Source organism: Homalodisca vitripennis, chromosome 3 (genome assembly GCF_021130785.1).
Source record: "Homalodisca vitripennis isolate AUS2020 chromosome 3, UT_GWSS_2.1, whole genome shotgun sequence".
Lineage (NCBI taxonomy): Eukaryota > Metazoa > Arthropoda > Insecta > Hemiptera > Cicadellidae > Homalodisca > Homalodisca vitripennis.
This window is the reverse complement of record NC_060209.1, coordinates 101,687,936-101,760,024: the sequence shown is the minus strand read 5'-3', so window position 1 is coordinate 101,760,024 and position 72,089 is coordinate 101,687,936.

Here is a 72,089-nt window from a genome sequence, read left to right as displayed (position 1 = left end):
TATCACTCGCCTCAGTGGTCTTCTCACTCCGTGTTATTGGCTGTCTTTACTAGTATTGCGCCGCCAGACTCAGTATTATTTTAAATTTTATTTGTTTTCAGTCTACTATGATCTGGAATTTGACTTGAGATACTATCGAGGGCGTTTGGTAATAAGTGTATTTAAATATAAATCAATATAATGATAAGTAATGTATTTCGTGCTTATTTTCAGTCTTAATTTTGATTTTGGTAATTTTAAAAAAATTAAATGTTTGCTTTTACCGATGGAAGGTGTATGAAGATAACAATATATTTTGAGGTATTATATATATATAATATATATATATATATATATATATATATTATTATTATATGTAACTATATATATATATATATAAATTAGTATTTTTAACATACAAGTATCATAGTCAGTAGGTGACATATATTTAGAGCACAAATAAATATGTGGCAGGAATTTGGCTATTTTATTCTATTATATTATATTATATAGTAGCAACCCGGCGTGGCTTCGCACGGGCATTAAACAAAAATTAAATACGGTAATAATAAATTTTAACCACGCGCGCGTGTATATACACACACACACACACACACACACACACACACACACACACACACACACACACACACACACACACACTTTTGCGTCGTTGGCTACTAAAGAAGAGTACATAATAAAGTTTGAATATTAAAATATTTATAAATTTTTTAATATTTTGATTTATTTCATAATGTTCTGAAAAATATCATATCCGCAAAGCAAAAAGCACTAACTTTTATTGGGTCAGACCTTTTCTGTAAACGATATTTGATGTTTTTTATACTTTGTGCCGGCCAACCAAATCAAAAAGGCCGGTGATAATGGTTTCTACAGAAATTTTTTTTATGATCACTACAGTTTACAGTTACTTCAATTCTAAACCCATTCTTCAGTTCAGTTATTATTAAATCGGAACAAGTTCACCGAGTAAAACGCCAATTCTATAAAGTTATGAGGACAGATTAGTTTAACTCGGTGACATGATTAAAACTAAAGTGAGTTATTGTATAGTGTTAAATATATCTTACATATATCTTAAATATATTATTTACATTTACAGAAGATTTATGGTACTAAATATTTTTATAATTATTATTATATTCTATTCTGAAAACCCCCCAAATACCTTATTTGGAGTGCTTTATTGTTTAACAAATATTTGATATGGTAGACAACTTTTAAATTGTCTAAGTGTGCTTTAAATAAAACTACGTATAGTAATTTTAAGTTAAGAAACACATGTGATGGAAATGTGAGTGGAATTATCTAAAGTAACCATTTGTGATTGAAACTTCAGTAGTTGATTTTTTATTCTCTTAATGGTAATGACAAGGTAAAAGACTTATTGATAATCAAACATAATCTTTTATTAACCAAACGTATTAGAAGAACTTTAAAACCTACATTATAGTGTTAACTTTAAACACACAATTATCCCATCTATATGTTACATTCAGCCTCAGTTTATGATTTCATGAGGAAGCTATGTTAATAATATGTCATAAAAGTGTGTTCATTTTAAAGGAGTCACTACAGATGCATGTTAAGTTTTTAAAAAAATAGAGGAAAACAGGTATTGAGTTCTAAATAAAATATTAATTTAATACTTGGGACCAAAAGAGCAACCCTTAGAGCGTAAACCCTTCCAAGCCAGAATATCTATCACATGAATGAATATAACAAGGCTTAAAAACAACATGTAAACAAGGGATAACAAGATATAACAAGGGTTATACATATGTTTTGCTATCACAATTCGTTTTGATTTACTTCTTCATTATATTATTGTACTGGAAGTACAATAAAATAACTTTGTTAGTATCATTGTGAGCAGTAAATGTGCTAATAATAGTAAACGTTGTAAGGACTGTAATAGAAATTCATCATAAAAACTTTATTCAAAATAATCAATACCAATTGAGTAAATAAACAGTAATATTTTCAAACAATATAAACAGATTAAAATAACGTTGTTAAAGTAATCTGAAGGATAGTACTTAAGTAATGCAAAACAGTAATTACGCATTTACAACAATGAAAACAAAGGCAGAGAGATAAGATTACTCAAAGCGGATCCTCAATACTCGACTGTAAACACTCTTTGCCAGATCAAATTAGCTTTATTTAATTTGGAGAAGAATGGTCGTTGAGATTTCAAGATGTTAAATTAATTCTTATTGTTTATTCTGCTTTATACAATACATTGTGTTCGTGGTAGGTGCTATAGTATCCTTTGTCCAGTTCAAAGAAAGTTGAACTATAGATGTTTTTGTTAACATTAAATTGCCCGAAAAACATAATTTTGAACCTAACTTAAAAACATTAATTATACTAAAAACCCCTTTAATTTTTACCCCTCGTTATAATGATATATAATTAAATATATCTAAGAACTCACAATATTCTCCTAGATATTTTCTCCGCTACTTCAAGTAGAAATAGATCAAAATAATTTCGCTTGACTATTTTCATCAACGAGACATGGAGTTGACACGATTTAAATATACGTAGTTATTCCAAAATAGCCTTGAAACATTTTTATATTGTACGGTAAGAAAGTCAAACTCATAGAGCATTAAAGACAAATGAAAATAATGTTTGTGAATTATATAGTGAACAGTAAAAACGTTTAACAGATTAAAACGTTAGTTGCAAATAAGTATGATTTTTATTTATAATTTTCGAAGTTGTGCTTATTAAAATCAAACGCACTAATAGAAAAAAGTTAAATTAGTATTTAGAAAAGACTGTTTATTTCGCGTCCCGTAATTACATTATATTATATGATTAGTGTATTGCATAAATCAATGTTATAACTCAAAGGCACCCTTATTTGAATGTTTATTGTAGAACACAGTTTTAACTAATCAATAATTATATATATATATAATTTTAATAAACATTGAATCACAAAAAGTACTTGCTCCGCCGGAACTCGAACCCGAATCTCTTACTTGCCGGGTGAATATGCTACCATTACACCACATAGGCCTTAATTTTTAAGATTCAATTTGATTGTATTTGGCCGTACCTGTCACAAACCCGTTTAAATAACCAAACTAACATATGATCATAAACCAAATCAGGAGACCAAATACCTGTCAAATGACTTTTGTTTACATTAATTAAAATTTTTTATAAGTATCAATAGCCTAATTTAATTTCAATAAATATTGAATCGCAAAAAGTACTTGCTCCACCGGGGCTCGAACCCGGATCTCTCACTTGCCGGGTGAATGTGCTACCAATTCATATATATATATATATACATATATATATATATATATATACATATATATACACATATATATATATAATATATATATAAAGCTTTGTATCAAACCTTAAGAAATGTATTATTCTAGCTACTACAACAAATATTCATTTTCCATTATTATTATCACAACAAAAAGCTGGATGTTCCTTTTAATTGCTCATATTTTACTAAAATTTTAATCTGTTTCTTAGAACTTAGGTAGTTTTAGAATTTAATAAATTTTTCCTGTGCTGTTAAAAACGAAAACAAACAATAATCTGCTTTTAATCAAGGCAGGAGTGCGACACGCCACGTGTCACGTTACAAGCCTTGCTGAAGGTACATAAACGTAGTCCAAGGCAATAATGCAGAAAAGAAACTTTTACATTTTATAGTAGACAGAAAAGAAAATCTGCCAGCTTACTGAATGATAGACATCAATGATAGACGCCAGTCTAATACCATGGGTAGATAGGTAAGTTCATTAAACTCAGTCGTGTCCAATTCATGCAAATCTAAAATCTACTTGTTCAGGTATAATTTTTTCTCGAGATATCCTGCGCATAGTTGGGCTATGTAAGGCTTTACCAAATTCAAGAGAGAGACATGGCCATTATCAAATAAGACACTGCTTAAGCACAAATGAAGTTCCATGAAACATTTAAAGTCCATAGGTTAATTTGCTCTTAAGATATCCAACGAAAACATATATGCAGGTAGATAGACTGACCGAAGAGGAATTTTTCCAGACCGTTAGTGATAGCTAGGACAAATATATATAAATTTTAAGTTTTAAAGATTTAATCATTGTAGAGATTTTAGCATGAGTTTTACTTTGATAACGACAGACATACATAAATGAAATTTTCCGGCCTTCAAGTAAAATGCTTCGCTGACGCTCAACCAATCAGAATCTTGCTTTCTTAATTTATAGTTTAAATATATTACTTACAAATCTTCATTGTCACCAATTAGGTTTTAAATTTGGAACAGTAGACATATGATTAATAACCGACCAGTACAAACTCTTGTAAGTAAGTGCATGATTCAGAGATAGCGTGTAAGGAGTTGACACTCAACGTGTTTGTTATGGTTCCTGACAACTGACATACCAGAAAGTTTCACATTCCTGTGTAGGATTTGTTTATTTTAACCTGAATTGTAGTTATACAGGTATGTTGGTTAGTTATCAACCTGATGAAGAGATAATATTGTAGATCTTGTAACATAATATTGTTGATATATTCTATTACTAAACAATGGAAAAGTGCCAATGATGTTGAAAAGCGAGAATACAGTAAACTCTCATACATGCTATACTGTATGGCACTTATACATTATGAGGCAAAAATGTTTGTCTATAGTAGAAACAAGGAAATGAGTGGTGATGAACGAAACTTGTTTTATAGTACTGTAAAATGTAACTATGTGTATTTGCATATGTTACAGAAAACATCTTTCCCACACTCAGAACGGATGTTACCGCTGTGACTCACCACAAATGCTCACATCGGTAAAGTTTGGAGTCCGGTCTTTTACAGTAATATAATATGAAACCACATCACGACACAGCAGCCACAAACTTTACCAAATTAGTTTACTCTTATAATTCTCACTTCCTTCCTCCATATGATGAAGTTTTGTTGTTATTAATTATATGCCTCTACAGTTATTAACAGTTAATTTGTATTATGACTTGCATATGAAAGCGTATTATTTGAAAGCAATTGTTCATACCCAATCAATGTTAAATACAACAATTATAGCTACATAGCGATTGTAATGTAGTTTAACTACATGTATTAAAGATACACAGTTATTGTACAGTAGTGTAACATTTTTCCTGCCGTATGTTCCTTAAGAATATCATGTAATCATGATTCTCGTAACATTTAGTTCGTCAAGTATACATAGTGTAGCAGTAAATGACGTTATTCCTATAAATTTGGTAAATATGAAATTAATGGTCTTTGAATTTTCCTACAATTCCATTTTTGCTGTGTCGAAATGTCCATTGTTTATCATATTTCCCGATCTTACGGCTGCATTATCATCCAGCTAAATTCGCTATTCTCCAATCAATTAATTGCACATATCACAAAAACACCTTTCACTATAGCATACTTGGATAAGGATTATATTATTGCCATTTCCTTATTAAACTTTCTAAATAAGGACATCTCGTTTCTTTTCGCCTTAGTCTCGTTAACTGCCTTGAGATTTCTTTCATTTAATTATTATGTCGTCATTACTCACATTAATATTTCTTCGTAAGTTCATAAACTGGTTATTCTGTTATTTAAAAATCTACTGTAATGCCATTTTTTACACTTTGGTCCAAGTAAAAAAATAAAATTAGTCTTATCACAACGTTCAATATTAAAAACTTGCAAAGTTAAAATAAACCACAGTCACACAGACAACCCTCGGATACTGCAGTTACCGAATCTGCCCAGTACAATAATGTTTAATATCTCCAGTTCACTTGAACTGCACAAATGTTGTGATCTTCAAAAAAACATTAACACATAATAAACAAGCAGAGGCGTGAAAAACAATATTAGTGAGCTTAGATAAGAATATGTAAGTTTATTTAAATTAATTTCTGTTACTCCAATTGTTAATTCGCTTACTACTAAAAATTGAGTAATAATGGAGAGATAATTATAGTAAAAGAAGAATATTTTGTAATTCTGTTTATTCAAAAACTCTATTATTCTTTTAAGATTTCTTTTTATGTAACTCAAACTAAGATTATATAAACCGTCATCTATTTGAAAAGGTTCCATCGGCAAGGATTGTATATTAATTGAAATAAGAATTTTCTTATTTGAAAATATAAGAATTAAAACTATTTAAAAGTACAGTATATCTTATTGAAATATAAAACTCAAAATTGGCCCAAAAAAACTTTTAAAGTTCACCTTTAACCTGAAATCATACAACTTGTATCAAAATAAAATAAATAATTCCTCTAGATTCAAATGTCTATCACAGTCATTAATAGTCTATATTTCCACTTATACGATATACTATAAAGTTTTTAATGTTTATAATTTCATCACTATAATTTCAAGCATAGTGAAATTTACGTTATTTAAAAGTTGTCAGAGGAGTTCATAAAACTTTCATTTTCAAACTATAAGAAATTTTGCTTTGAAAATTTCCTCTAATTATGCAGATCAATTTGGACAATTGAAGAAAGCACCTATAAAACAATAAATTAGATGAGTAAGATAAGTCAATCTTAAGTCAAACAAATATACGTTTAATTTTTTACTTATACATCCACCTTTGCGGTCCTAGATTTTTCCAACTATAGAATCTTCACTCGAACACATCGTAGAAATGGCCGAGGCTATTCTATTATGTCGTTTAGAATGTTACGAATATTATTACTGTTTTGTTACTGTAACGAACAATCCCCTCTTTATGATTACATTCCAGGATACGTAATTTCCGAACCCTATGATTGGTCCAGTATTCAATCTTTCAGTCAAGATTCAGTCACTCATGGCAATTGTTGGTGAACCAATGTAAAAAACAAGAGGGAATTTTCAGCCTAATTCAATGATTTAAAAGCCGGTTTTGGTGTCAGTAAACTGCCTTTTTTTTAAACTTCGCTCTCGACCTGAACTCCAGATCATGCTGTAGGAATCACATAACATGTTTTAAACCTGACTATACAATTCTTATGATTTACTGCTATATAAATTTCTTTGAAATTCTAATTTTTTCTTTCTCTACCCAATTTTGTTATTCAGAAGATTATTTACCTTTAATTAAACAATAGTAGAATGATAATTCCCCATACTATTAATTGTGTGGGGGTGGAGGGGATATATGAATATAATATTTTAATACTAAACATCTCAGATAAAGATTATTGTAAAACGATTGTATATTTATTTTAAAAGTAATATTGGAATATGAAAATGTAGTTTAATATTTGGTGGTATCTCTCAGTACGGAATATATCAACGATATAACACGATATGAAAAACTGTAGTTTAGTTTCCCTGGTACATTTATTGAGTGACTTACTTAATGCACCATAACCCTCGTGTAATGTCGTATAATACAAAGCCATAACATTGAGAATCTCTTTGAACATTATGCCATTATGTAGATCCAATATTGTTTATCGCGTGTGGATCGCGCCACACCTCATTATTTCGTTTTAGAGATATTGAGTTAAGTATTGACATGCATTGGGTTATAACACCACATGTTTGTTGTTATTTCAGACTTATGCGTTTAGAAACAATTTATAATTCTGATGAGACATTTTTATCCTAGTTGTACCTAGATAGCAGTTAAATATTAGATTTTGAATGAGGAATTAATCATATTACAGATCTCGGTACGTAGAGTTTACTGATTTCTTGTGTCATTGAACTATGGTAAATTTTCGAAAAATGCTATTACTTTCACAATCCTTGTACGGTCAAAAACGAACTTTAAACACAGAAACATGAGCACTTTTTATTTTTAATAAAACGGTTCAATTCCTTTGTTTTGCTTGATGGCAATTAATTCTGAATGTTTAGTTTCTTCATTACATGAGCTAGGAATATGCTATATTAGGTATAGCATAATAAGACTTCGCTGAGACAAATACAAGGGTGAAATTATATGACTACATATGTTTCTATGTAATATGTTAAAATTTCATAAAATTGTTTCACTTATAATAAAAATATTCAGCTTGATTACCCATAAGATCAACACAAAAAATGTGCAATAACCCTGATAAAATCCAAATAGGATGTAGTAACATGTACTATAGTCAAACAAAATATTCCCTGTTTAAAAATGAAGCTCAATGCAACATTTAAACTCTAAAAGTCAATTAATTCTCAAGATATCGTGCGTATAGACAGACAGGCAGAAATTTAATTTTTCCAGTTTCTCAATAGAAAGGTGTCGCTAATGCTCAGCAAATATTCTTGACTGGTCATTAGAAAATGCCATTAGATAAGCTCCAGGGAAAGCCCTGAGGGAAACTATGAGGTCTGGGATCCTCACAACTTATTGATGGTCTTATTATCTTAACAATCTCGGTTCTAGCCCCAAGTAATGAATCTCACAAGTTCCTGAGTTATAGTGTGATAAAATTTCTGCTTAACAATTTAAATATTCATTTTAATGCTTTCAATTTTCTGCTCTCATATTATGAGCTAGCCCAAAATATTTTACTCTAAAGATTATAGAAATCATTCTAATGTCTTACTAAATCGGAAAGATGGTTTTGAGAATTATAATAACTCCAGCTTGATGGGATTATAAGAATCTAGGTGAAACATATTTCGAATGAACCTGTATTATATTAGTTTATTTATATTTCCTTTTGGATTTTTCCATAACAAGGTTTGATCAAAAGGTTCAATCAGTGTAAAATGGCTTAAAGAAGACATGTAAAAATAAAGTCCTTTAGCAATTTAAATTCCAAAGGAATATTTCCTAATCAATTTTAGGATCTACCTTGACGATTATATTTGATTTATTTGTTCTGCGGTTCCAATTAAGATACTGACAATTATTTAAAAGTTTTGAGTATTTTTTGTTTCGTTTATTACAAGTTGGAGTTCCGAATTAATTAAGATGGATAGATATTATTAGTAACATAGATTTAGATTATTCCTTGATAAATCATCTTAATTATATAAAATAAAATATGTAAATATTTTACATTTTAACAATTGTTTATTTGAGTAAAACCAATCTGAATGTAATCTTTATTGTGCAAAATAATAAAGTGCTATTGTAACCTAAATTGCATTTATATTGCTTTTTTAAGTTGACATTATATTTGAAAGACTTATTCATACAACTCTACTTATAAAACAATAAAATAAAGTCTGTGAATGCTGTAAACAAGAGTCATAACAACAGTTTATGATGCAAATTTCATCTACCTTTGTGATAGATGTATCTTAATGATACAATTTAATGAACTAATGAAACCTGTAAACTATTATAATTTAAAACGTACTTCTAACTTTATAAACAAAATGATCTCATGTCATTGTCATCTCAGAGTCCGGAAATCGCTACGAAGGATTTTTTCACACTGTAGTATCACGACGGTCGATTAGGCAACCAATAATTTTTTGTTTTGATATCCATGGTTTATTGTTTGGCTGCAAAGAAAGTGCTACATCATATCCAGTTTTTACCATTCGGAATAATTTACCATTTTTACTATTCATAGATTACTTACGTGGTTGAAGGATAAACACAGTGCTGAACCAGTTGGTATGTACCGGATACTGATGGACATGGATCACCAGTAAGTCTCACAGGAAGCCTGCTGATCGCCTATACGAATCTTTGTAAACCATATTCACCAAGTGATGAATGTAATGCTCCGTACACGGTGTGGTGGGCTTCTAGGGATTTTGGTCTACTGGCTAAATTATTTTACCTAATGGAAACTCCATGCGGATTTGAACGCAACCATTTGATTATCGGTTACTACCGCCTCGCTATTGAAACAAAGAAAGACCACTGACATGGTAGGAGAGGTTGAATATTCTTCAGCAGTTTATTAAAAACGATCCGCCGCGCTACGGTCATAGTAATGATGAAGGGTTTTATAACAATGTAAAGTTTAACAATATAAAGGCTCAAAAAGTTGATGTGTCGTAGCGTCGCTACTGACAGCATGTAAATCGGTCCTCCCTGTCACTACGCCCAGGGTCGTGGCCCCGGCTGTCGTGAGTGGCGCATCTCTTTATTAGGTAAATTCCGTTCAAGTGGAACATTATGATTAGCCAAGTTGCAGGAACTTTGATGTAGCACTATCACATGGTAAACTCAAGTGACTTAATAAAGTACTTCTTAATAAGGTACCAGTAATACTTGTGATTACTTAAATTAAGGGTAAAAGAGCATTTCATATCGTTTTATTATTATATATAGTGGAGACAATAAACAAATACATTAATAAGAGTACTTACTAGTAATATTTATTCCAAGTTCAAATTAAGTAGTGCTAACCATATTTTGGCACAAGCGTGTGGATTGTAATATTACAAAAACTTTATAAATCGTACTATACTATCTTCCGCGGTCTCAGTGACATTTTGTTAGTTTTCAGTGGTGACATTCCTTAAAAGACATTTGAAGTGTCTAATACATTTTTCAACACATTAGATCCTTGAAATAATTAATTTCCCATTAAATATCCGCATGTACACTATAAGCATTTAAAATAGATAAAGAATCGCATAGAAATTATAATCAAGTGCTGCGCTAATTATAAAACTTAAGACAGAGAAAAAGAGTTTTTAGTCGAAGTCTTAGACAGCCTTAAACTCCCTCCCTCTCCCGCCTTCTGAAATAATGTCTTGAAATAAAGTAAGGTAGAGCAGGTTAGACAGTGACCATCCTTTGAAAACAAATAAAATACTTCCTAACTTTTGTAGCATTTTTATAACCTTCTGCCCAAAAAATAATATGCTTCCCAGAATAAATTTTTATTGATTTTGTTGGATTATATACATACGTGTCATTTTTATATTTGCTTTTAACTTCAGTTAATATCTAACCATTTGCAGTTATTTGTCTTATCATCATAAGGAAATCCATAAAAACGCAACAGAAACGTACATAGTTGTGGTAACACTCCCTACTCAATAACGTAATTTAGTTTTATAGTTTGTTGATATCATTTATGCTTTTACTTTCGTTATAAAAGAAGAGGCCGATCTTAGTCCTCCTTCCGATTACTACGTTGCCTATATTTTTTGAAGTTTCCCCAATTAAAAATTATCTGGATTAGTAATTTAAAAAAGCATATTTTGGTCCAGCGACTCAACTGCGGCAGAGAGGCAAAGCCTTCCCCAGGTTTGTGTGAAGTTTTGAATAAAGCAGGAAATACAATTTGTTAATGGAGTTTCCAAAATAAAAAAAAGAAACTTATTCAACTGCAAGCAATATGTCGTTATTCACTTTCAGAATGAACGGTTAGCTCTAAATTATTTGATAAGTAGAGTCTGCACACATCCTCTCTACCTATAACAAGTATTGTGATACTGTGCATGAAGAAAGTATCGGTACCGATCTCGCTCTTCTGAAATTGCAGTATCGATTCCTTAACAGACTCTGAGGTAACTCAAATATTAATTAATTACACTCTCTTCCCCAAGTAAACCACGCCAAGTCCTCAAAAAATGTTACTTTACTTTTATAGCTAAATGCAGATCTATTTCATCCTGCTGGCGTAAACCTTATCTAGAGTCTCATTACCTTTTCGTCCTTTTTTAAATTCTTTATAAAATCTACAATCAATAATTATAACCCTACATTTCCCCCTGTATAAAATTTTCAGCTGATCGTTTTCGTTCATCTATAGTTTATTGTTCATTAGGTACAGCTGACATTAAATATGATGTACGTCTGAATTGTGTTTCTATAACGAATTTGAAATAAATTATAATCTAGGGGTATTATTCATTATATCTGATAAAGGCTTTATTATATTCCGTCATATATTTAATACATAGTCCTAAAACATGACTTTAGTGGCTTTTGTAATGATGAGTATTAAATAAACACATTTTTTGCCTACTCCCCTCTTTTTATAGCACGCAAAGTTGATTTGTTTCCAAGCCTAATTTACTGAACTTGTTTAAACATTAATAATACTGTGAAATTATAATTTTCTATTGGAAATAATAACGCAAAAATAAGTATATGAAAATAAAAGGTTTAACGTAAAGAATTTATTACATGTCTAAGGCGTCCTTTATACGAGTATGATAGGAAAATGGATGAATCTTTGGTATTGATGTAGCGTTGAAGTGCAATATTTAATTAATTAAAGGAATCGTTAAAACTTCTTTGATGGGTTTTATAGATAAAAAATATTACTTTCTAACTAACTTTTATCTTTTATTCTGACATCATAACAAGTAACGATATATATATATATATATATATATATATATATATATATATATATATATATATATATATATTTCTGTTAAAAAACGAAGGGTCAGATTACTTTTATAGTTTTGGAAAAAATTACTTGTCCAAGAATTACGATTGTAACTACAGAATGTAGAGAGTATGTTTTTCTAGAGGTTCATAAATAACGTATGCATTTTACAAGTTTAATAACCATTATACTGGAATGAAATATCGTTCCGGGTTGGTTAATGTATCAGGACGAGATATTAATAAGATCAATTAAGTTAGAAATTGTATTAAACATGCGTGCAAAGTAAAACAATTCACATATATTTTGTTTTATTTGTCGCTAAATTATGCAATTCCAGTTGTGAATGTTGCATTTAGCTCCAGTTTACTCTTCTTTTAGTGTAGCGTCTGAAATGTGAGGCTGTCGCAGACTTAACTCATGAAATCTAGCCATTTTCGTCTGATGAGATTAAAAAAAAGTTGGTAACGAATAAGCTCAAAATGAAAACACTTTACATATTTTCAACATCAGAGAAACCTAGACGACAAAATATAGTGTAATCTAGGTGAAGAGATATTTGTATTATCTCTTGTGAATTTAGAAAATCTGACGCTCTAAAAAGATCTCTAGTTTTTGAATCGAACTCTCGTATCACTCACTGATGTGTCATCAGTAATTTAATATAATGTGCAACACATTATTACAGTTGTGTAGCAGTGGTTAAATAACTATCGGTGGTTAGACGGAAGCAACCATACGCGAACTGGGTCACTGAGCCTAAACTTTATGTGTACGAATAAATATGATACTCATGGCCTAGTACATAGGAAATAGCACAAATACTATAAGCGTCCAGGTGCCACGTTGTACAGTTTGTAGTCTATGTATACGTTTATTAATGTAGTCAATGCGTTTTTTTAAATAGTATAAAAGAAAAATTATTATAATAATAAATTTCCCCTCATCGACTTTTGCAATGTGGAAAAGAGTCTGGCTAAAAACTGCACGCCTACCCATATTACGTCTTCCACTATCTCAACCTTAAAGGTCCTGTTTCCTTGATTTGGTTTATAGCTCGTATCTTTTTAATTATTTATTCGTAAGTACAGGCTTTAAAATTTATATCCTTAGTTTGGTAAACTTGATAACTTAATAAATATTTACCAAAGTTCTTTTTTAATTGGTTTTACACTAAAAATATTTGTTTTTACAAATTAATAAAACTCTTTAAAACTCTTGACGTGGAACAATTAATGAGTTCTCCATAAATATAATAAACATGTCTATGTATTTAAACTCTGTGATGTATTTTAGAGTTTGAGTAGCGGCTTGAGAGTAAATGAAGCACGCGCCTCGCCGTTTGACACCAAGACTGACCAGCCGCAGTCCTCGTATAAAAATACGATTTACCGATTTATGAACATGAATTGAGTGCCTAATTTGATTCTGGTGAGTGCTGCCACTTGTTATATGACAAGAGTTTGGACATATTAGGTGAATATAACTTGAAAAAAAACTTTTTTATGGTACTGGTGTAAGCGCGAGAGTAAGAGAAAGCTATCGTATTGTTAAAAAAAAAGAAAAAAAAGATGATAAGGTCGTGAGCGTGTGATTAAAATCTTTATTGGACATATTATGTGTTTATGAGAAGCGAGTATTAATCATAAGAGGTGGAGATAAGCCCGCAAGAGTACTATAGCCCTAAGTGATGAAACATGTGTAGTTGAAATAAATCAGGCACTCCAATCAAGTTACTAACACATTTCAATAAACGTGGAAAATAATGTTGTGGTAAAAAAGTTTTGCAAGCTCCCAAACATATTTTGTAACAAATCGTATTAAAATGTTTCCTCGGTATACAAGCCACGACAGCATAAAAAATCATAGCAAATGTTTTATTCGTGGTGTATCCTCTGTAAAAAAATGTACAGACTCTACATTAAAGAACGTGAAAACAAATATGATGATGATATGTAGTTTCGCCTATGAAATATGAAAAATACATATTTATTTTTAACAACAAATCAACAAAACATCAAATTAAAAACAAAAATATTGGATTTAAATCATCCTTAAATGGCACTAGCTCAGTTTGTGATGAGTGGAATTTCAAGGAGGAAGATGAAATTTCTTATGCCATATGCCTAAACAACAGAGGCGGAATCAGGATATAGGTTACTTTCAGAAGCTGGAGGAGAATAGCAAAGTCCATCTTATAAATACTGTGTAATTTCCTACGATCTTCAACAAGCAATGTCACTGTCCAAAGTACCCACAGACTTTTTATTTGAGGCAGCTGTGGGTATAAAACCTTGGGTTTCATGTATTTAGCAGTAATAAAGAGTTTATTGTATGTGACAAGACAACATATCTTCTCGCGGCTCCTGGGAAATTGGTTTTTGTGTATATAAATTGCTTTTAGGTACTAATTTGGCAGAAGATAACAAGAATTTGCGGTTTTTTTCAGATTTCTGCAGTTGCCAAAATAATATTACTTAGTAATTTCCTCTGGTGCAAGAGAGGGTCTCAAACTTGAGGCACTGTAGTTCATTTCGGAAGCTCCTGAACCAGCCGCAAAGGTGTTAGCCAAAAATAACCTGTTAGTACCTGTTATATTAGAAATTGGTGGAAAGCCCGTAGATAATGTACTTCTGTGGAATGCACATATTTATCAGTTGGTAATAACCGCAGGTTTATAGTATTATTATTGTTAGTAATACTATATTTTTTAGAAATTATAAAATTGGTTCTTTGCGACGATGTCTGCTCCAATGTACTAATTTGATCCACCCGGTGCGTAGCTGTCACTCGCCTCAGGGATCTTCTCACTCCGAGTGTTATTGTCTGGTTATACCTTTATTTAATCCAAGATTTGATGATAGATTTACATTGTTTCAATTCTGTATTTTTTAAGCAATTTCAAAATTTAAAACCGATTAAAATTGTTTGGAAAATTGAGAAATACATTAAAACATTAAACATATTGTTAAGTAATATTCCGACATATCCAAATGCTCTTAATTGGCAACAAAAATTTACATATGAATATATAAAGTGTTAAGTTATGAATTTAATATGATGCTCTCTTTCCAATAATAACAAATTATTGATCATATCATTAATCAGCTCTAATATGTGTTCTTCTATTCTCCTGGACACCAAAAGGTCTAGTTTTAAATGTAACTGTACCTTCGTACAAATGTAACTGGCGAACATTGATCGGATTTAGAAATGAAAGAGCAAGTTAATTACGCCTCTCCATGGCAGAGAAAGCAATGTGCTGAGACATCTGACTGACGAATTGCCCTCTTTATAAATGAAGGCATTACACGCTCCTGCCGGATTCACAAGTGTTGTTTCCGTTGAATTTGTATAAAAAAGTCTGTTTCTTCAGAGAGTTGAGCGTTAATTATTCAGGATTTGGGATTGATCCACTCTTTGATAAAATATTTGAGCAAAACAGAGATAAATGTACGCACAGACAGACATAAGTCGTAATGGTATATAAGGAAAATGTGTTCTTCCTAATACGTTTAGATACCTTAAACAAAATGTTTCGCAAACATATTTATTATTATTTACTTGTAAACTATGTAAGTCCATTAAAAAATAATTGAAAATAATTCTTAAAACCAATGCTGAAAAAAAAAAACAGTTTAAGAAGTCACAAACATAAAAAATACAAACAAAACACTCAAAAAGATGAATGTACACTATACTAAATAACACCGCCTGACAGTGCAAGCCGTATAACAGGGTAATACGTCCCCTAGGGCTGGAGCGCAGTTGTTACACCTGACAAGCTTTCCCGATACTGCCAACTGTGTTTTAATTTTATGAGCATTAGTCTTCGAGAAGCGTTACATTGTGGTTGCAATTTTCCCGTGATAAAACTTTGTATTAATACTATTTGTTTTATGTACACTATTTGTGTGGGTAAGGTAAGATAAGATTTAAAAATCTTCCTGACTCTGTTTCTACCCTAAAGTAACAAAATAATTTCTGTTTCTTTTCATTATAATTTTATTTCATTTTTAACACAATAATACCCAGTAAGTAGTCTTCAACACAAACCTGTTCTGGCCGGGCCCGACATGTCGGAGGGTCTGGCCGTCGATGCCCTTGTGGCAGATTATGAAGTAGAAACTCAAAAAGCCGTAGAAACCATTTTAGAACATAATTATAGTAATAACACTAATACTGAAATAAATGAAAATAAACGAAAACGAAATACAGACCACATACAACCTAATCAGAATAGTAAGGAATATAAAAAAACACACATGATATAAAAAGAATGTTTATTAAAAGGTACTACAAACATGATAACAAAGGTCCCTTTGAAATTATAATACATGAAAAACAGAAACGTAAAATAAACCCTTTTTGTATAGGTAAAATAATTTAAGACACATTACTCAGACATTGAATATATTGATCGGGCTGGTAAAAATCTATCAGTTAAATGTAAAACATACGAGGCAGCAAATAATCTAGTTGATTCCCAATATCTGTCACAGCATAATGTATTTGTACCCTCTGTAAGAATTCACTCCGTAGGTGTAATTTTTGTAGAAAGTGAGGTATCTGATGAAGAAATTCTCTCAGATACTGAAAGCCCATGTAGAATAATTCAAGCCCAAAGAATTAATAGGCGAGTGAATAATGAACTCACATCTACACAATTCGTAAAACTAACATTCGATTCAGATAGTCTACCTGAATATGTTAAATTAAATTATGTTAGAATCAAAGTAGATACGTTTATAATACCTGTAAAACAATGCTTTCGATGCTTTGCATATGGCCATGTTGCAAGTACCCCTTGTAACAACAACAGATTATGCAGGATCTGTGGGGAAGCCTATCACTCGGATGAATGTAATATGCCAGCAAAATGTATTCATTGTTCAGGAACACATAATAGTAACTCTAGAACATGCCCAGAATATACCCGCCAAAGAAATATAAAGGACAGGATGAGTAACATGAAGGAAGATTATTTTACAGCCAGTAAATATTTCCCTGTGTCTAATAAAAAAAAACAAAGGTCGCAATCTAAATTACTATTCTTATTCAGAAGCTACCAGAAATGGCACGTATGATTCAAACTTCCCGGAACTTTCCTCATACAAGAACCTAGAAACAAACAACAGGTTTTCAACCCTAAGCGATGAATACTACCCAGATCAAAATAGCCAAGGTAGTGAAAGTAACCTGAGCGTAAAGAATATTTCATCCAACTCAGTTGGCCCACATAGGACTCACTCTCACAAGATAAATAAAAATAATACATATACCTACTAATATTGTAGCCTCTACGCAAAACCTAACACACAACAGTAGTCAAACCTCTTCAGTGTCAAAACTAGAGGTCCGCCCACAACTTACTGCACAGGATAAAGAACTTTTACAATATTTATCACATAAGAAAATGGAGGAAATAAGATTAAAAATGCAAACTATTTCTCAATTTACAGGTACACAAAAAACAGTTAGATGAACTGTTAACATCGTGTTTGCTTGGTACCGGTGCCACGAAAACAAGTGTTGGCCCAAAAATACATAATCTAAAACCAAATCAAAACAGAAGTACAGATTACCACCAGATAAAAATGTTAAAAGAACTTAAACTTGTACAGCACATTTTAGATTAATTCAATTTAAGGGATCAAAAATTAGACATGTAAATTAAATTATAGATAAAAAAATCATATTTAGACATAGTTCTTAAGTCTGACTTTGTAAATTATTAAAAATATAATACATAAACTAGAAATCCATATATCACTAATCATTAGTGTATATTATTAATCCAATAATAAAAACTTCATGTGCTCTAATAACATATAAACAAATCAACAAATTATGGAATACTATCTTAATAAAATATATGATAGAAAAAAAAAATTAAGTAATCCAAAGAAATAAATCATGATATTAACAGACTTAAAATATTCCAGTGGAATGCCAGGTCATTAAAACCTAAATGTCCTGAACTTATGCATTTATTGACAAAAAAACAAATACGTATAGGTGATATTCAAGAAACCTGGCCAACCAACGAAGACAAATTATCAGATACAAATTACAATATTGTAAGAATTGATAGGTTAGATGGATATGGTGGTACAGCTTTAATAGTCCACAAAGCAATACCCATGGTTTCAAACATGCAATCTCAGCCGAAGGGAAATTATTAATATATGCAGACTAAGGCTAGGACATGCAAATGTAAATTCTTGTTTGTACAAAATAAAAGGATACTTTACTCCACTCTTTATTATCTGCACAATGGCAAATGTTGAAACAACAGAACATGTTTTATTGGAATATCCCAAGAACAAGTATACAAGACAACACTGTTTCGAAATAATAAAACCACCAAGTCCAATAAATATGCAATCCTCAAGAAATATATTAATCGACTTGTTGAAACAAACAGACATTGAAATCTTTAGGGAAATTACTAAATTCTTATCCATGATACAAAGAACAATGCAAATCTAACCACAAAGAACAACAGATCACTTAGAACACATAAATGTTATCCTGGCCTAGGTTCTTCCACCCGTTGTCCACCTTTTCGGGATAGGCTATGCCTGAAAGACACCAGGCAGAGAAAATCGCATTAAATTATCCGCTCCTTAACATCCATATATATTAGGAATCCCTAGCAAATCCTATTCTAATTACTAACGGACATAATAGGGTAATAACACACTTAGGTTAATTTAGGTTATGTTCGAGAAACCAACAAATACAAAATAGATATTGAAAAGTTAGCATGGTTTTCTACCATAGAGGAACGTCCTACCAAAGAGGAAAATTTAATAACTTAATTTTGGGGATAATGTAATGGTGATGTAACAAACTATTCATTCTATGTATCTAATCCTACTAACCGTTTACAGGCAACCACAATGACCAAGTGATTGTGCTTTTTATTAAATAAAAATATTGTAACCTTAAATAAAAAAGCAGTGTACATTATGGCTTCGTGAGAACTACCCAAAGCCAGCCTTCAGGCAAAAAAGATAAAAAAAAAACAGTAGCAGTCGTGGGACTGCCGATAGATGTGAAAACGGAACTATTAAGTTGAGAGTAATTAACAATACGTTATAGTAACAGTACATCTGTAATTGTAAATGTGACGCGTTTTTAATTTTCCAATTTTAAAATCCACGAAAAAATATTATCAAATAACTAGAAATATATTTTACCACGCTAGTAAGATAAATCTTATACCGTAATAATACTCATTTCATGATGAAGAGGTTAAATATTAAAAACATAATTAAAATGAATAATGCTAAATTTTAAATACAAATATTCGTACAAATATTAAAAATGTTTAAAAATATATTCGTTGTTTTCATTATTCATTTATCTGTATAAAAATATGTTGTAATTGCTCAATATTAATAGTTAGTTAAACATAGAATACAAGTGAGTAAACACCGAGTGAACAACAGTGAGTTGAACACCGTTGTAAATAATACAGTTATTGCTACGGATAAAGTATATAATTGCAATAACAATTAAACCCACAATATTTTTAAAACTAATAAATTAGTTAAATTAACTTGGTTCTTTCGTAAAGGTATTTTTATTGCACAATAAACAAATTTATTGAGTTAATACGGTATCAGTGAGCCAATGCGCCAACTACAGTTCCGGCAGAAACGTTCACTCATCACTTCATACGCTACTACAGGCTAAACTAAACTTCCAATAAAAAAAATGATAAATTACAAAAAAAATATTCATCTATTTTCACACAACTTTCTCGCTGACAAATTTTGTCTGACCAAAAAATAAAAAAAATCCTCGCTTACTACTTTTTTCTTGTCATTGTAAACGCTATGTAAAATGTAAACAATAATCAAAATTATTTCGAAATTTTTTTAATATTTAAAAATGTAACCAATAGATTGCCAATATTAAGAGCTTTAATTTGACGCATCTTACATAATTGTACGACATTGGCTTCACTTTTAAATCGCGAGAGGAAGCCGTAAAGGTCACTGATTTTCGCAGTCTGTTTTCATACTCCGCCGGGACAGTTTTAACACAGCGAGACTGACTTTTTTCATGCAGGTTAGTATCATTAGCATGTCGGTGACGCGAACCGAGGATTTTACCCTCTACCAAAACGCTCAACGCGCCTAAAGAAGTTTTCCACTTCAAAAACTAAAAATCTGTGTTTTATCCCATTCTATGTTCAGTATAATCGCATAAAAAGAGGTATGTTACATTTAAATGGTCTTATATTATTATTTGATAACAATAAGCCTTCGTGTCCAAATTGTCTAAAAAACTAAAATTAAAAAAATACTATGCCTAAAACTGCAGTTGATGTATAAGAATGATACCATAATACTATAAGTAACAAATCTAGCTCCCAAATACAGCTATTTCCTTCATACTGATGTTTTTAACAATTTAAAATGCTCTGTATTCATAGCGATTTCATTCCTTTTTCTCATTTCCTTCTCCATAGTTAGTAGCATAACGAGATTTATCGATACTAGGAAACATATATAATTTTTAGCGATAGTTTCAACACAGGGAAATAATATTAATTAGTAAAAGGGCTACAAATGCACATTCTTAGACTATTTAAATGCAATTCTATTTATATCGAAGCAGGTATTAAGCAGGTATTATACTTGAAGAATACGAAAGTATTCGATTGTTAGATTTGTCAAATTTTAAATTTAATATAATTTATTGCAAGTGTAGTATCAACATTTAAACAATGAAAATGTAGCATTGCTTCTTTTAATTTACCATACTAGCAATGGAATAAAAAGTAAACATTATTAGTCATGTCAGAAGTGATAGAAGAAAAGATATGTCTGGTGTAACAAACATAAAAGTCTTGTGGTCCACACCGCGTCGAAACTTTGCACACAATTATTATTATAACTCAGGAGTTTAAGAAGATAATTATTGTGTAAGCAAAGTTTTGGCACAATGTTAAGTGGAAGACTTTGATGTTTGTTAAGACAACGGTCGTGTTAGCCTAAGAATTAAGATTTTCATGTAGTTGGAATGAAACAGTACATAAGTAAAGGTGTATCTTTAAAAGTGTGTATTATACACTAATATTTGGTGTACATAACTCATGTTTTCACTATGCTCACATAAAAAGCTAATAAAATTGTTAATAAACAAATAAGATTAGTCGAGTAATGCTTGACGTCCAAATAAATGTATTGTAACGTCTTATTATCAGAAGTAAGGATAAAGATGATGCCATGTTACAGATTATAACCTCGATGATGCCATTTTATAGACTATAAACTCTTAACCCTATTAGAAAGTGACATGTTAATCAATAATGGGCAGAGATAATCACGATTTTAATCTGTGTCCTCATTGCAGACTAAATGAGTGTTTAGGGATATTTTACTAGGCGTAAGAGTGCTCAATCTTGTGGGACCGTACTAATTATATAGCTAGCTGTTGCTCAATGTCTTTATAAGTTTATAAATTTTGGGTGTAATACGATTAATGTCGGAAGTGAGATTTTCTGTCTATGATAATTAATAGTCAAATGTATTCTTTAATAGAGCTCACCATCTTAATTAATGCTACTCAATCACAGTTCGTGTAGGAGATGAGCTCATCAAGGCATGGAAATAATGGTCCTGGCTACTTGTAAAGTCAGGGAATTTTCTTATTTTTATTATGATAAAATGGTATCGTAGAACTATTTGTCTCTCTAGATGAAGGATCCAATCATACCATCAAAAAATAATAAATATCCAATTATATAAACTTATGGGTCTGCACTATAAATAATAGGTATATGTGGATAATTTTTTACATGATTATAATCTGAGATTTAGTTATATATCTTTATATCCAGAAGATGATCGTAGAATTCGGCAATACACAATTTTATTGCAACTTTGCAAACAGATGGGTTTGCTTTTGCAGAGAGTTTAGGTGGAGTTTCTCCATGTTATTTAACAACAGTTAACAGCTGTTTCACTTTTTATATAGGGTTCTAGTAAATGATATTGTAATTAAAATTGGGATTTTAATTAGTTTAATCTCCCTGCCAAAGAATCAATAATGAGGAATTAGAACGGGTTATCGAAAAAATAAATCTATAAAAATTTTACAAATCCAAATCTTAGTGTGTCACTTTCTCTCAGTGCAACGTCGAAGTAAAGCTATTTATAAAGCACATAAAAGTATTTTGGAAGATCGGCTATTTATTGAGACGAAAAGGAACCGGAGAGGATAAGTGATATAATTCAAGAGCAACAGTTTACAAAGCCCAGTAAACGTTGCAGAAAATGTTATAGTCATTTTATGCTATATAAATAATTATATGACAGTTTTTGTTTTAAATTATATATTTTAGCACCTCGGAAGTTTATGACACCATTTTGTGAACACCATGTAGATATATTTACAGTATCGTTGTCTTTTAATAATTATCGAATGTAAGCAAATAATAAAGAATCTTTACATAAATAAAAATTATTTTTAATAAGCTCAAGCATTTTTTTATTCTAGCTCCAAAAAAACCACAGTTAAAAAAAATAAGTAAGGAGTTGCTAAAGGAATTGCTAATCAATGGAATCATTAAAACTATATAGTTCATGTAATAAATATAGAAGAACGCACTATCCCAAAATATATGAATTCATATTGTTAAAAACGATTAGAAAAATTTTAGTGTTATACTTTGATTACGAGTAATACACAAATTCTAATTTATAACTAATGTATGCACGGTTCTAAACGCTTTTCTTCAAATATGTCATAGGCTTACGAATCACTGTTGGTATTAACAAATACATTTTATAAATTTAAACTAATACATAACCATCAAACATAGATAATAGGTAAACATCACTGCGAGTCGTAAAACATAAATGGTGAATCTCTGCCTGCACTGTTATATGTGCTATTGGTTTATTTATGACTTCCTGGTAATCACACAGTTAACCAAGTTACATCCAACCAATATCTGTTGTGCCCATACAAGCATTGCATTTATTACATATCATGTTAAATTTATTTTTTCGTTTTATTATATAAATAACTAAAAAGTGCGATTATTTATTCATACTGCAGTGAAGCATTCTGAGTTCTATTTTTATTTCTTTTAGACCACACAACAATCCATTAATAGACCATTAGTACGTGTTTCACTCGTGCTCATGTAAATTTTACCTCATAATATTTTATTTCTTAATGAATCTTGATTTAACAGAGATACAGTACATTTTCTTGGCGGTAATAAATCTTACCCTATGCTTACGTTCAAGTTGATTTGGACTTCTCCAAAAAGAGTTTTCTCGTATTACATTTGTGTCATCACCACATTAAAATCATATAAAACGTATTCTATATTTATAAATTTGCTTTTTCCTCATTGCTTGTTTGGAAAACAGCATTTAAATGAGGAAAGTAAACGCCAAGGAAACACTTTCCTTTAACAGTCAACAACTTATAGTATATGTTTTGGTTGCAAATTATCTGAATTGATTAGAACAATATAATTATATCTTATAGCCAATTGATGTGGGATTAACTTCAAAGTTAGTTTCTTCTTAATTAAAAAAGGATTTACTAGGACGATACAAAAAAGGTAAAACATTATAATTTCATTTTTTTATCAAGTCAAGGACTGTGATTAGTAGTACCCAGAAATACTCCTCAGCATTGAAAAGGAGCAAAATAGTTAAAGTATACATCACTTAAATATAGAGGTAATAACTAAAAGTTAAAAAAAAGTTTACATCTAAAGTTTAAAATTTATGAATAAAATTTAAACTTTGAATTCTAATAAAACCTGTAAATATTTATGATTAAAATTGTTTCTTCAAAATTAGGAAATACCTTTTGAATAAACCTTTTAAAAATATGTAAAAATAATGCACATATCATTCATTAATGCCATTTAAATGTTTATCTTCGATCAATAAATTAAAGTTATAATAAGACAGCAATGCAAACATTCCCTTCAGTCCTAATAATATTAATGCGGATGATTGTTTTGGGTTCACGCGTAAACTACTCAACAGATTGCACTGAAATTTTACATGGTAATTCTTACGGTCCCTGGGATGACTATAGTTCTATTTTTACTTCAAAAATCTCTCCGGGCTACTGGTCGTTAACGTAGCGAAAATTCATATCTTGGTATGTAAATTGTGTTGTATGAACTGAAGGAGCCTGTTGAATGTAATAGATCGTTCTGTGTAAACATTGTATTATGACAGCACAATTATGTGTTTAATTAATTTAATCAACATTTTGTTTTTTGTTACATTTATAGAATTAAATCATAATAAAAATAACAACACTTCTTATTCCACCATTGTTACAACAAGGCAAGCGAATTAATTTATTCTGAACTTTAATTAATGAATTAAATTACGAATGTGTACATGTAAGGCATTGGATTTGTTCCTTAATATGTAAATATGCCGTCCCGCCATGGCGGGACGGCATATTTACATTAGCTGAAAGACCGAAAATGGAGGGACAGGACATTAGCTTGATTCAATAAGTCATTCGCTCCGTAAACTACAATTTAACAAGCGAGCGCAGTGATTATAGCAAGTGGAATCACAAAGCAATACACGGAGACCCTAATGTAATATTTATGACAAGAATTCGTCGAGGGAACATCTCATCAACTTCTCACTAATGATGTAAACGATACTGATTAGGTATATAAATACTGATGATCAAATTATAACCCGAGTGTGTCAACCTAACGCTTCTAACATTCTGTGTGAGATCTAAACAGACTAGATCAACTCTGTGATAAACCATTCAAAACTAACCGAGTCCGCCACTCTGACGCTTCTAGCAACCTATGAGAGATCGATTCCGATGAGGTTAGCTGATTACGAAATAACTGAAGGTGTGAGCCAATATACTATAAGATGTACTTTAACAGGTAGTTAATAATATTAATAAAATGAGCTAAAAAGTAAGTAAGCTCTGCTGTGAGTTTTATTGATACTAGATATAATAATTAGTAGATTTTTTTAGTAATTTCCTCTGAAATATTCAACCAGGAAATATAGTTAACTTTGTAATATTTCTACGCACTGTACCATTAATGTTATTAACTTAAAAGGAATGAAATAAGAACTCGAATAGTCTTTGCAAATAATTTACACCGGCGGAGCGGACACAAAAAGACTTGATGTTACATGGTTCCTGGAAGAGAAAGGCTCTAGCTCGTGGAAGAAGGATTATGCTTCTATGTGATTGGTTAGTAGGATCGCGTGATTTACTCCACCAATGCAACGTTTATTAAATAACTGCATAATTTGTAATGCCAACGTAATTGATGAACCAGAAATATAAATGTTAATAAGAAAAATAGTAATACATAAAACAATACATTATACATTTTTTCTTTATATTGATCAATACTAGTACTCTAAATATGATTAAAGTTTAGTTACAAATTTTCGTAAGAATGTAATGTTTTGATTGCGACGTAAATAATTTAGGTATTTCTTACCTATTACAATTTAAAGGCAGTTCCATTCACTATTTACAGAGATGTTGGTAAGATTATTTTCACACTATCTTTATTTTCGACATTTATGATGGTATGGGTGACGTGCTTAGTTTAAATGCGAATTGAGCATAATCTTATATTTATATTTGAATAATGACACCATTATGTCTTACTGGACTGAGTACTACGTGAAAATATTTCTTTGTATTATAAAATTCCAGATGTATTCTTAAATAGGAATTTGAACAATATCTTTACAAAGTATTTATAAGTTTATATCCACAATATTCTTACAGTTACATTCAATATAATATAACTTAACCCATCTGATATATTTTAATTGTGGTTAATTTGTTATTATAACTAGTTTATAATAAAATTCCAGCTGACTATAACACAAATAATTAATTATTTATTATTCCAATTATATTGTAGGTCCCTAAAACATTCGGAACAAGATCCATTTAATGTTGAAAACACCCGACCAAAGTTACAACCATACATTTTACATACGATTGAATGTTCGATATATACATTTATTTATTTGTTAGAAGGTACTTGTACACTTGTAAGATGGCGTGATGTCGAAACAAGTTTCATGTACGCTGAACACTTGACATTTTGAAGATATTTAATTTAGACTTAGACCTGTTGCACAATTCATTTATTTCATTGTTAATAATCCCCTGCCATCATGAGTGATTGGTATCAGTCCAGCCATGGAATATCTAAATCATAATTTTTTGGGACTTATCACTAGTTTAATCTTGTACCTTATATCAGGCAGTTATCTCCTGTAACACAGAGAGAGGGGGATACAATTCATTTGTGTAAAAAGTAAAGGTAAATGTGACTGTAAGGTTGGACATTATTTAATTTGCAAGGTAAACCAGAGTTTATATTGACAGACATACAGTTGATTGAATTCGTGATACTCCTTTGGTATTGTTTTTTAAACCAATTAAATCAATAGCTCAAAACTAGCTTCTCATATTATTCTTTTGGATGTACCTTATAACAGATTTTAAAAATAATATTTTAAAATTCACTAAATCCATATTGACCTTAAAGAAAAGTCCTAAACATAGAAGTAATTTTCACTATTTCAAAATGTATTACTTTATACACTTTACCTATCTTTATCGCTGATCTTGAATAATATATTCCTGATCATTGGAAAAGTCTTAACTGGGAAAGTCTTAGTCACTGAAGAGGAATGAATTGATATTTACCAGGCGAAGTGTGAATAATTAAAAGTATTCATCGAGCGAAAGGCAAACGTGTCATTAATATAAATGAAAGATACGAATGAATATTTTATGGTAATTTGGGCGAATAATGTCATCCACAGCCATATCACAAATCTCAACCCTTTTCACCTTTGAAAGCTAATTCTTCATATTGAACAATGACTGTTTGTGTATTTAATTCTATACATACCTGTACTTCTGCTAATCTTACATATCTTTGTTCTTTAATGTTTTCTGTATGATAAAACAATGTTTTTAAGAGCATTGAATATAGTAAAAATATAGTACTATTTATTCTAATTAATTTAACTATATAAATAATTTTGCATGTTAAGCTTGATAAGTTTAAAATACTGTATACACATAATAAATATGTTCATTTTGCTCTCCGTATTCATATGTTATTTAGAAAAAAAATTGAAAGAATGACATATATTTTCTAATAAATTATTGCCTTACCTTTATAAATATACGAGGGATATTCATAATATATTATTATCACATACATTAATGCTTATACCCTAAAACTGGTGGCGCTCACATAGTTGCGTTCACCGGTCATAGATGGAGGAAGCTACTCAGGGCTGAGTCGAAAAACCCTATTCTGTTGCATAAGACTTGGGTGCCTCACCGTTATTAATTGAATATTTTTGTCATTAAAGCCTTGTGGTGTCGTCCGCGAAGACTTGCAATCGAACAGTGACTTCTATCGTGTGGACATTAGTTTTCTTTGTTGATGTCAATTGATTCTTATGGACACATTTTTATTTTATATGGTTAGTTTTATTATATATATATATATATATATATATATATATATATACATCTTATATATATAAAAATCTTGAGTCACGATGTATGTTGCCAATAAACTCCAAAACGACTGAACCAATTTCAATCAAATTTCACATGTATCCGTAATTTAGTCTAACTTAGAAGATAGGATAGTTATTATCTGAATTATTCGCTTATGTCGTGAATATAAACGAATAAAATGAAGAAAAGTTTTCAAAGCGCCTGCACATTATAACCTGCAATTACGAGATAGATACGTATATTAAACAGTGAAACACTATTTGAAGGCGCTAAGTTATGATGTATAATTGTCTAAACTAAATTTTTGGTTGAACTTAAAGGTTGAGTGGTAGACCACTTTGTAATAAAATACATTATGCATGTACAATACATTTTTGACATATTTTCTTGATCGTGACATCAAGGTAAAATCTACATCGGGGTTGGAAATATAATTTACTTCAACCAGAAATGCTCATACGCGGGCAAAACTTACGAAAAGCGTGCGAAGCCGCGGGAAACAGCTAGTATATATATATATATAATATTTTACATTTGAATATTTCTTTGTTTTAAATTGGAGGGTGGTTATTCCCCGGTACACTTTTTGACGAGCCGCTAATGATGGGTTCAGTAACAAAAACCTCAAAGAAATAAACACAATAAACCAACCTACTACAGAGTCGATTGTGCACAGAACGTTATATCTTTCACGGCCATCCTACATCGAGGATATCATCTTAGTTAAACTACTGTTTCGAAAGTTCAGTTCAAAGACACATCCACTGTGTTTTACAGATCATTATAATTTTAGATCACGTAGCAGTATTCGTGATATGAGCAGAAGTATTTAGCCCTACGCATACTTAAATGTCCCCCCCCCCCAAATATTGGGATGAGATTTTCCTCTATTGCCCTACAAGCTAGGATGATATTAATTAAGCATGAGAAAACAAAATTATAGATAGAAAATTCACTTAACTGTATGTTTCATTCTGTAAAAGAAAATTTTAAAATGCAATATGACAAATAACTATTTATATGTATATATATACGAATATTCGTTGATACATGGCTATTGATTATGTTTAATTAAAGAGGATACCAGAATATCTGACTTTTCGTGGCATTATATTTTAATAACATTAACGTTGTTAAAACTTATATAACTTATACTGTGAACAAAATTACCATCAACTCCATGTTTCTTGCGTAGAAATGAAGTTTTATGAAAAACTTCAAGTGTATAAGTTAGTTTGTTCTCGAAATACCGTGCTTATAAACAGTACCTGACTGTTTATTAGCCATTATTTTATTTCTACCTAGAAATATAATTTGCCTAATCCCTCGCGTGATAGCTTAGCTAACGTTCAGCCAATTATATGAGTAAACATTAAGGTAATTAAGAATCATATTGCATTGTATTATATTTGTATTTTTTATAGGTTGTTTACTTACTTACTAATAATCGGCTTATAAAATAACATTTATTATTATTGAACTTATATGATATATGACAAATAACACACAAAATTCGATCTAATATAAAGTATTCATAAGCTATTCTAATACAAAAGTGATAAAGCATTGCAATTATTGTATTAACATTTTTGTGCCACCGATTGTGACATTAAAAAGAGTTCAAAGTAAACTGATGTAACTAAACAATTTCTGTTACGGTTAGAAAATTACCGATATTTATAATTCAAGTAATTCAAATGTCTATTCTTTTAAACTCATATTCTAATTAAAAGATTAATTATAATGAGTATATACAACCTGGATTAACAAGCACGACAGTTATGCTCATCAGTGCCAATCAGGTGACGTATTCTATGAATTCAAAACGTCAAATGACTAATTATACTGTAAAGTGTAACGCTGATTACAAGCAATAAAGTTTTGTTTTTATTGTTAGGATAGGTTCTTTTATTTATTAAAACGCTTTCATTACTATGTACGAGCCTTCACAGATGTTATTATTTTTCCAACACTCAAGAGTGACTGACTATGTCTGTAGAACTTAAGTTTGTAGTCTTACATATTTGAAATAAATTAGATTATACTAGGTGTTTTTACTCATCTAGTAAACATTACTAGATACATTAGCTCTTTAAAGTTACCCATTTTTAAATCGGGCTCAATGTTGAAAACTATTCTTGATTTAGTCTGTCTTTAATATTTATTATATGTATGGAGTAAAAAATTATTGTATAGTGTATAGTCAGATTTCTGAATCGTGGAGTCCCTCAGTTCTCCATTTTTAGACCAATAATGTTTCTTATTTCCTCTTCGCAATGACAAGTGTATCTATCTCCTTTTGAGAATAAAGTTATAGTTTATGTACTCAAAATTAGATACAAAACAAGAACTAGAAGATTCTTATACAAATTGAAACTTCTGAACAACAAATGATGCAAAAAATCATACTGTACAAGTCAGTTTATACGGTCCAATTATATCATTTATTTTCTTTTCATTTTCTGTATTTATTCCAGATAAAAGTTGTCGATTCTTTCATCTCTCTCAATATTGATAAAGTTTTACACTACAGTGTACACATACGTAATAATACTAATAATAATAATCATCATTGTGCATTTTATGTTTTATGCATTGTACCATATATTTTAGTTCGAAACAAATTATCCAAATTCTTGATATTTCAGTTGGAAGGCGCATTAAAACTTATACTTAAAATTAAAATGTCCATAACCACATAGTTTTTTCTTTGTTTTTATGTAGACTTCATAATATACGGAAACTTTAAATACAATCTAGCAAATAATGATACGATTTAAGAAAGTTATTTTTTATATTTACTTAGTTTGAATAAACCTCCGTGAATGTCTACAAAATAAAAATCTGCTCAAAATCTCGGTACTTTTCTGAACAGTACAGCAATTCATTGTTGTATTACTGTTAGTATTTCTAAACTATACATTTTCAAACATTGCTTACGGCAAAAGTGGTCTGAGTCGGTTAAACTCGCGTATATATTCCGGACACCACCTCCAACACACGTTGTTCGGTGTTTCCTTAATTGAGATTGACTGCTATTGTTCTGCAAAAACCACAAGAGTTCTTTTTAGAATAGCTCATTGTGGCTTTTTATACATACGAAATAGTGATAAAATTAGCTTTTTAAAATTTTTACTACATTAAGTATAATTTTCTGCTATTCACACTGTAAAAATAAGAGATTTTTTAATATATCAGTAGAATGTATTAGTTGACATAAATTTAATATTTCACAATAAAAATATTTTTTTCTTAGTATTATGCAAATGTTTGTATTATTTTACCTAGAAACCATTAAAAATAATAAAATTTTTTCAGAAGTATCTGCATTGCCTCAACATCTTACTATTATTAGAGATTCTTGTTTTGGAAAAAGTTCCAAGATAACACACAGTATAACTTGATACTATTCTAAATCTGAATTTATATTTATAGATTTAGAAGTTCTGTATTAGTTCTGAATTTCTTCAGACAAATAAGGAAATAAAACAGACCAAATATATTGATCAATCTTCATTTCTCCAGCTGTATTCTAATACATGTTAAAAATATATTCTGAAAGGTTTGTTAGTATGTATGAAGAAAATTTGCTGATACCGATACGATATTTAATCTGTAATCATAGATTTTGAATACAGTATTATAAGAAACTAATTTAACTAACGAAAATTTAAGTTAATACGATTATTTTTAAGGAAACCTAAACTAGTGATCATTTAATTTCCTTAGACTAAACGAAAACTTATTTGATCATAAAAAGGATAAAGTATGTTTTATTTCTTCAATTAAAGTTAGGTTGTTGACATCAACTGTACAGTATGAAATAAAATAATTTGAAATTATGAAGTCTTCATTTATGTATTCTAGCTGCATCTTTACCTTTGGTACTCAAAGGAATATATAATCACATCGGCAATTTTTTATATTGATCACGTGGCATATTATATTCAACTTTCAGATTGTTCCAAAATCTCGGGTAATAGTTAATAATAGAAATATCTATCTCTGAACTATATCCCTTACACCAGCCCAAAATCTCTGGCCCGCAAGTTGAAGGCATAAAAAAGCTTCTCATCTAAATCTCTTTTCATTGTACTATACCCAGAATTTCATGAACTTTAAAATTAGCACCTCCACCTTAATAGCAAGATTTCTCAATATATATATATATATATATATATATATATATATATATATACACTATTGTATATTCACGAGATAAATTTATATTAAACGTATATTCATATATGCGCACCAGATCACCTTTGCTTAGAAGACCTAAAATGTGAGAATGTTAACACATCATAGTGGATTGTTTAAAACCATCTATAAGATGAGGTTTTGGTATTGAAAGTTATCCACATTCTTAAAAAAGTTAGGACAACAAACCTAGGACTCAAAAAGTGACGTTAAAGGTATTTTCACCTAGTTTTTAGGATATCCAGGTATAAATGAACTCAGTGATGATTATTGAGGTAAAATAATAACAAGGTTGGAATACTCCAGACCACGTAAGAACGCTCGCTTAAGTTTTATGCGAAATTTCATATCCTGAGGACAAACAAGCGGACTAATAATGGAACGGAAAGAGAAATTTTGCCTGCTCACTTAGGTTTCAATGACGCTCAGCCAAATCCCATAGTGGGCATGCACAACTTTTGTTCATAGGCTATATAAAAGCCATTCTCTTACATATTTCAAATGAAGTTTCGTGCATAATGTAAATCTAGAATTGAAATCTTCCTCGAAGTAGCTAGAGAATAGTTAAGCTACGCAACCCCTCAGCTATATTATATAGCTGTGTAATACGTATATAGAGACAAGATAGTGTTCGTGGTCATAACTACCTTGTCCATATACAATTATACATGAACTGATACTATGAAACCCGCGCGAAAGTTATGAAATATTTACCGGCCAGTTTAACAAATAACTCATTATATGTACAATAATATATCACAAGTTTTTGATATTATATTTATTATTTGATTATACACAGTTTATTTACAAATTAGGTTATTCATCAATTCCCTCGTTTCCCCGGACACAATAACTCAGCCAAACTCCATGAAGTGACATGTACCATTATTGAAGATGATGCTGCTGATATAGATATGAACTTTTATCAAAATTAAAATACTTTAATGATAACTTGAATAACTAATTGAAAACACGTAATAGATACGTAAATAGATAATTGAAAACAAAAAATTATGTGTCATTGCCTAGCAACATATGCACCAAAGAATTGAGTGTCAGGAGAACAGAGAGAATAGCTCAAAGATTTTTAGCAACTGGCATCAAGGGTACACTAGCAAATAAAACACACATACATAAGAAAAGATAATATAAACCATGCGATAGGAAGAGCTGACAAAAAAGTATCTTTATTTGATGACAGTCATTAAGAGCTAAAAAATGTCTCACAGTATACTCAGTAACTAAAATGTGATGGAAATTGGTTTGTGTGATTTATCAGACCGTAATGGCGTCAGCTTTATACATTCCCTTATGAATATGTATGATGTAAGCGTCAAAGACTCATCGAATCGTAAAGTACAGCAAAACCAAGTTATTCAACCATTCCAAAGATTTTCCTATGAAACATTTTCCAATTTTCGATGGCTTACCTTTAACTTAAGAATTCCTTAATTTAAGTAATCTCCATAAGTTAAACACACACACACACACACACACACACACACACACACACACACACACAGAGTAAGCCTATCCGCTATACAACTCTGGCTAAAATCCTGATAAATGCATTTCATTGTACCTACAGTTTATTAAACCAGGAAAAATTCATTATTATGTAAATATCTTATATTCTTGATAGGTTATTTAAGCTTAAAACATATTCAGATAAAACATCGAGGTCAGGCTAAAGTCTGAAGAATGCGTAGTTAATTTCAATTTTGAACTGTTACAAGAGTGTTAACAAATACATCTTTTAGTAAAGATTTTGTAAGTATACTCGAATAGCAAGGGTTAGATCGTATAAATGGAACATTACTTACATTATCACGTTTACTGCTGCAGATCCTTACTGCACACAATTAGTTTGATACTATTTTGTAACATTCAGTATTGCCACAGCGAAAATGTCAAACATTTCTTAATACTTATTGATTAGCTGATTAAAAAATGATTCTTTAAGAGTAAGTTTTATATAAGATTTTAAACTCTCTGTAAAATACTCAATAGAAACAAGTTTATAAAAGTAATTATTGTCATGTTTAGTATATATTCATTTTATTCTGTAGTTTTCTTAAATTATATTTAGTTTTAATAGTCATATTTTTTAACATAAATTACTCGCATTTCAATCAGCTTGCAAGACAATCATAACATTTGAAAAGTTAATTTTAAAAGTAAAATATAATTTTGTATGGTTTTCTACACCCATTGTTGGTATTAAACTAATTAATTAATTGTATGAGCTTTAAGATATAAAGATACTTTACAAAGCCGTAGGCTACCTTGTGCATCAGCTACAAACTGTAATGAGTTTCATATTATATTTACGGTGCCATACAAAGAAGAGAAATGGTGCAGTCGATGCTATTTTATAACACAGAGTACGTTCATGCAACTATAAGAAACACGGTATGATCTATTTGATGTCTTTGTCTTCAGTAGTCTGCATGCCATCGAAATAATGTTATTTTTGTCCTTTGTAAAGATCAGACCACATATTTTTACTGTTTAAAGTGAATATCGTTGATGAAACTACACAATTTTTGTAGATTTTTGCAATCACTACAGGGATTTATTTGTCATTATTTGTTGCTCGAATAAAATAAAAAGCATGTTTAAAAAGATCAGCTTATTTTTTGGCTTTTATGCCATTATTTTCCTCCCTTAAAACTCAGGGTACGGAGCTGTTTTGTTGTAGTATCTGATTCTCAAAGTATTGTCAAATATATATTGAACAGCTTATTCTGATTACTACAATTGCAGTTAGCGGTATAGCTGTACTTCTATAGAAAATCAATAAGTAGTTTTAAGAAAATGCCAATCAAATAATTGTTTTACCAGTTACTAGTTGAAACTAGTATCGTAAGGCTACATATACCAAACTTTGCACATAGGTTAAGAAAAATATGAGGAAAAATAATAGCAAATATAATATTAGCAAAATGGAGCTTTTTGAATTTTTTTTTAGTTCAAATAACAAAAAACAAGTGTACATAAAAAGAATTTAAAAAAATGTTGCATTTAGTTTTAGAATTAAAACGTGGTACTTGCACAAGCCCGGAGCAACACGCAATAATTGTCAGTGGAGAGGCATCTGCTGTTTTTGACATGTTTGTTTGCTCCTAAAAATAAAAATATTATGAAAAATAATAAATAATTTTCCGGACTAATCGGAGTTTATTCTAAGGTACTGTCTTTATTATAGTTCAAAATGTAACTTAAGGATTTAAAATACAATATTGCAACTAGTTTTAAAACTTCTATAAAGAATAAGGGTTTTTGCCAGTGCGAGGTTTAGAGAGTATAAGAAGCTCTCCGCCGCCCATCCACGGTAACGTCGTCATAATGTAATCCTGCTTATTGCAGAGCAAACTCCTCTCTTTCCGAAATAACGGCTGATAAAGTAAGGTGGAACAGGATAGTTGTTTACGCACATCAACAAGAACAAACTCATTACTCAATTTTAAAATTGTTTATGCTTTTATGAACTGGTGTTATTTAATTTAACGAATATACTTCAATTAATGACTTATGATTTTGATTCTTATCAATAATGCCCACTATCAAACATCTATTGACCTTGTCCAATATTTTAGTTTTATCCCAAAGTAAATTCCTTGTAACAAAAAATCGCAATTTTTGCTTGAAATCTTATCTAATTTGAAGTAGATTCAAATACCACTGGCTAAATAACACATTGCACTTTTTTAAATTGGCAAATAACATTACAGTATTGATTCTTAACCGTAAAATCATTACAAAATAACAAATTTACTGTGGTCGATAGTAATGTTCACTTGTGGTAAATTACCTTTACCATCAAATTATTAAAACGGAATAGAATTATAGTAGCATGAAGTATTTTAAAATGCTATTGTTTAATACATATCTACACATTCTGTCCTAGGTGTACGCCACACCACGTAGTACAGGCATACTGTGGTTGCATGTAAACATTCAAGTATAAAGCTCATTTTATTCTCGAGATTTCCTGCAAACAGAAAAACAGACAGACATAATACAGAAAAGAAATAAAAAATTCTTTTCACGTACGGAAGACAAAAGAAAAATGTTCTACTGAGTTATGGGCTGCAATTCCCCACAGTCAACTCCATGGTTGGACATGTACCATCATAGAACAGTCTTGTCCTTGCAGAAACAAAGATTCATGCAAACCTGTAAGTGTACAGTTGATCATTTTCGATATATGTTGTCATATATTGAGTTAGGTTTCTTAGAAGTTTTTAAATAATAAGAGTTCCGGTTAGATAGGGAGGGTTCTATACTGTGCATTGAAATCAAATCTTAACATTTTACTTTCAACTCTAATAATATTTCGTTTTATTGTATGAAGTATACATTTCGTATGACTGCACTCAGCTTGCTAACACATTTATTTATTCAGTTATTTTTTCATTGCCATCATGGTTACCCATAAGAGCGATTAAAAAAACAACTGCTAATGCTCAACCAAATCCCAAAGAATGGTATACACCATCATCGAACTCAGTATTTCTTAACTAGATAATAAGCTCATGAAAATTATTAAGTATATAGGTCACTTTATTTTATAGATAATGTGCGGACAGACATCCAGACAGACGGACAGACTGACAAAAGTCTCACGAGTGATAGGCTTCACTAACGCTTAGCCAATAGTAATGTTCCATGACATTAATATCCCAAACCAACCCCCTACCACCACTGACCACCCTCTTTTAATTAATGTTCTTATTGATATTATTTGTAATATAATAATATTCACAATAATACATATTATTGTATTGACTTAAAACATAGTGAAATTTGTGTAAGAATGTTTCTTATTTTTATTTGATATCTAATAGCAAAAAACAAACGCAATTTGATGCCGGTTTATCTATAAAATGGTAATCAAAATGTTTCAAACTATATTATTATATATTATAATATATTATATTATACCCCCTTATTTATTGTGCCTTATTTAATACAAACAATCCTCGAAGCAGTGTCAACAGCGGCAGGTAAAAAAGCTGCATACGTGTTCATGGGTAGCTTTCTTTGATTTGGAATATATATATATATATATATATATATATATATATATATATATATATATATATATATATATATATATATATGAGTAGATATGAATATGGCGGTTCTAGCTCACTTTTGGGACAGACAGAAAATCAAGGGAAAATACTGTTTAAAGGACAATAAACGAATCTGTAAAATCAAACAGTAAGGCGGTTCTAGCTCACTTTTGGGACAGACGGTAAATCAATGAAAAATACTGTTTAAAGGACAATAAACGAATCTGTAACTCACGAATGAAAAATTACCGAATCTATAGCTGTTTGCTTCTACTTTCTTGAGCTGTCAAATCAATCTATTTGAAATGTCTGCTACGACGAAAAATCTTCTACTCTACAAAATTGATAGTAACACAGCCTTTATCTTTAATAGTCTTCTTTCCAGTAACAACCAAGTGTAATTTTTCATTTTTGTTTAATTCTTTAATCTTTTTCTCATCCAAAACAGTCAAAAATCTGTTCGGCAAGTGTACTTTACAATCTTCCAACTCGGCAATTATTGTAAACCCGAATTTATCTTTCATTTTCTCCAAATTCAAGATTCTATATCTCTTTTTTTCTTCCAATTCCACTAATTTCTTATATTCTTTGAATCTTAGTTCACCAACCTTATTCAACTCTTGTAACAGCGCCGCCATTTATTATAGAAAAATCTTTTAACTAAATTTAGTTAAAAGATTTTTCTATAATAAATAGAACAATCTGAAAACATTTGACCAGAAATTGTGCTGATTTGTGTCAAGTTGTCCCAAAAATCACCACTTCTCAAAATTTTAGTTTACAAATTTTTGCTCTTTAAATATGGAGCGGAAAAAGATAGAGTGCCCATACTGCAAAAAAGACATTTTTGAACATCACTATACTCGACATTACAATTCGAAAAATCATTTGAAGAACAAAGAAATTTATAATAAAGAATTGAATTATTTAAGACAATGGGCTAAGGAGAATCAGATCGATGGTCACGAGAAGATGTACAATATAGAAAAATTGCGTGAATTAAAGAAAAACTTTAAGGAAGATAAAAAAGATCTCAATCTATTTAATGATGAAAAAATTCAATCAATCGCTGAAAAATTGTCCATAGAAACAAACGATAAAACTAAGTCTGAAATGATCGAAGAAATTGATAAAACTCTTAACGAAAAACCTGAAAATATCATAGATGTAGAAGTTTTATCCTCTATACATGGTCTTTTCAAACAATACATTTTAACGAATTTAAACGAAAATTTCATGTCAATTTACAAATATCTATCAATTATGAGGCCAGAGATTAAAAGTTTAATAGAAAAATTTCAAGAAACCGTTAAAAATATGAAAGGTTATTTATCTTTAGAATGCGAATACGAACGAACTTTAGTGAACGGTGAACCACAAACTTGTCCTATGTATTTTACTATAAAAGCGGATGAAATCTTCGATGTGAACGACTTTATTACTAAACAATTTAATAAATTAAACACATCGAGAACAAACGAATCATCCAAATAAAGGTTCTGGATGGACATTAAAACGCTGCAAACAACTAGTTTTGAGCCTTAATAAACACGAATTTATGAACGCAGGATCATATATCGATTTACCACAAGAGATCAAAGTAAAGAAAGCTTGTGTAAATATCAAAAATAAAGATGATTTCTGTTTTGTTTATTCTATCCGATGTGCTATGGGAAAACCCGAAAAGAATGCTGACAGAGCAAAGCAATACGAGAAATTTGTAAATGACGAGATATTTTCGGGCTTTGAGTATCCAATGTCTTTAAAAGATATACAATTATTTGAGAAACGCAGCTCCAATTCCAAGTACAAATATCCAAAAATGTCTATAAATATCTATACTTAAGACGAAAAACTCAACATTGTTCCATTACAAATTTCCGAAGTTTATAATGCCGAGTTAGAAATCGATTTATTGTATGTTAAACAAGAAGACAAATCTCATTATGTGTTGATAACAGATTTAAATAGATTAGTGAGTTCTCAGTTATCTAAACACGAACATAAAAAATTGCTATGTAGAAGATGTTTAAGCCATTTCTACAAATCTGGAGATTTAGCAGATCATTTAGAAATTTGCAAGCAACATGAAGTATGCAAACCTATTATGCCATTTCCAGGTCAAACAACTAAATTTACTAATTATCAAAAGAAGTTTAGCCATCCGTACGTTATTTATATGGATTTTGAGAGCATATTAGAAAAAATTCCGACATGCAAGAACAATCCACAAAGATCGACTACAACCAAGATTCAGAAGCACATTCCTTATGGTTTTACTCTATATTTAGTGTCAAATGTGACCAATCGTATGTACAAGCCGATATGTTATCGAGCAAAAAATGAAGAAGATTTGCCAAATGTTCCTGCAAAATTGTTTGAAGAACTCAATAAATTATCGAAATACATAGCTACAAAATATAATTCTAAGAACAAAAAACCTATGAAATTAACTGAAGAAGAAGAAATTTCATATCAAAATTCAAACGTTTGTCATATCTGTGAATGGTCTGCTTATGATGTTGGGTCAATTCAGTATGGTTTTACTCCTGATAGTTGGAAAGATAAGAGTTATAATAAAGTGAGAGATCATTGTCATTTAACCGGCAAGTTTCGAGGCGCAGCTCATGCATGTTGCAATCTAAATTTGAAATTTCCTCAGAATATTCCCGTTTTCTGCCACAATATGTCAAATTACGATACTCATTTGTACATAAAAGAATTGGCCAAACAATATGGAAATGTTGATTTGATTGCAAACACCGATGAAAAATATATAAATTATTCTGTAAATTCTGGATATGGCTATGAATTCGAAGGTGATAAGCCAAGAAAATTCATCAAGTTTTCGTTTGTAGACACGTTCAGATTCATGGCCTCGTCTATAGAAAAGTTAGCTAAAAATCTAAAGAGAGAAGACTTCAAACATACAAATCATTTTATACAAGATGGACTGAATGAGATAATAGAAAGACAGCCAAATGACGACGGACGAGATTTTTAAAATTCTATCTGGAAAAGGAATATTTCCCTATGAATTTATCGACAGTATTGAAAAACTTGATTACACAGAAGAATTGAGAATTCAAGATTTCTATTCACTTTTGACAGATGAGAGCATATCTGAGAAAGATTTTCAACACTACTTAAATGTTTGGAACAAATTAAAAGAGAAAAATCTAGGAAATTACTCTGATCTCTATAACATTCAAGATGTTCTATTGCTCGCTGATATCTTTGAAAATTTTAGGAATATTTGTTTGAATTGCTATAAGCTTGATCCAGCACACTATCTAACAGCTCCCAGTCTTGCATGGGATGCTATGTTAAAATTAACGAAGATAGAATTACAATTAATTAGTGATTATAATATGTATTTGATGATCGAAAAAGGTATTCGCGGAGGCATTTCTCAGTGTATTAAAACGATATGTGAAAGCAAATAACAAATATTTAAAAGATTTTGATAAGACAAAGCCCGAAAACTATTTACTCTATCTCGATGCAAACAACCTTTATGGGTATGGTCTTATGCAAAAACTGCCGTTTAGTGATGTCAAGTGGATGGATCCTAAAACGTATACAAAAGAAGAGTGGCAAGAAACAATTTTAGAACTCACTGGCGACGAAGATTATGGCTATATTCTCGAAGTCGATCTTGGATATCCAACAAATTTACACGAACATCACAAGGATTTACCTCTTGCTCCAGAACATTTTAAAAACAAACTTTGCACAACTCTACTGGATAAAACTGAATACGTTGTTCATTCGAGAAATTTGAAGTTCTATTTGGAACAAGGTATGATTTTGAAACATGTGAATAGAGTTATTGCATTCGATCAGAAGCCTTTTATGAAAGAATACATTGATTTTAACACAAACATGAGAACCAAAGCTACAAGCGACTTTGAAAAGGACTTTTATAAGCTGATGAACAACTCAGTTTTTGGAAAATCTATGGAAAATGTGAGAAACAGATGTGATATTAAGCTTGGAAATGAAGAATTTTCAATGAAACAAGCTAAGAAAACAAATTTCAAATGCTTTAACATCTTTGACGACAACTGTATAGCGAGTCACATGTACAAACAAAAGGTTAAATTTAACAAACCGATTTACATAGGATTTTCAGTTCTCGACCTCTCAAAATTGCTAATGTACGAGTTTTATTACAACAAATTAAAGAAGTTTGATCCAGATTTGAATCTGTGTTACATGGATACAGACAGTTATTTTCTAGAATTGAAACGAGATCCTTTTAAAATTATTAAAGAAAATATAGAGGACTTTGATACGAGCGATTATCCAAAAGATCACGAATGTTTCACTACTAAAAATAAGAAGGTAATAGGGAAATTCAAAGATGAGTTAAATAGCGAAGTTTTAGAAGAATTTTGTGGTTTAAGGTCTAAGATGTACTCGTACAAATATCTAGATAAAAACCCAGTTAGGTGTAAAGGGATTAAGAGAAGCGTTGTAAATAAAACAATAAATATCGAAAACTTGAAGAAATGTTTGTTCGAAGATAAAGAAGAATTTAGGGAGATGACAGTCATCAAAAGTTATAAACATGAGTTGTACACTGTTACCATAAACAAGCTGGCACTGAACGCTAAAGATGATAAGAGAATTGTCCTAGAAAATAAGATCGATACAGTACCGTATGGCTATAAAAATGAAGCAAAATCTGATATATTAGACGAATTAAATAAACTTGGAAACTTTGATATGTAAATGGAAGATGATTTAATTCACTGTCACAAGTGTAAAAAGAAAACGAAAAATATAGATTCAAAAATCATTCAAACTCAAAATGGATTGTATAGAATTGCTGCAAAATGTTCAAAATGTAAGACAAACAAGAGTAAGTTTATAAAGAATCCAAATCCAAAACCTGTTAAGCAGGAATTGAAGACTAAAGATGAGATAGAGATTGAAGCTCGAGAAATTCATGCACCAGTACGAAAAAAGTTTAAAAAGAGAAAAATTATAACATTAGGAATTGACGATTTATGGGCAGCAGATTTAGTTATAATGTCTAACTATTCAGATCAAAATGATGGATTTAAGTATATGTTAAATGTTATTGATACTTTCTCAAAATATGCTTGGTCAAGAGCTATCAAAAGAAAAAACGGCAAGGATATTTCAAAAGCTTTCGAAGATATAGTAAAAGATGCCATAAGGATCAATCACAAACCTCCTAACCTACTTCATACAGATAAGGGTTTAGAGTTTAAAAATAAAGAATTTAACGATGTTTTGAGGAAATACAACATTAAGATTTATCATACTGAAAACGAAGAGAAATCAAGTATTGTAGAGAGATATAACAGAACTCAAAATGAGAGAATGAAAGTAATTTTTGAGATTAATAAAAACTTTAAATGGATCGATATTCTTCAAAAAATCGTAAACAATTATAACGATACAGTTCACAGCACAATCAAAATGAAACCGAAAGACGTAGATAAGGATGCAGAAAAGGAGTTATTAGAGACCGTTTTCAAGTATGTTCCACCTGAAATTCACACGAAAACTAAATTTAAAGTCAATGATCATGTAAGAATTGTTAGTAAAAAACAAACATTTTCGAACAAATATAAGAACAATTGGCCAAGAGAAATCTTTGTGATTTATCAAATTAATAACACAGATCCTGTAACTTATAGTATAAAAGATTTAAATAATGAAGAAATAACCGGAAAGTTTTATGAATATGAATTGAAGAAGTCAAAACTGTAATATAAATTTTCTATATATAAATGGCGCATCAAAAGAAATGTACAAAGTGCAAAGAATTTAAAGATTTAAATGAATTTTATAAAGATAAAAATAGGAAAGATGGAATGCATTATAATTGCAAAGATTGTGAAAGGGAATATCATAAAGAATTATATGATAAAATAGAAAAATTAACTTTGGAAGATAAAGAATATCTTAAATGTAAAGAAACTAAAAAAATTTCAGAGTTTAATAGTGATCACTATAGTAGAGATAAGAAAGACTCATATTGTAAAGATTGTGTAAAGAAGAATATTGATAGATTATATTATGAAGATACTCATTGTGAATGTGGAAGAATTATAAAATGGTTAAATAACTATGAAAAACATTTACAAACCAAATATCATAAGTTAAGAGTTTTTAATAAAATTTAGTAACATTTTCATCGTGTAATAATTTTTTCTATATAAATGGAGTCTCAAAAGAAATGTACAAAGTGTCAAGAAGAGAATAGAAAAGACTGTTATTGTAAGGAATTATACGTTAAAATGAACAAATTAACTTTAGAAGAGAAAAAGTGTTACTTTTGTAAAGAAATTAAAAATATTTCTGAATTTAATAACTGGCAGTATAGTAAAGATAGAAAAGATGCTTTTTGCAAAGATTGTGCTAAAAAAATTTTCAGCGAAAGTTATAAAAACGAAATGCCTTGTGAATATGAAAAAAAGATTTTACAATGGTTACCTAGTTATGCTAAACATTTACAAACAAAATATAATAAATCGAGAGTTTTTAGTAAAATTTAGAAACATTTTCATCGTGTAATTTAGATATTCTATAAATCAGTCGAGATTCTGCCATATTTGTAGTAAAATGATTTCCGTTGTATAAAATATTCAAAGATTCTTTCATTTGGTTGTAGAGATTTATACTATTTGGATCTCCTTGTCTTAATAAAATTTCCATTTCTGGGTAATCAATTTCAAGTTCTTTCAATCTTTTCGGTATTTCTCTCTTTTGAGCTCTGATAACGTAATAAGGATATTCCCACATGTGATTCTTCTTAATTAATACAAAAACATGGTGTTTTTTCTTAGCAAAATCTTTACAAACAAGGTCTGGTTTCATTAAGTCAATTTTTACACTTTGTTTTGCGATTATTTCCGTTTTTATTTCATCTTTAATTTGCAAGTGTTTAACTTCGTCCTCTAAATATTTAATCTTGTTTTCAAGTTTGTACTCACCAAATTTACGAATACTTGGCAAAACTTCTTTTGTAACCCACTTTTGAAAGGTTTTTGCTTCTAATTTATTAGATCTTAGTAATAAAGAATAAAATCCAGATTCATTAATGAAAATAGTGTCAGGATGAAGATTTTGAAAGGGTCTATGGCATAGACTCTTGTAATTTATATATTTAAAGGCTATTTTCTCGTCATTATCAATATTATTTATGATAGCTTGTCTAGTATTTTCATATTGTAAAATTTCTGCAACATCTTTAGCCTTAAACCAAATTTCATTATTTTCGTCAACAATCGTGCAAATGTCTTTATTATTGAATGTAAGTTGATTGTTGAGTAGGTCTACAACTGACTCCATTTAGATAGAAAAGAAATTTAACTAGTAATTTTTATTTTGAGAATGAAGGCCAGATTCATTGATAAAAACAGTGTCAGGATGAAGATTGTTAAGGGGCCATTCGAATAGCCCCTTGTTTTTTAAGTAAAAATATTGAATTTTGTCATCATCATCAACTCATTTTTATTCCTTTTTCAATCTTAAATATATTGTTGTTTTACTCTCATTATTTAATAAATTTCCCTCAGAGTCTTGTATAGTTAGAACGATTTTTTGAATTCTTTTAATATTTTTTCTAATTGGAGTATAATCGATTTCATTCGGTTTTTCACTGATTTTTGATCCATAAGCAACATTTGGGAAAAAAGTGTACAAAATTTCAGATTCTTTGTGTAAATGTTCGGTATGATTTTCAAAACTAGGTTCAACGAGATTGCAGTGCACTTCAATTACATCGAACGGTCTAAATTTTGGCGTTTTATTTCCTAAATATACCTGATTTGGCTCAATAGTTTCTTGAACAAACCCTAACAATTCTACAATAATTGCTGAAAACATTATTCTTACTGGTGATTTTATTTGAATTTTATAAGAGAGATAATTTTTTTGCATTTCAAACTTGTTTTCGTCAAAGTTTAAAGATTTATCTGATTGTTTGAATGTTTTCAGATAATTTTTAAGGGAATTTTTAATTTGATCGAAAGTATAATATCCTTTGTTTAAACCATAATATTTTGTTATGTTCTTCTCACTAAATCCTATACAATAAGGAGAACTTTCACTAATATTTATTACAAAATTGTCAGAATAAAAACCACTTAAACCGATAAAATAATTTGATTCTTCCTCTAAGTGTATAGGATGTTCCAAGTTTAAAACTAATTTAGAGCTTTCTGAAGTCAACTTGAACAGCTTCATTTTCGCAAGCGTTGCTTCAAGATGAAAATCTTCTATTTAAATGGAGAAATTTTTAAAGCAAAAAGATCAGATAAAACTTCAAACGTTTGAAGAAAATAAGAAAGATCAACCAATCAGATTGTTAATTGTTGGTTCAAGTGGATGTGGAAAAACAACTTTATTATTGAATTTTATCTACAATAGGTTGATTCCTTATTCCAATTTGTATGTTTTTAGTAAATCTTTAGAACAAGACGCCTATAAAAAATTACAAGAAAGATTTGAAAATATTGAGAAAAACTTAAACAAAAAAATATCACATTTTTATAATGCTTCTGAGGACATAGTTCCGTTAAGCGAATGTAAACCCAATTCTTTAATCGTTTTTGATGATTGTATTTTGGAAAATCAGGACGTTATTAAGGAATATTTCGTAATGTCTCGTCACAAAAACATATCTTGTATCTATCTTTCCCAATGCTTTTCAAAGGTTGATAAACAAGTTATAAGAAATAACCTGAATATGTTGTGTGTTTTTAAGCAAGACGATCACTATTCGAGAAAGATTTATAACAATTATGTGGGATCTGATATGAGTTTTAACCACTTTATTGAGTTATGTGATAAAATTTGGAAGGAAGACTACGGATTTTTAACTATTAATCTAACTTTGAAGCCTAAAAATGGTAAATATCTGAATAAATTTTCTAATATAAATGCTGCTCAGTGGTCTGACAAATCTACTTGATAAAATATTTGTAACAATTATTTTTATATTATCTTTACTTTTTATTTACATTATGAAAATAACAGAAAAAACGGTAAATCTGTTCACGTTCCACGTTGTACGTTCCACGTTTTCACGTTTCGTGTTCACGTTCCACGTTTCGTGATCACGTTCTCGTTCACGTTCTCGTTCACGTTTTACGTTCCACGTTCACGTTTTACGTTCCACGTTCACGTTTTTACGTTCCACGTTCACGTTTTTACGTTCCACGTTCACGTTTTTACGTTCCACGTTTCAAAATTTTCCTAAATAAATGGCGAACGTAACTTCTGAAGAAGCAAAAAAACTTGATCAAATCGAAAAGAAATTAATCAAAGAATTTAAAGAACAGATTCGAATGGATGAAAAAGAACAAGAACTTATTCAAAAAATTAATCAACCTGTAACTTCTGCAATAAAAAATGTTGAGGGCAAAATTGAAAATGTTTTAAGCGATAATCAAAATTTGATGAATTTGGTTCCAGTTGTACGACAATTTGCTGATATTTCGATACCAGAATCTGAGTTTGAATTGCCAAAATTACCATCTTCAACACCATTTAGACCTAGAATCATTGAAGACTCTACCATAGTTGAACCAATAAGTCCTGGAACAACGGATATAATAATTGGTAAAATTGGTAAAAAATTCCTTCCTAGAGTAAAAGATGATAAATTTGGTTTGTATTGGGATAAAAAAAAGAAAAGTTTTATGATTGGAAATTTACCCGTTAATTTTGAGCATAATGATATCATTATTAATGAAAAAACATATGAAGGAACTCAGGGTTTATGGAGATTATTAACAGGCACTGATGTTCCAAAAGACGGTTTATATTCTGAAGAAGACTTGAAAAAGTATACTGAAATTTTATGGAAATCTGATTCAATTTACAAAAATAATGATCCATCTACTAAGAAACCAAAGTCAAGTAAAGGTAAAAAATATCTCAATTTGATTAAACCAATTTGGGAAAAAAGAATCGAAGGATCAGGTGTGAGAAAATACAGTGATAATAAGATTGAATACAGATATATCGACGATTTGACAAAACTCGATGGAATTATTAATTATATTTATGCTCAAGAGAAGGCTGGAAACAACAATTTTTTGAACGAAAAGAAAGCGATTAAAGATTTTATTTCGAACAAACTTGATGAAATGATTGAAAAACCTGATGGAATTAAATATTTAAAACGAGTTTTGCCGGCAATAAGTTCATCTATGATTGAGGGTAGTGGACTTTTGAATGATTTTATCAACAATTTACCTTTTGAATTACACGTACCAACTTATCAGTATCTGGGGCCTGGCACAAAACTCGAAAAAAGACTAAAAAGAGGAGATACTGGTATAAATAAATTAGATCAAGCTGCTATGGAACACGATATTTTTTATGCAAAACATAGAGACACAAATTCCAGACATATCGCAGATAAAGTTTTGCAAGATAAGGCAATGGATAGATTTTTATCAAAATATGCTAGTTTAGGTGAAAGATTTGTTGCGCTTCCAACAGCTGGAGCAATGTTTTTGAAGAGAAAACTAGGAATGGGAATCGAAGAGAACTTGAAATTTTAACTATATAAATGGAGGTGAACGTAAACTTCAGCAAAAATCAGAAAGAAAAAATAAAATCCACTTTTAAGAAGAAAATACCCGTTAGTATTCAATTTAAAATAGATCAACTAAAAAATGGCGAAGATAAGATATTTTTAACAAATAGACAATACAATAAACTCGAAAAACATAAGAAAAACAATAAAGGAACCAGAATAGAATTTTCTTATAATCAGTTGAAAGAACTTAAAAATGGTGGACTTTTGAAAGATTTATTAGATTTTGGAGAAAATATTCCAGTTGTTAAAAATGTTGTTCCTTATGTTCGTAAAGCTGCTCCAATCGTTAAAAAAGATGTGATTCCTATTGTTCGAAACATTTTAAATTGGTTAGATAAAGAGTTGGAAGATGTTACAGGATCTGGATTAGATGAAAAAAGTTTGAATTACGTGAAATCAAACATTGAAAAAAAAAATTAAACCTTTAACATTCGGAGAATTGGAAGAAATCTGCAAAAATATTAAACATTTTAGAGGAATCTTCATGAGAGATACATTACCTGAAAAAGTTAAGAAATTTGAATGTGGAATTGTGAATTTAGACTCGATTATGGGAAGTGGAACGCATTGGATTTGTTATTATAAAAATGATAAGAATGCATGTTATTTTGATTCGTATGGAAGAATTGAGGACAAACCACCGATAGAATTGATTAAATATTTGAAAAAATCAAGCGTCTACTACAATGATTCTCAGATTCAAGACTATAAAGATCCCCCAATTTGTGGTCATTTATGTGTTTTTGTTTTGAATGAACTGAGTACTGGTAAAGATTTTAAAGAAGTTGTTAACAAATTATTACTTAATAAATATGGATTCACAAAATATTTTTGACGTATTTGGAACACAAATTATTCAAAATGTAGATAATAGTTTGAATTTTGATAGTTTGAGAAATGAGTTTGATAACAAGTTAGAAAATGTATTACAAAACCTTCCAGATTCAGATATGTTTGCTGTCGAGATTGAAGATTTTAAAGCAGAATATGATAACAAACTTGCAAATTTCATGAGTTCAAATGAAGTTGCTGATAAAATAAAAACATTGGAAAAAGAAGTTGATGATGGTGTAAAAAAATTATTTACCAATTTAATGTCTCATATCGATAAAGCTGATAAAATTACTGAAGCGATCAAAGTTGAAAAGAATTATGTTAGTTTGGCTAATAAGAAAAGAATTGTCGGTGTTCGACCTGGTATTGACAAACATGATGTTGTTGTTAAAGAACAAATTTTAAAACCTCTAAAATTATCAGAAAACATCGATATTGTTGATTTACATGATCCGAATGTTAAAAATGCCTTAGATTTTAAAGGAAAAAGAATTAGCAGTGTTAGTAAAGGAATTAATCCATTTGATGTTGTTGTAATGATTCAATTAGAAGATCATATTAAAATGTTTAATGAACTAAACAAAAATTACGAGAATCATAAACAGCATGTTAAAGATTTTACAACAGAAGTCTATGAAAAACTTGATGAAAGAAGTAAAAGATCAGTAGACGATGTTGGTGAATTACTTGATAAAGTAAATAAACTAGAAGAAAACTTTAATACATATAAAAATAATGTTAATGAATTAGTTGGTGAAGTAATTAACAAAATTCTGGAAGATTTTGATACACATTTCAATGAGAAAATAAACTTTTTTGAAAATTTTGGTACACGTTTCAATGAGAATGTAACACATAATAATGAATTACTTAAAAGAATAGATGATCGATACTCTTTATATCTCGATAAAGTAAATAAACTAGAAGAAAACTTTAATAAATTTAAAGAAGATGTCGATAAAACTTTTGAAAACATCGACAACAGATTTAATGGAGTAGGCGGCTATGATGACTAATTTTCCTTATATAAATGGCGCTCATATATTGTGTGAGATGTAAAGAAAAAACTGCAACAAATGATATAAAATACTATGCAAACATTAACGGAGTTAAAAGAATTTCGGGAAAATGTGCTGAATGTAACTCAAAAAAGAGTCAATTTATAAAAACTTGATTTTGAAATTTTTTCCTAATAAATAGAGATGGCGGGACATTACAGTGCTTTCGATCTTTTTATCATGCAACACGAAAGAGATTTGAAAAAAGAACATTGGGATGACATTTCTCAAAAATATGAATTATCCGAAGATATGATGAGATTATACGTAAACAAATTGAATTGGTATAACATTGCAAAATATCAAACTCTGTCCCCAGAGTTCATTCAAGAAAATATACATTATCAATTAAAAGATCATATGTCTGTTCTTTGTCTCTATCAACACTTGAGTATAAAGTTTTTGGATGAAAATAAAGATACAGTTGATTGGAACAATATTATAGATAGCGGTTACTATCCTGTGCAAATTTTATTGAAATATGTGACCGAGATCGCAAAATTTAAGGAAGAGAATCCTGAATATGACGAAGTAGATCATTAAAAATGACTCTAATCTTTTTAATTATTTTACTAAAATTTATATCTTTTCTTATAAAAACGTACATTAGATCGATGAAAAAATGATACATGATGTTTAAAATTTCTAAATTTTCTCTTATTAAATGGCGGACTACAGAAAATATGCTAGTGATATTGAAAGGGCGGAGTTTAAAAATTTCTATCCAATTAGTAAACAACATTTGAATGAACCGAATAAAAGAACTGAGTTTAATATTGATTTTGGAGATAACTTTTGCTCGTCTAACTTCCAGTTTTATATTTCTGGAACTTTAACAAAACAAGATGGTCAAGCATATCTTGGAACTGATAATGTTAGATTAATCGATAATTTTATACCGTTTTTATTTTCTAAGATTGAAGTAAGAAAACACAATAAATTGATAGAAGAAGTCGAAAACTGTGGCCAATTAAGCACAATTAAAGGAACTATTTCGTATTCAAAAAGTGATGTTATTTCTCAAACTTCTAATGGCTTTGAATCAGATTTTAAATTTGGTGTTTTTGAAGCAGCTGGAAATTTATCTCATTTTGGATTAGGATTTTTTGAAAATGTTACTATTCCGATCTATAAAGGAGGATTTTATCTAAGTTTTATAAGAGCAGAAGACGATGATGTGATTCTGAAGACTGCAACTGGAAATGTTATGCCTGTTGATGGAAAAATAACAATTACAGATTTTTTTATTAGAGTTCCAATGATTGATTATAAAACCACGAGTAAAATAAGGTTGATTGATGAAATTACAAAAAGTCAAAACATTATGTTTAATTTTCTAGATTGGCAATGTATTGAACAAAAAGGTATTTCCGGAACAACTTATTCGTTCGATATCACAAATATTTATAGAAATATCTTCAATCCCAAGTTCGTTATCATAGGTTTTCAAACAGATAGACAGAATAATCAAGAGAAAAATCCTTCAAAGTTTGATAGTTTGAATGTAAAAAATATCAGAGTAAAATTGAACGGTTCTTATTATCCAGATGAATTACAAAACTTAAACATTTCAGGAGGTCTTTTCAGAATCATGTATCAGATGTATCAAGATTTTAAGAAAGTTTACTGTAATAATAAGGAAATGTATTACAATCCTAAAGAATTTTTAGCGAATAGACCTGTTTATGTCATTGATACAACAAAGAGTTTGACAAATATTTCTGGTTCAAAGAACGATATAATTATCAATATGGATTTTCAAAAAGCTGTTACAAACTCGACATGTTATGTGGTTGTGGTTTCTGAGAAATTTTTAGCCTATGATGTGATTAAGAACGATATTAGAGAAATTCAGTAAAAATCGCGTTATTTTCACTATTATTCGTCGGATAGTTTTAAAACTTTACAGAATTGTTAAAGACATTGATAAAAGTATTCATTTTAAATTGCAGTAAAAAACTTTGAAAAATAGTGATGATATTAGGAAAAAACTATTTCAAGGTCATGGACCGGAAGTGATGATTTTACAAAATACTTTAATATTTACTGAACCTATATACCAAATTTCATCAGAAAAGCTCCAATAGTTCTCTAGATATAAGAGTTTAAATATAAGGGATGATTGGGGTAGATTTTGAACATTTTGTTATTTTCATGAAATTTTAAGTAGAACTCGCTTGTTTTTGAAGTTTCAGATTTGTCTGATAATTTTTTATATTTTTTTATGAATATTAAGAAATAGGGGATGATTTCACCCTTATGGATAAGTTAAGTCGAAAGAGTTAAGTATTTACTATATGTGTACCAAATTTCATTAAAATCGGTTGAGTGGTTTTTTGAACAACAAGGTTTGAAAGAAATATTGATATATACTTATTTAATATACATTGGAAACTATAACAGTTCTAGGGAATTGAGACATTTCATTTTAACATGTTGGTAACACTACATCTCGTCTTCATCTCTTGCTGGGCGTTGGCCACGTATAGCTAGCCATGTGTGATCCTCCTCTATTTTAACGAAATTTAACAAGATATATCATTATTTAGAAGATTCTAATGTATTTGCAAGTTGAAGAAAGAAGATATGGACTTTATAAAGTAAGAAGATTGCTGTGAAGATCTGTGTTTCTTGTTAAAAGTGAAGTGAAGTGTTCCACTGGGCGTTGTCCTTCATATTTAATAAGTTTCTATTATATTCTCGAAGAAAGACATTACAAGAAGATTGTGTGTTGAATTTGTGTAGACATTCTAAACTGTGATAAAAACATTGTGTGAAAATAGTGTTCATTTGTAATACAGAATTAAGTGTTTTTACAGTGATTTCATTGTCGCACACGGCGTGTGCAAAGCAAGGTCATTGTTTGGTGTCACTACTGTCCTTGTACCACACACGGCGTGCGCAAAGCAAGGTTAAGCGTTAGTGGTACAAACGCTCTCAGCAGACGTCACAAATCTAGAGTTGATTGAAATAAAACATATGATACCTTTCTTCTTATCCCATTCCCAATTTCTTAGAAGTTAAGTAGATATCGCAAAAACACGCACACTAACAACACTCATTTTGTATGTCTTTAACAATAATTGATTAAATTCATGTTATTCTCTTTCATTCCTTCTAATACTTCAAAAATATACTCTTTCGCCACTGAAAAATCTCGATTTCTTCCGTAATAATCTTTGTAATCATAGACAAAATATCCTAAATAGTTGTACAATAGAATGAAATTATTTCTATTTATCTCTGTTGTAGAAATGTAAACATAAACATTTGTGCTGAAAAATTTATATCTCGGTAGACTTAGTTCCATAATCTCCATTTATAAAAAAATCTTTTTTGTTTAAATGGAAGAGTACAATGCCAACTGTTACAAGTGTTATAATAGAGGAGAAATTATTGATAAAAAATATTTAGTTTGTAGAGATTGTAATTTAATTTTGTATGAAAGACCTAAACCTAAGAAATTTCGAAATAAACTAACACATTTGAATAATCTGCTTACAAAATTGCAATATGGAGACAAGAAGCAAACAAAATTTGTTACAGAATTTAGAAAACAGAATAAAAATTTTTACTTATCTCTTGGAACCATTGACAAAATTATTTTCCTTTTCAAAGAATACATTAGGTTTGTAGGTATCGATACACACGTTTATTATGAAAAGATATTACCTGTATTTTTTCATTATCTGGATGTTGAATTTGTCTACGATTTTAAGCCTGAAATCTTTGATGATTTTATAGTACATTTGGAGAAATTAAACGAAGAACCTCGTGAAAAGAATGCGGTTTTACTCACATTCTCCCCGACTTCTCGAGTGATTGTTAGCAAATTTCATTTTTTCCGTCTTTAAATTTTTTCTATTTAAATGGAGTTCTTGAAAGAGTTAAATGATATTGGAGAATGTAAGTTTAAAGAGTATAAGAAGTTAAATGAATTGGAAGAAAGGAAGAAACATAGAATCTTGAATTTGGAGAAAATGAAAGAAATTCGGGTTTACAATAATTGCCGAGTTGGAAGATTGTAAAGTACACTTGCCGAACAGATTTTTGACTGTTTTGGATGAGAAAAAGATTAAAGAATTAAACAAAAATGAAAAATTACACTTGGTTGTTACTGGAAAGAAGACTATTAAAGATAAAGACTGTGTTACTATCAATTTTGTAGAGTAGAAGATTTTTCGTCGTAGCAGACATTTCAAATAGATTGATTTGACAGCTCAAGAAAGTAGAAGCAAACAGCTATAGATTCGGTAATTTTTCATTCGTGAGTTACAGATTCGTTTATTGTCCTTTAAACAGTATTTTTCATTGATTTACCGTCTGTCCCAAAAGTGAGCTAGAACCGCCTTACTGTTTGATTTTACAGATTCGTTTATTGTCCTTTAAACAGTATTTTCCCTTGATTTTCTGTCTGTCCCAAAAGTGAGCTAGAACCGCCATATTCATATCTACTTATATGTGTGTGTGTGTGAAGTTAAGAATTTAGGATAAGTTAATTTATTAAACACATAACAAAAACACAAAACCTCTTAGATGGAATTTAATGAACCCACTAGTGGAACGTTATATATTTTGTTAAATGTTATGTGTTTAGTCACTGTCACCAAGAGAAAGTATCAAAGTAAGAAATCGGTGAGGGAAGAATGATCGCGACTTTACAAAAGGTTTAAAGGCTTTGGACTGTTGCGTTAACGTTTCTAAGAGCTACCTATGCTTTTGATGTACAAAAGCAGCTTTTCAAATGTGTAATCATGTTATGTTCTTGCTGGAACGATAAACATCATAAGCAGATTAACAAATTTAATATCGATAGAGGAAAATTATTCATCGTTTATAGCACACATCTTTATTTCAAAATCCAAAATAAAAATAAACTAAATAAAAATATATATTTGCTAACCTGAACCTTTTGAAACTTTGTGATTTAAAAGCGCAAACGCAAATCTACCAAGTTGAAATGAAATATAACCTTTACGTTATGAATTTGGACATCCAAACTCGTTTCTTTACAATCAAGTAACAGTTCAGCAATAAAACAGTGCATATAAATTAACACATTCAACACACGTTTTTTGTCCCATTGTCGAACTGTTGACCTTATTGTGAAGAAATTTGAGATTAGACATATATCTCCATGAAATTTGTTTTAGATATTTAAGTGATGAGGACTTTGAGTGTTAAACTTGCTCGTAGCAGGACAGTGTGAAGCCGGCAAAAAGATATTTCTTTTTGGGTTGCAACCCTAATTCAGCCCATATGGTTGGTTGATCTGCATGAAAAACATGTTCATATTTATGAAACATTCTTTTCACATTGAGAGCATAAGAGTTTTGTACGTCAACTTTAATCCTTCTAGGACATTAGGAAGATGGAATAGCTAATGTATACTTATAGGGATTACAAGCCCATTTAAAACACTTTCATTGGTTGATTTTAACTAAACACATTTTATTTGTCTGTTGAGGTAATAAAATGCACAAGTAAAAATGTCATCGTTATAAAATATCGAGTACGGTAGTTTAAAAAACACAATATAGGTATCCTAATGCAACCCTATTTGAACGCCCCTGTGTTGTTGATGTTCTTGGAAAATATTTTATTTGCCTGTTAATAGCGTAAAAAACGTGTGTGCCAAATTTTACCTTTTAACGCACCAAGAAGTTAAAAAGTATGGTTTTTGTAGACGTTTCAACCACATCTTAACCTTATGATTTAGCTTTCCATTTAAGTCATATGTGTGAAAAATTGAAAATTTGTGAGATATCGGAATTACAGGCCAGAGAATTTTGTTGGCAGTCGTGAGAGTATCGAAACAAAAGAAAAGTTCTAAACCACAGTTCGCTGGCTTTATTGTTTTCTTGATGTAAAGGGTACTGCGTGTTATAGAACTACAATGTCATACTTGTATAAAGTTGTCCGGCTCTGAAATGCACGTCAGCAGATCGCCTATCCTGAATTATTAAGGTATATAGAAAGAGAAAGTTTTACATGGAAAATTTGTCAACCAAATAATAACTATATTACCTATATACATACCTGAGTAAGTAAATTATTCTTTGATGCTAAAATTAGGCATGACAATTATTATTTATTAAACCTAAAGAAAGAAATAAACTTTAAAACCACTCACATACACACAAAAGTTATCATTTTACAATAATACAATACTATACATATTATTGTGATAATCCAATATTTTTCTATAAAGAGAAGTATTTCAATTCGTAACCGAGTAGAAAAGGTCCGTTTCCTTAATATTTTTTAAATATTTTACTCGTATGATTTTAGTCAAGTAGAGTAAAAGGTAACTGTACGTTAATAAAGCAATTGTATCATGTGAAAATCATGATCTTATTTTATTACATAGATAATTAACTTTAAATTTATTTGACGGATAATATATATTGATGAGGTATCTTAATATATTATCATTGTTGTTATTATTAAAATGTTTCAATAAAATGAAATGTATTTAAAATACATGTTATAGAGCTGGTACTGCTAGGCTGATACACTTTTGAATACTTATCTTCTCGTGTCTTTACTTAAAAAAAACATATTAATCTTATAATTTCTGCGATACACATACATAATTATCTTCACAGCAGTCTCCGCACCATATATGATACCGTATTAATAACGGACGGATGCCGTGTACTAATATATTATAGTAACATTTTGGTTAACACAGCCATTTATATATTTAAGAATATTCAAAATACGGGCAGTACAAAAGTTATCTATGAACGTTGTAATAGAGTATACCATCTAAATATTAACAACTTTTGAAATGATTTAATATCTAGAGTAATAATCGTATACCTTCGCTATTAAGTTAACGGAGACATTCATTCAAATTTATTGCAGTTAGATCTCGTACAAACACTCCATTTCCTCCTTGTGTAACGTCTTGATATAAAGTATTTAGGGCTATAAGTGCCATAACATGTATGAATGAAATATTGGTATTAGTATTGAAATGTGTGTATTTCCTCATGTTTACCTTTTATATGTTAATATCATTTACAAAAACTGGGAAAGTTAAGCAATATAATATCTTATTTAAGTATTTTACCCAAATAAAAAAAATCAAATGAATTGTGTTATACTGGATCAACACATAATGTTTAATTTTTATTATTCTCACATCTTCTTTCAAGAATTAAGGCATTGCAGGTTATGTAAAAATAGAAAAATGACCCCATTCTCTGAAAAAGAATCATTTTGGGAGCAATAAATCTTCATTGTTACAATCCATTATGTCTGTAGTAATTATTAATTTAATATTAAGGAACATGACTAAATTATATTTCTTATATGCACATTGAGTATAATTTTATGGGGATAATACCTCAAGCAGTTCATCGAAAAGAGTATGATACGATTATAGACTACAAACAATGAACAATCCTCTGGTAATATTAGATCATAATTATCTAATGAACGTTTGTTTGATTGGTAAAGACTGCCCTCTGACCTTGTCATTCTCAACAGCGATGGTGAATGCTATCGTGTACTCCCTTTCAGCTTTAAAAATTAGGTAAATTAACAAATTCTCACGGTAGTTTCTAATTCCATAAAATGTTAGTAGTAACTTTTAAACTGGATTCTGTGACGATTACTATTTAATATAATCGTTAATAACGTCCAAAACAAAAATATTTATATAATGTAACAATCTAATGTTTGGGTAAATGTCGTAGGAAACTGCTTATTGCAACGATTTTACGAAAATACGAAAATAAAAATGCTTTCTCCGATCATACCTCCAGAATAGAAAACTAATATTTACCCACAATTCAATCACACTCACACGCACGCACACACATAGGTTATATATAACTTATATATAATGCAATAAAACGTGACAATGTGAAATTGACTGCCGTAATGGTAAAAATATCCAGAATTAACTTGGAAAAAGGTACTACTTGCACATAACCTGCCAAGAGTATTCAGTCTTTAATAATAAAAATTTACAAAATGGCACTCATTGACATTCCTAATAATTTTTAACTCAACAAATTTCCAACATAGACTCATACGGATGCAGTATTTATATTAATGGCGAAATTATAGATAATTTGTATACTTTAACTTTTAGTAAGCGTAAAAAAAAGTTTACTAGTATACAAAATTGCAGGAATAATTGTGTACGAGATAACTATAGTAGTTCTTAACTGATGCAGACCAAACTTGGTTCATAGACAGTATTTGGTCATATCTTGTACGAGTTCATTAGCCAGTCTCTACTATTAAAGGTATAAAGTAGCGGCCATCCACATTGGATTAAATATTTTTACTCAAATATTTCTCAACATAGACAAAAAACGATATATTTTTATAAAATATATATATATTTTAAATAATATATATATTATATATATTATATTAATATATATATATATAATATATTAATATATATATATAATATATTAATATATATATATAATATATTAATATATATATAATATATTAATATATATATACAATATTAATATATATATATAATATATTATTATATATATATATATATATATAATATATATATATTTATAAAAAACTTTTATTCTTTAAATTTTTAAGTTTCAAAACTCTAGAGCCTTTTTATCAAGTGTTGCTCATGTGGGCGAACAACGACTCAATTTTATGAAGGCCTTGTTGGATACTTAATAATACAATCTAAATAGTACTATACTTGTTAAAATTAGCTAAATTTTGTCTTCACTATTTGAAATGATAATTACATGTTTTTTTACATCAAGAGTTTTAAATAAATAGAAGATGAAGTGTTTTAAACTTTTTACTAATTAAACTGGTTAATGAAGGAAAATCTCATGGGATTAAAATATTCCTAGCCTAGAATAGACCGCTGATGACCGCATAGCTCATCAACTGTCCCAATGCATTGTGTTTAATCCTTTGAGGAAGAAATATTAAATTATAAAGCTGTTTCATAAAGGAAAACTGAAACGCGGCTGAGTTTAAGTAAACACTAGCAAACTTGCCATGGTTTTAGAGTTTATTAATGCACAGCACATAATTAATTTTGGAATCTCCAATTAAATAATTACATTTTTATAGCAAAAAATTCTATATATATATAGCCTATATATAACACTTAAAAATGTGGGTACCACATTACAGAAAATAACTTCCTTTGAAGTTTGAAAAAATCCTGTAGTATCTAAAAAAAGTAATAAATATGCAGAGATATATAAAAATATTTGAATTTTTATTAAACCAATATTTTGTTCATTACAACGATAAATAAAAAGCAATTGATTAATATATAAATTATGTGAAATTTTTACCGTAGTGTTTTAGTTGGAGATTCATATTAAAAGTTTAGTTGTTTTTGTCATTTTTAAAATTTTTAAACATAAAAACTTTTTTTATTTAACGTTTGAATTAAATACTTCAAAATGTTATTAATAAAATAAAATTAGTTACTCATATTCTGAAATTTTCAAAGTTTTTGTAAAAGTAAAATATAGTGTTACCAGAACCACAATAGACTGTTAAAGCTACCGGGTTTTTTTGGTCATTTATGCAAAGTAAAGCACTTTAATCTCAAAGATCACATGATTTAAAGATTATTAGATTAATAATAAGATGCTAAAATAAACAATCTGAGTTAATCTGCGACCGTCAACATTCTGCTGGAGTTATAACATTGAATGAACTATGATATAAGAGCGCGAATATGTGATTTTAATGTGGCTAGCGAGAGGTTGAGGTTTTGTAGTGTCCTCAACAATCCTTTGTTGGGCAATCTTAGCCATCGATTTTGATTTGCCTCATTTTGGAAAATGTTGTGAGAACCATAAAAATATAAGTACATCTATTTTAAAGACTAACAAAATGGAGTGAAATAAAAATGCAAGAGCTATTTCTACTGATTTATGTTTTTATTTCGCAAAAGCGAAGTAAAAAAAAATAATTAAAGCTCCTCAATATAACCATATTAAAAGCTATTAGCATACTTATACTTTATTTTAGACTTTAATCAGCAAGTATAGTTTCAATAACAATTAACACTTTTCTACAGGTTACTAATTCCAATTATTTTTCCTATTTTATAAAAAGTGACAGGTGATATCTATTTTATAACCGAGTTTTTACTCTTGTTTATGGCCTCTGCGCTCTTGATCCATAAAATGAATGGAGGCTTTATGAATTCCTCTTTTTAATAAGATGACGTGACGTAAACAATTTTACCGCACTTAGTTTAACAATCAACTGAAAGTGTAAAACTCAGTTATTTATTAGTACTTTTAATTTACATAATAATAATACAATTACAATTATATAATTATAGTCAGTTGCTACGATATCGTTTTATTGTTTGTAACTAAAATATCTATGATAATGTATGAGTTTTAATACTCGTAAAAGGCACGGGAATAGGCCTAATCTCACAATAAAAAACAGTTGCATCAGCAAAAGAAATTTAATGAAATTTATAAGTTTATAAGTTTCCAATTTAATATTAAATTATTATTTTTATGTCCGTTAATATCTTTTATTAAAATAAATTATAATATGGAGATTGTTTTTTATTTGAATAACTGTCCAACTATAGCTAAAAACCCAACATCTTATTTTTATAACAGTTATTTATTTAAAACTGTTTTACTAAGTATTAATATGGTATTGCTGATATTATAAGTTGAAAATGTTTTTGTAATTTGTAATGAAAACCATTAAACGCGTAAGCTTCATTCCATTGAGTTCGAAACTCATAAAGAACATTATTTTTGTATCTCACCATTATACCCTAAGTGAAGCTTGTGATGAAACCTTATTATCAGAATAATCAAAAGTAAATATGAGATAAATAAAGTTATCCATTAAATACTTTAAGATATTCCTCGCCAAACATTCTTATTAATCTAACAAGACGTTATCACATTTATTATAATATTTAGAGCAAATAATCTGATTGCACTTCCTTATTTAGGAAACCATAAATGGTATAAATAAAGATTTTTGAATGTCTATAAATAAGAAGAATAAAATAACAAACTGAAATGAAAATAATACTTAATTTTTATATATTTACTTAATTATTTTTGTAAATGTTTAATGCAACTTAGGCCCCAAGTAGCATAAATTGAGGTTAAAATAGGCTTGGTACTGAAAGATAATATTGTAGGATAAATTAAATTGTAAGTGTAAGAGGACTAAATACCTTACATACTTATATGTCTCAGGATATTTTTTTTGTTTTCTGAATCATTCACAACTTAAAATAATGAATGTCATGTAAAGTATCCTAACTTTCATTGAGAAATTTAAATATAAACAATTTTAGTAGTTCTATTGAAAAATAAATGAAAACAAACTTAATTTTCAGTAGGTGAATTTCTCCATTATTGAGATGTTAAATTATGACTTTAAGTAAATAGGTAACGCCACTATCGTCATGACCTACAAAAGACCGAGTTAAATTGTTGAATTTTGTGATTAAACATTGATATTATTTCGTAATTGGTTTTCGAGTTGGGACATACAAGTTGTGGTGTTTGAGGTGGTTTAGAACATCAATGTACATTGGAAACCTAACCAAATACTATACAATTTATACAATTCTATGGAATGTAAATTATATGTCTATGCCTTTATCTGTCAATCCAAATGCTATGTATATTAAAATACGTGTCTAATGGAAAACATATGTAGCATATAGTATACAAATTCTTTTGAGCTCTACGGTGTAAGCTACTATATGTTGTATTGAAAAAGTATTAAAAATAAGTAATATTCGTATGAAAATAAATTGGAGAAGTAAAATAAGGAAGAAAAATATCATAAAAACACACACACACACACACACACACACACACACGTGTATGTGTATATAATAATATATATACAATACACTTACCGTTTTAAAGTTTTTTTTATATCAGATGTTTTCAAATTAAACAAATTATTCTCCAAATTAACCAAGAACTATCTCAGTAGTGATCCACCTCATTGCACGGTTGTACTATCTATATTAAGTTTTATATTATTTAAAGAATACGTGTACATTAATTAGTAATTACTAACTTAATATTAATACGTACAGTCATGCAGAAACAAATGAGTAAGTGGTGATGACCAAGTAGAATATCGGAAAGTGTAACCATTTTCATTTTGTTACAGAAACATCCTGCCCACACTAAGGGCAGAAGTAACAGCTGTGCTCCTACAACATGCCCACATCGGTAAAGTTAGTGTCTGGTATTTTACAGTAATATAATTTGAAAACGCATCACGACAGAACAACCTCAAAACTTTGTCACTTTAGTTGGGCTGGCACTTTAAAAATCCTAAAAATACCAAGCAAAGTTTTTAAAGACCTATTTATATCTACATTTGGATCTTTTTGAAGGAATTCAAAATTGTGTTGTATCTTTAATTTGATTTTAAAATAGGTAAATCAACAATATATCGTATCACCCAACCTAACAAAATAAGTTTGCAATGAAGTATTAAATAATAAGATGAGGTTTTCGAAGAAATAAATGTAATGTTTTTTAATACTAAAATCATTTTTATATCTTTTAAAATCAGAAAACAGTAACTGGTAAAATTTCAAATATAATTTTGACGAAGACAGTGCTTTATATTCAATACATTCAATACATACTACTTTATATTCAATACATACTACATTTCTTGGAATATTTATGTATAAAATTAAAAAGAGTATCTCAAGTATGTATGCTTCTAGTTAGTTTTCTAAATTTTGGTCCAGAAAGAATTTGAAAAGTTGTCGATTATTGTGTAATTTCTTCTCATCTATTTCTATGACATGTCATATTTTTCCCAGTCACAAAAGATGTGTTAGCTACCTTCGGCAGTTAGTGAAACCCAGTAATCATTCCACCAAGGCTTAGATTGGCTACTATGTCCACAATCTGGCCTTAAATTTAAAAAAATTCTGATAATTGATCAGATTTTGAACTTAGCCCCAATTCATAGCCAAAATTGAAAATATGCCGCAGTATGTTATTATCAGTTTTGTTACCTATTTAACTTTAAATTAATTAAAACCTGAATAGTTTCTAAATCACACAAGGAATGAAATCTATAACATTACTTTAAACATTTTATTAAAGGATTCTTCACTTACAAAATCTCACACAACGGTATAGTTAAATTGCTATGATTTTGGGCGTAAATACACAATTCCACTGAAACTATCCTTGAAAACGTATTAAGTAAATATATAATAGACATGATCACATTTGATTAAATCTTTTTATCTTGGGGTCACATTACAAAATAAATATATCAAGATTCTTAATAAACAAGGTCGTTACATACTAATTGTTCAAATTGGTTCTTATCAGCTCTCCTCCCCTTTTTCTGAGCTAGATAACAAAATCTTATTCCTCACTGAGAAAAAAACCAACAAATAAAAGATGGATTTAAAAAGTTATGTGATTTAAATTACAGATGTGTATTTTGTAAGATGTCACTGAATATGTGTTTATAAATCTCTATAAGAGAGAAAGCTTGTACAATAAATGTTATCTACTCGTGTACAAGATAAACAAGTGACTTGATTCAGAGAAAAAATATCAAGAGACAAGTTTACACATTTTGAAATCGGATTTTGAATATGAACAATGACAATAACTGAAATCAAAAGTAATAACTACACATAATTATAGTTAAAAATTGTATTGGCTGTGGATTTTAATGGGTAGTATGTAGAGGAGAAGGTCCAAATTTCGACTACCACTTTCTTTTTCACTTATTACATATTTAATACCAATTTAAAAGTAGTTTAATGACTGAGAAGTTATAGCTGATATGGTTATAAATGAAATCCGATCACTTACATGATATAAAAATATAACACTTATTAAAAATATGTTTTTTTGTTACATGCGATAGAACTCTTAGTATTGGAACTGTGGTCTAAATTTCGACTACCTGCTACAAAATGCAAGGAAATGAAAATAACAATGAAAATTCATAATATTTTTATTTATTATTTCACATAACACGAAAACTTTGAACATTGCTTCAAACTAAGACTTTGCATACCGATATTGTTAATGGTAGCATATTATTAATGTAATGAACCTTTCACGATTGACATTTTATTTACAAAAATCACAGACATAAATGTCTTTGTCTGCTCCAGCACATTCGTTATGTGCCCAAACTTGACACATGACGCACAAAACCCAGAGCTCTCCTCTGTGGTCATCGGAAAATTGACCTTGACAAAACATACATGTTGCATCATCATTTTTTGGTTTTTTGACTCCAACGGGGAAATCAAAATCACTCATGTTGTCGTCGACAATAGAGACACCATCAGAATCTTCAGAAGAACCGACCTTAACAGGTTTCTCTTTTGACTTTCCTTTGAATTTTGTTGTAAGTAAATCCTTACCCTTTTTGGTTTTATTCTTCTGAAAATCTAAGTCTAATCTCTTTTTAGCTGAATTTTTTTCCGGATTAACGGTTAATGACTGTGTCAGGGCTTCTTTGTATGGTGTGCCAGTTATGATGCAAGCCCCTACAGCCTTACGTCCTCTGTTGCTTGCTTTTCGTTTTTTTGATGGCACAGGGGTGATATCATAAGGACTAACATTGCTTTTTGAAGTGCTAGGTTGAGGGTCATTGTAAGGATCAGCAATCGACAATTCGTTTGGCTTGCCTAATGAAGGAGTTGCTTCAAGAGATGAAGATTTTGCTTGAACTTTCTCATTTGGATTTATTGTGTGAGGACTGCAGGTTTTAGCAGGTTCTTGAACTGAAGCTAAGTAGTCAGCATCTGTGAAAATATTCTTGTTCATTGGGAAAATGCCTGTCTTTTCGAAACCATTCTTTGCTATCTCCCCAGTTTGCACTTTTAAATATACCTTTCCAAACAGTTCCATCATGTCATAAGTAGACAATGGTTTGTCTGAGTGAAGTAACCGCTGTCTTATTTCTTCACTATAGTGAGATTTTAGAGGACCCATAAAGGTTTTGTCCAGCGGCTGTAACTTGTGTGAACAATGTGGTGGCAAAGACACAATTGTCACATGGTTGTTTCTGGCTGATTCTATCAAATCAACATTCCTAACATGGCTGTAATGCCCATCTAAGATTAAAAGAACTGGAGATTCTTCAGTAGGTTTTACTTTATCTACAAAATGTTGAAACCAGTTAGTGAAAATGTTGGTTTGAACCCAACCTGATGGGTGAGCAATTCCAACGGTCCCCGGGGGAGCTCCTCTCATTAGCAGATCATTCATATTCTTACGTGGGAATATAACTAAAGGAGGGACAAAATGTCCAGAGGCACTCATACATGCTATGACTGTCACCGTCGCCCCTCTCTCTGCTGACGTAAGACTGGCGATGTGGCGTTTGCCCCTCTTTCCTACTACATAAGGAATTTTACTCTGCACTACAGTCAGACCAGTCTCATCGACATTATAAATACGGTCAGCTGGATATTTGTGTTTAACATAGGCTTCTTCTAATAGTTGGAAAAAAAGAGTGACGTTTTCTTTATTAAACCCTAAGGCACGCGAAAAAGAAGTTCCACAGGGTTTTCTTAAAGACAGGGTATCTTTGTGACGCAGCAAGAATAGATCAACCCAAGAACGGCCTGCTGCTCCTTGCTTGAAAGGATGATTTACTCCATTTTTCACCGCAAGCTGGAATGCCATACGCCGTAGATCCCCTAAGGTAAACCCATAAAACTTTGCTTCCATATGAAGTAAATAATTTACAAGTTGTTTTTCGAGATAATCTCCTAGTACTGGCTTCCTCCCTATTTTAGCAACTACCTGTTTAGAAGGGGACTTGTCAACCTTTTTGCTGAGATCTCGCAATGTACCACGAGGAACGTTGTACGTTTTACTAGCTTTCAGGGTGCCCATCTTTTTTCCCTAACGGCATAAATGGCTTTTTTCATGTCCTCTTCTTTCCATTGACGTCTTTTATTTTTTGGAACATATTTAGGCGTTCTTCTAGGCATTCTGAAACAAAAACGGCGCAGGTTTAGTTTTTAGCCTTGTTGGTCCAAATTTCGACTAGTGCTTTGGGGATTATGTACGCAAACATAACTTTAACTCGCAATAGAGTATAAGCTTTCGATGTAATAATAATATTTTTTGTCATACACGAGGTATTTAAAATTCCCAATAAACTAAGGCTAGAACGCAGTTGAACATGATAAGCTTTCCCAGTATAGAAAAAAATGTTTTTGAAATATATTTTTCAGTTTAAAAATGAGCTAGGAGGTTTTTTCCTTTGATACGTGAATCTTTAATGTCAACATTATGTAATAAAACAAAACCTGTAATTTACCCAAAACCTAAAAATATAGAGGAAGCAGATATCGGATGCAATAGCTGATACTAGAAATAAAGATATATAAAGATGTGAGGTGTTTCGGTGTGATCGCTTTTTATATCGTCTGCCCTGATAGTTGCAGTCGTGCTGGGTTCTATTCCAGGGTTGTGATGTCGACTTATAGCTATTTCTATCTTACCCGCGCCCTCACCGTACGCTGGTAGAGATCGATATGAGACGCAAGTTTAAACGTAAGTGAACAGAAAATCTCAGACTCGTTCAGAGCGAATTCAGTTATTCGCACTCTTCAATAGAACGATATCATCACAGTTTTCTGTTCTATGTTTCGCGATTTTACGTAACTAAATGTCGATTAGAGCTGTCAATGCCCCGTTCTAAAATATTACGTTTAGAAATAAATTCTATTGTAATGACGACTATTTGGCAATTATTTGTGCGTGAGAAAACAGATTTTTAATATCGGTGGTCCGCGAGATCTTTATTCCATAGCCGTTGACTCGAACCAGTCTCTATATCGTCTGCTCGTTTCTTCTTTCTTCAGTGTGTTGTCGTGCTGTGTTAAGCTGAGGTTATGTTTTGCCTTTACAAATATCAAAATAAAATATTAAATATATCAAAACAAACAAATTACTTCTCTATACTAACAAGACTAACGTTATCGTATAAGTTTAAGCTGGAAGCAAAATGTCTAAGGGGAGTCTTGAGTTATATCCCTCCTCTGTGAAGTAGCTAAACTCCTTCAAGCAAATATATTTGGGTTATTTAATACAAGTATTCTAAGTCAACTATAATACAGGTATTTCGTGTGTACTATTTTCCTCTTTAGACCCTTAGTATTAAATCTATTGGTATTAACAAGCATTAAAAGTTTGTGATAACCTACAACCTAACATTCACTTTGAAACATACTCTTCGAAGTAGGAAGTAAAGCTTATGCAGTTTCATGGTACTAAACAAATATTTAGAAACCAGGCTGAGAGTTCAGAGGTTTGTTAAACCGATGAATAATATATTTGTAAACAAGGCTGTTACCTAGATAGCCTAATTAATTCCCTAGCCTATCCTGGCGTTGACCAATAGCTTTAAGCTTAGGCTATTAGGCCTACACGACTTACAGTAAATAAAATATATTACCGTGAGCTATAGAAAGGTTTATATAGGCTATATCTAGTAGATTGACCAGGTACATACACCTAACTTATCTTATGCACCAAACTATTTACTTTTAAGAATAGGATAACAAACCTATGCAGCTTATAGGATGCAAAATATGCGTTTGCAAACTAGGATAGGTAGTGAAAGGTAATAGAACCTATAGTGAATAAGTACACTACTGTAACTAACCGCAATAACCTATAAGCTACTGTTAATTTATCCTATGCACCGAGTTAAAGATTCCGTAGAGTTCAAGGTTAACGAATCAGTGCTAATTTTTATATTTAACCTTCAACATTCGATATTCGCACTCTTTTTATATTTCCTTAATGATTACAATTCGGGGTGACTCACCAAAATGATGAATGCCGACTGCGTATTCTCTCGTACAGGGCTTCTCTCCTCGACTCGACTTCACAAACCGACGTCCGCAAGCAAAAAAAAACTCTCTTCGAATCGACTTCACACAACGACGTCCGCAAGCAAACTCTCCGTCCCTTGTCGGGTCGGCTGTATAAGTAGCCCGCCAGCCGGTCATGCGCAGAAACGCGTTTTCGTCAGTCTGTCGGCAGACGCTGCAGCGGCCACATCGGAGCTCCGGCTACTGCACTGCCCCGAGTAGAGAGGTTCCCTAACCTCAAATCAACTCCTTCTAATGGAAGGACTACGACGACGACGACTATCGACGAAGATAAATCGACACATATACTTGTCAAAATAAACGTTTTCTCATTTAAGAACAAACAAAAAAAAAAACGGGGTATAAAATTGAACCCTTACAAAGATTATATATATATATATATATATATATATATATACACATATATACAAGTATATATAGTTTAGGAACACTGAACATATACATGGCTTTGTATGACGTGGTGTATGGAAATAAGTACTACACTAATACTAGCAAATGCATAATTATTAGCGGCTTAACGGTTCATTGATAAAATCACTAGTATTAGCGAATAAAAACCTAATATTAGCTACGTATACATAGAAGGAGTACGTCAAACCACGTGTCGAGTATCAGGCTTTGCTGAGGCTATATCAAAATGTTTTCAACATTTTTTAAATTTATTTAATACGCTGTAAAATTTTTAAAGAGTATACACAGATTAAAGTAACATTTGTGGAGTAGTCTAAAGGATAGTATTTAAATAAGATAAAAAGTAATTATACCGATTCACCAATGGAAACAAAGGCAGAGAGATGAGATTACTCAAAGCGGATCCTCAATACCTCGACTGTAAACACTCTTAGCCATTAGCCGTCTCTCCTTTATTGTGATTGGTTTGTTTAAATTACCTTTATTTAATTGGGAGAAGAATGGTCGTTGAGACTTTTGTGATGCCAATCTAATCCTCGTGGTTTGTTCTACTGTATACAATAAGTTTTGACCGTAGTACGTGTTATAATAGCCTTTTCCAGTTCGAATTTTCCAGAATGGAGATTGGGTTGAACCGTTGGTGGTTTCAGTAACATTAATTTTCCCACTAAGACAAAACATATGACATTGTAAATGCAGACATTAATTACATATTTTTACCTATCGTTCAATAGAATTGAATAGGTAAGAACTTGCAATATTTTCCTCTATACTTCTTCTGCCACTTGAAATACAAATAAATCACAATAATGTTTGTATTTAACTATTTTCACTACAGGACACGGTGTTGGCATTTAAGGTGTTAAGATCTTTACTATAGCTGAAATATCAATTTAATAAGGCAGTATTGGAAAATGTCTGAAAAATGGTTTACAAATATTTAATATGGTTATCCGTATGATCAATTTCAAAACTTTCACTAACCCTCACAAAATCTAAATAGGATGAAGTAACATGCACCATCGTCAAACTCAATATTTCCGGTTTAGAAATGAAGCTTAATGAAAAATTCCAACTCTACAAGTCACTTAATCCTCAAGATATCCTGCGTATAAACAGACGGACAGAAATGAAAATTTTCTAGTTCCTTAAGTTATAATCTTGGATGGTCATCAGGAAACGTCGTTAAGCAAGCTCCAGGGAAATAAAGAGGAGTCCTGAGGGAAACTATGAGTTCAGGGATCCTTATGAGTAGTATGATCGGATCCTTACCACTTATTGATGGTCTTACTTTTCTTAACAATCTCTGTTATAAGCTTGATTAGTCCCGAGTAATGAATCTCCAAGCCCAAGTTTGGTGAGTTATAGCATGATAAACTAACTATTTATGCTTAAATATTTAAATATTAATTTTATTGTTTTCAATTTTGTATTCTTACGTCATTATACCAAATAAATCAATTACTCTTAAGATTATAGAAAACATAATAATATCTTACTAAATCGGAAAAATGGTTTGACTTTTGAGAATTATACCACCACCAGTTTGATTGGTTTATAAGAATCTCGATATACAAATATTTCAACTGAGTCTGTAATGGATTACTTAATTTAATCTTATATTTCCTTTTGGCTTTTTACATAACAAGGTTTGATCACAACGTAGAATCAGAGTACAATTTTTGGACGAAGAAATGTAAATATGATGTCCTTTAAGAATTTAGAAGTCAAAGGAATATTTTCCTAATCAATGGATTTGCCCTGATTAAGATGTAGTTTATTTGTTCTGTAGTTCCAGTAAATACCACTACAAAAACTTCTAATATATTAATTATAAGCTGGTACTAGTTTTTTCGCTAACTATAAATTAGAGGTTCTTCAGATAAATAAGCTTGATAGATACTATTAATAAAATAAATGGATACTATTTTAAAATATAGTTTATTAATTATATGTATAGAATTTTTAAATATTTCATATTTTTACCATTATTTATTATACCAATTACATGGTATACTTTAAATAAAAATAAAAATTTAATAAATAAAATTTCAAATTAAAAATATTAGCAAAAAAGGACAAAAATCTTATTTTAGAATTGTAAATGGATAGGGAATAAAAAGGTAAATTTATATTGTAATCCAGCGGCAGGCACAACGCGCTTGGAATCTGGTCTAGACCTGACTTGATGGCAGTGAATGCTAAACAATAGTTTTACAGTGGACTCAATCTTTTGTTAGGGGGCGAACCTGCGTTGAGAGAGATTTAAACAGGCCTGCAGGAACAGGAGCGTAGTCGGTGCAGGCCGAGAAACCACGCTCTGCTACCATTCCGAGTTGAGAAGCGATAGAGTAAAGTCTTTTAGTGCGAGTTTAAAACTAGTGTCGGGCGTAGGATCCGTCGGTATAAATTATTTTAATACCGAACTCCAAGACCTTCACGACCAAAGAGCTAAGTACTTTTGACTGAATTATTAAAATTTTCTAAATTTGAAATTTGCAAAATTAAGAAATGAATTAAATTGAAATTGGAAATGAAACTTTGAAATTAACGATCCAATTCTGTTGAGTGAGGACTATAATATATATAAATTGTAAAGGAGTAATTTATTTAAAGTCGAACGTAAAATTTCATTGAAATTAAAGGGATTGTAGTAAAAATTAAGAGCTGCAGGTGCTGCACCATATCCTGTAGGAACTTGTGAAAAATTCCTGTTGAGAACTGTTTAGTTTGTTTGAGAATTTTATTTGAAAGAAGTTTATAATTATTATTTTATTAGTTTTGAGAAGAAGCCTATTAATTTATTTCATTCAAATTTATTCAAGAATATTATTTTACTTTATATTTTATACACACGTATTTAGCGGACAGTGAGCCCATATTAAATCGAAAGTGCCATGCCAAAGGAAGTAGTAATTTTAACCTGTTGTTCTAAACATTGATTTGGTGGAATACAAGGTTAATAATTGACATTTGAATTGATTTAATAAACCTGAATAAAAAAAGGGGTGCAGTTTTAATTTCCACCAGTATCTACTTAAATCTTATGTGTTCGAGACTATTTAGGGTCATCATAATAAAAACAAAAAATTTTGTATATTAACATTCAGTATACAAATAAGTGCGCCACTCTGCTTGTATTCTGGTGAACCTTAATAAAATTGAACTTAGTGGTTGTAAATTAATAAGTGGCTTGGATACTGGAAAATTATAAAGTGTTTAATATTAAACTTTTAAAATGACACTTAAGGTGGACTTGTTAACCAAGGAGGAATTGGACTATGAAATTAGGTTAAGAGGTGTGGAAGTGTCTCCTAGTCTTAAGGTGATAGATTTAAGGAAAAAGTTTACGGCAGTTAATAAGTCTTGATGTAAATAGTAATTATTTGAACCTGAGTGGAAAGGTCGTTTTCAAGGAGGAATGGGATAAAATTAAGTTAGAAACCCAACTATTAGGAACTAGACTGGAGGAATCCATTGAACATTGGACATAGTTAGGTGTGAAACAAAAATAAATCATTGGCAGCGCCGTCTGACTAACTTAAGTAAATTGTTTAAAATCGAAGAGAAGGATATAGCTAAACATGTTGAAAACCGGAATAGTATATTAAGTGAATTGTTGTTAAAAATAAAAAACCTAAAAATTGACAAGGAAACATCTGATAGCTTGGTGCGCAAGTTATCTGATTCCAATCTGGAAATAGAAGGTGAGCTGGAAGAGGCTGGTAAACCGGAAGTGAAAGATAAGTCTGGTCTAAATATGAGAGATGATGTGTTTGTTTCGGGACGGCCACATTTAAGTTATAATAAACTACCGAACCCCATTGAGCGTTATTTGAAGGAGTTAAAAAATCTGCGATGGATTAAATGTTCAAGAATTATTAGAATTCTTTAAAATAATCTTGAAACTTAAAAAGGAAACTAAATGTACGGAAGAGGATATTATGGAGATTGCGATTTCACATAGTCAGGGAGCTCTTTTGTCGAAACTATTGGAAATAAAACAGGACAATGTCACGGTCAAATTAATGCTTGAAATATTATTGAATTATTTCGTACCATATCATCAGCGTGAACTTTTGAAATTTGAAAAGGTGCACCGTCCCCAAAGATATAATGAAAGCTTATCCAACTACATTATAGACATTAAGGAATCAGTAGAAGAACTTGTTGTAATATAAATGAAAGGGATGTTGTGGAATT